Source organism: Schistocerca serialis, chromosome 2 (assembly GCF_023864345.2).
Source record: "Schistocerca serialis cubense isolate TAMUIC-IGC-003099 chromosome 2, iqSchSeri2.2, whole genome shotgun sequence".
Taxonomy (NCBI): Eukaryota; Metazoa; Arthropoda; class Insecta; order Orthoptera; family Acrididae; genus Schistocerca; species Schistocerca serialis.
The window spans coordinates 283860614-283932702 of NC_064639.1; positions in this window are offsets into that span (position 1 = coordinate 283860614).

The window sequence follows — 72089 nt, forward strand, 5'->3', positions numbered from 1 at the left end:
TAAGGACATCACACACATCCATGCCCGAGGCAGGATTCGAACCTGCCACCGCAGCGGTCGCGCGGTTCTAGACTGTAGCGCCCAGAACCGCTCGGCCACTCCGGCCGGCCCCAGCATTTCCTCGAAGAAAAAGGATGCTCTTCACAATTGACGTGGTAAATGCACACCAGACCGTGACTTCCTCATCATACAATGAGGTTTTTACGACAACCCAAATTCTGCAGTTGTGGATGTGGACAGACTCTCGGAATGTGAAATGTATTTCGTCGGTCCACAACACGTTAGACAACCAATCATCATATTCCCCATTTTTTGGAGAGCCCACACCGCAAACGCTCTACGCATCAAAAAATCGGTGGCTAGCAGTTCATAATGACACTGGATTCTGTACGAATAGCACTGGAGGGTACTCCTCAGTGCTCACCGAACGGTAGTGCCGGTGCGACCTACGACTTCACGAGTGCTGACTTCACTGTGCAAAGATGAGCCCACTAAAGTCTCCGTTTCGTCCTTAACTGTCCGAGCAGCAGTAGCACTTGTGTCCGGTCTCCCATAACAGGACCGATCGTCTAAACAACCAGTGGCTACGAACTTCGTGGTCATTTTCTTCACAACGAATGTTGTCACACGAAATTCCCCCGTTCGAATATCCTTCTTATGGCAATAGTATCTTAAAGCAGTAGTAGCAAGTTCTCCATTCTAATAGTAAATTATCACTTTCAGTAACAGCGTCTTTTCTGGTAAAGTCAACATGCCGCGATTGACGGCGAAACTGCCTCTCTCACTACAGCTCATTTTACACAAGAATCTCATGCGGCGTCGCTGACGTGTTGCCGCCCAGTACAATCTGTTGGGCGACTTTTGCACCCGTTTTTCGTTTCAATAAAACCCCATGTCATTTAGGGCATTTATGTCAAGTCTTACTTCTCTACCTACATTATCCAGTGAATTAGTGAATTTTCAAATATTAATGGACTTAAGTGTGGCCTAGTATTTTGCTTAAAGTAAGAATGTTCGAATGTGTGTGAAATCTTATGGGACTTAACTGCTAAGGTCATCAGTCCCTAAGCTTACACACTACTTAACCTAAATTATCCTAAGGACAAACACACACACCCATGCCCGAGGGAGGACTCGAACCTCCGCCGGGACAGCTGCACAGTCCACGACTGCAGCGCCTTTGACCGCTCGGCTAATCCCGCGCGGCTTAAAGTAAGATACATATGCATGATTTTGAGAGGAATATTATGGCATCTTTATGTGTCCAATAACGTATGCTGTAGTGAGGGTTAATTATGTATTTTTGCAGACTTTCTCTTTTTTTAAAAAAAATATTAGTTAATTTTTATGTAGTTTATACGTCGATGTCCTTATTCACATGCTGTCTCATACTCTTTGTTCCGATACTTCTGGTACACAGGTATTCATTTTCATTTCTCAGCGACATCTTTCCTCAGTATTTTGCATTTGTACTGTACTGACGTCTAAGGATTTTAGTTTATTTTATATCTCATAACTTATTTTATGTCAAGAATTACATAGTGTACTCCGTATTGAGTCCTACATTTCTTATTGCAGGTGCCGTTTGTTTGCTAATAACCCTCGCATTTTACATCGGTTGAAATATGTTAAAAAGATTTTTATCTTTTGGTACGTTCTACGCATTTTTTAAAATATTATTGAATGCTACTTTAACTGACGCCTTGTTTCTTTTAAAAGTAGTCAGTATTAGTCCATATTTTTACCCGGTGTATCTCATGAAGTAGTTTTACCTGTGGTTTGCTAACTTCGCTAATTGGTTACCACTCGTTTTCTTCAAGCAATGTGATGTGTTATCATGTACATGATTTTGAGAAAATGTTTGGCACCTTTATGCATGCAGTAATGTATTCTGCAATGAATGTTCATTATATTCTCAGTCTTTCTCTTTTTGGTATCCGCTATCACTACTTACCCATTTTGGCGAAAGACAAGGCAGAAATACTGACACACGTTTGTGTTGTTATAAATTGTTCTCTGCAAGAAGATTCTGCTGATTCGATGAAATTGGTATTTTCATGGCTGTCTGTGTGTCTATGTAGACTTCAGTCATTGATGACTCACTATATAATACTTTCGTCAAGTCTGGTACGCCAGCAATTAATAGATTGTTCCTTCTTTAAATGTTTTATGAAATTTTGTACCCATTTCATACATTACGTTTAATGTACTCCACAAAACTAATTTATTACATTTGTTTGTATGCCCTTAAATGGTCTTCGGTCGCTGTTTACCTGACGTACAGTACATCAACTAAATCTCGCCCGACAGTAACATATGTAATGTACGTTTTACACTGCTATCGATAAGCCTGCAATGTTTAGATGTAAGTGTATCTTTCACAACATCATAACACCTGTTTTTAATTGCCAAGTTGTAATACTTAAGAGTATAGTCACCAATATGTGACATGCGGCGGTGTAACGTTTTTTGTGGATTCAGTCGCCGGCCGGAGTGGCCGTGCGGTTCTAGGTGCTACAGTCTGGAACCGAGAGACCGCTACGGTCGCAGGTTCGAATCCTGCCTCGGGCATGGATGTGTTTGATGTCCTTAGGTTAGTTAGGTTTAATTAGTTCTAAGTTCTAGGCGACTGATGACCTCAGAAGTTAAGTCACATAGTGCTCAGGGCCATTTGAACCATTTTTTGTGGATTCAGTCCTAATGTAATTATGAAATTCGACGTCTGGTTTTGTATGTATAAAAAAAATAAACTGGTAATTACACTATTTAATCGCGACACCGTGCATAAAAGTAGAATTGCTACACTGTAATGTGGTTGGGATTTATACCTAGCGATATATGCGAACAACACGATGCTCTTCAACGATGGTTTACTTCGGATGTTTCAAAATAACTGATGGTAGCTGATCGCACGATTTACATAAAGAACGTTTACATTACAGCCAACAATGGACCAAGTTTTCTTTAATAAAGTACACTCTTATTCAGAAAAAAGAACACCTTGAACGATTAGAGATAGGACGTTCATATTCAAACAACATGTACAAGCACATTAGTATGTTCTGCAGGAATGATTAGCATTTGAACATGTCGGCCGCGGGTTCAAGGTCAACATCGATATCGCGGCGCAACGCCACCTACTGGTAAAATGTGCCTAAGGCTCTCGTTGTCGCTACAAACCGAAGGTAATGGATCAGTGTCACTTGAGCAGACGTGTAGGACGCCTCGCAGCCGTATGCGCGAACCGTACCGACAAACCAGTGATTATGAAAGAGGACGCATTAATGATATGAGAGAATGTGATGCATCCATCTGGCAAATTGCTGCTTGTATGGAACGAAGTTTTTTTCGCCAGTGGAAAGGTTGTGTGCAAATCGTTCAGGGAAGGTCGCAGAACACGCTGAGATGGGTCAGGTCGCACCAACCAGATCTGCGTCCTTCTTGGCTCTGGTGCAACAGTCGGACAGTGTAACACATCGTGCACTGTCAGGGGTGACAGTCCGTAGCCGTTTATTATGGCATGGGTTTCGTGCGCATCGTCCAATTCTCCACCTACCTTTGACGACTGTGCAGAAACATGTTAGGCGGCAATGGTCCGTGGAATGACGTCACTGTGGACAGGAAAGGCATCAATAGTGTTTCCGGACGAATCCAGGCACTGTTTGTTTGAAAATCATGGGCGCATTTTGGTTCGCCGCGGACAGGGGGAGCACCATCACAGTGACTGCATTTGCACAAGACACACAGCGCTAGGCGCTACAGTCTGGAACCGCGCGACCGCTACGGTCGCAGGTTCGAATCATGCCTCGGGCATGGATGTGTGTGATGTCCTTAGGTTAGTTAGATTTAAGTAGTTCTAAGTTCTAGGCGACTGATGACCTCAGAAGTTAAGTCCCATAGTGCTCAGAGCCATTTGAACCATTTGAACACAGCGCTAACTGAAGGGCTTATAGTGTGGGGTGGTATTGGGTACAACCATAAACCACAGATGGTGCGTTTCCACAGAACTGTGACCAGTGCGACCTATGTGAATGGCATCCTGTGACCCGTAGCCATACTCTTTCTGCACAACACCCCAGACGCCATTTTTCAGCAAGACAATGCACGACCACACGTTGCTGCTCGAACACTTGCCTTCATGATGTCACAGGATGTCAGCGTTTTGCCCTTGCCCGCCAGATAAGCACATTTGTCGCCATTTAAAAATGTGTGGGATATGGTGACATGACGGGTGTGCCGCTGTGACCCACTGCCAACCACCACAGATAAACTTTGGAACCAGAAGAATGCAGCAGGGATGGCTATACCACAGGACGCCATTCGCGTCTTCCACGCGTCGATACCATCACGCATGGAAGAAGTTATCAGGGCCCATGCCTACTAGGCAACAGCACACACGCTGAACCAAGGTGCCTGAAATACACTATTGGTCATTAAAATTGCTACACCACGAAGATGACTTGCTACAGACGCGAAACTTAACCGACAGGAAGAAGATGCTGTGATATGCAAATGATTAGCTTTTCAGAGCATTCACACAAGGCTGGCGGCGGTAGCGACACCTACAACGTGCAGACATGAGGAAAGTTTCCAACCGATTTCTCATACACAAACAGCAGTTGACCGGCGTTGCCTGGTGAAACGTTGTTGTGATGCCTTGTGTAAGGAGGGGAATTTGTACCATCACGTTTCCGACTTTGATAAAGGTCGGATTGTAGCCTATCGCGATAGCGATTTATCGTATCGCGACATTGCTGCTAGCGTTGGTATATGGAATCGGTAGGTTCAGGAGGATAATAAGGAACGCCGCGCTGGATCCCAACGGCCTCGTATCACTAGCAGTCGACATGACAGGCGTCTTTCTGCATGGCTGTAACGGCTCTGCAGCCACGTCTCGATCCCTGAGTCAACAGATGGGGACGTTTGCAAGACAACAACCATCTACACGAACAGTTCGACGGCGTTTGCAGCAGCATGGACTATCGGCTCGGCGACCATGGCTGCGGTCACCCTTGACGCTGCATCATAGACAGGAGCGCCTGTGGTAGTGTACTCAACGACGAACTTGGGTGCACGAATGGCAAAAAGTCATATTTTCGGATGAATACAGGTTCTGTTTACAGCATCACGATGGTCGCATCCGTGTTTGGCGACATCGCGGTGAACGCACATTGGAAGAGTGTATTAGTCATCGCCGTACTAGCGGATCACCCGTCGTGATGGTATGGGGTGCCATTGGTTACACGTCTCGGCCACCTCTCGTTCGCATTGACGGCACTTTGAACAGTGGACGTTACATTTCAGATGTGTTACAACCCTTCATTCGATCCCTGCGAAACCCTACATTTCAGCAGGATAATGCACCACCGCATGTTGCAGGTCCTGTACGGTACTTTCTGGATACAGAAAATTTTCGACTGCTACCCTGGGCAGCACATTCTCCAGATTTTTCACCAATTGAAAACATCTGGTCAATGGTGGCCGAGCAACTGGCTCGTCACAATACGCCAGTCACTGCTCTTGATGAACTGTGGTATCGTGTTGCAGCTGCATGGGCAGCTGTACCTGTAACGCCATCCAAGCTCTGTTTGACTCAATGCGCAGGCGTGTCAAGGCTGTTATTAGGGCCAGAGGTGGTTGTTCTGGGTACTGATTTCACAGGATGTATGCACTTACATTGCGTGTAAATGTCATCACATGTCAGTTCAAGTATAATATATTTGTCCAATAAATACCCGTTTATCATCTGCATTTCTTCTTGGTGTAGCATTTTTAATGGCCAGTAGTGAACTAATCATTTTTGCAGAACACACTAATGTAAATGTCCCGTTAATATGAACGTCCTATCTCTAGTCGTTGAAAGTGCCCTGTTTTTTCTGAACATGAGTTTTTTTAGAGGCTGTGGATCTTCACTGAAAAAAATTTTAAGGAGCATAATTTCTTACATTAGACCACGCTAACACCGCCTCGTTCGATAAACACCACCTCCAGCCAGGTAAGGTCTCAAGCACTACTGTGCGACAATTGAGATTTCCGACCGTGGTTTCTCCAATCCTTTTATAGGTGCCGCAGCAGCCACGGGAGCAAGGAGATTTGCACCGTGGGTTTTCCGAGCAGAGCCTTCCCCCCGCTGGTGATTCACGCAAGCCGTTCACCAGCAGCGGATGTTTGTCACCGCCAGTCAGACAGTGCTCCCACTGACAGCCTTCGTTTCCGTATGTTTCGTAATCCTAAGCTGCTTGAGTTCTATTCAGTGTGAGTAATCGCAATAATTATAACAACGCAAGGGAAGCCGTATCTTCTCAAGGATGAGTACACTACCGGGTGCACACAAAAAGGCAATGACCATGGGCCTATACGAAGTGGCTGTGTGAGAATTCCGAACCGAGTGAGTGCCGAGGAAATAGCAGAATAATGATTGAGCACCAATATTCTTGTCCACCTAACGAAGCAGATGTGCAGATTAAGAAACGAATTTGTAACTGCAGGAAAAGAGTCCACGAAGAAAAGACAGTGTCTGTTTTTGAAATTTTTGAAAAGGAATTTCAAGATACGAAAGATAAATGTTTAGATTTTGTAGCAAATACTCCAAACTGTACTGTGTAAAGTAATAAAGGAAGCTATTGGGACGACCCAATGGCATTATTTCTGGGCACTAGATCGCGGTTTCTTATGAGCAAAGACATTTTGAAACTGACTGAAGGTAACGGTTTTTTTTTTTTATATTGACGATGGCTCTGTTCCTGATACAAGAATTCTGACGTTCGGCTGTGAAGAAGTGGAGGGAATCCATTGTAAAAATGAGACTTTTCTTATGGCGGTGACATTTGATAGTTATTCGAAACAGTTCAAACAATCATACACCATACACCTTGACTTAGGTAGCACAGAAGAACGGACGAAGGTATTTCCCTTTTCATTTGCCAGACAGGAGTCAAAGTACATGCGAAACACTTTTTCTTTCTTTTTTTATTGAAAAATAAGATGCCTGGGTGATCACCGAAAACTGGAATGCCAGAATTTACAATAGCTAAACTAAAACTATGGGAACAGCATTCCGCGAAACGTCCCTTTTCGGTTGCAGTTTTTACTTCAACCAACGACTGTGCAAGAGAACACAAGAACTGGGGTTAAGGGAGGGACAGGGAAGTAGTCCTATTGCCTTGTCGCATGTGTTGCGCAGTGGCAGTTCTCCCACCGAACAATGGCAGTAATGGAGGAAATGCCCAATTGAGAAAAGGTTGTGAATTTCGCAGACGATATGGTCAGTCAATGGATGGAAAATCATAGTACTCCGATTGAAAGTGAAATATTTTTAACCAACGGCAAAGAACCACCAGTACTGTGAACCATGGCGTGGGAAACTAAGCCCCTCAATAAATCAAAAACATCTCAAGGTAGAGTTTATGATAAATAAGCTGAAAGAGGAAGCAGTAAATGCTATATTTGAAATTAAAAATGATGCCATTGGCCTACCTATTCAAAAAAGAACAAAAAGGTACACAGATATTGACAAAAGGTTAAAAGACATTATAAGAACATATAACGACTCAGATGATTTAAGAAGATGTTTAAAAACTCTCTCGCTTTCTTACAAAAACTGAGTGACAGATTAAAATTCATAAAATAAGGTGACAAATTTAATCATTTGCTGAAGCAAAATTGTTAAAAGAAAAAATGTAAAATTAAAAAGTTAAAAATAAAAAAATTAAAAACATTTTAAGCACGCACGTTTTCTAAGCCTGGGTAAAATGAGAAGGGATGTTCTTATTACAAAACGTCGGAAGAGCTTCGCTCACTGATGCGGCTTCCTTTGACGGTCGGAAACAACGTTGGCATCACGGACTGCAAAACCGGAGGTCTGAAAGCCCACGACACCTGCTATGATGGCTCTTCGTTCCAAGTACGTGTCTGTCCACTAATTCGCAACACTCTCCTAGAAAACCGGCAAATGGCTAAACCAGTTCCCACACCTGCGAATGGGAACGGAGTTGCGAATCCCTCCCGCAGCTCCGCACAAGGAGAGCAACTGTATTGACTACCAACGTCCGAAATACAATTGGCAACACGATTTCTATCCCAGAGCAGAGGGCTGCATGCTACGACGGCTCCGACAGACTTCTCGATTTCGCGAGATCCAAACCAGTCCACGAAATTGCTGTAACTTTTAGCCCTTTTAGACTGTTGGTTTCCAGAGCAGAATATACGAATTTCAAGTGGCCATTTCCTGCTAACGCTAACAGCACTTGCTGTACAATGATGCGCCGGCTGGTGTGGCCGAGCGGTTCTAGGCGCTTCAGTCTGGAACCGCGAGACCCCTACGGTCGCAGGTTCGAATCCTGCCTCGGGCATGGACGTGTGTGATGTCCTTAGGTTAGTTAGGTTTAAGTAGTTCTAAGTTTTAGGGGACTGATGACCTCAGATTTTAAGTCCCATTGTGCTCAGAGCCATTTGAACCATTTTATTTTGTACAATGATGCTTCTTGGCAGGACTTTCAGTAGTTCCTTTCCAGTGGTTGTTGGTGAACGTTGGCCATCGTGAAACAACCACTCTGCCGTGGAACAACGTGGTCAGCACAAACAACCACTCACTTATAACAATTAAGGAAAGACCAGCCCATTTTCTCGAGGTATCGCATTCATTACTCCACATTAAGGCTGTCTTTAGCACAAGAATGCATCTACAATGCTGCTCCCCAATTTTTGTCATTTCCACTGTCTATTTTAACTAACTGACAATTTTTTCTTTCTTTCTTTCTTTCTTTGGACTATTGTCCCACTCACAGCGTGGGGTCGGCCGTGTTAGTACGGATTTGGCAGGGTTAATTGAAGAGGGTGGCCAGATGCCCTTCTTGCCCCCCCCCCCCCCCTCTAGGACGTAAGTAGTGTACCCCAGCTGTCGGCGCCTAGTGTAAATCATGAAATAGTGCAAACGTTTTAAAATATCTGTGAGTCGTGTTCTGAGGTGGAACTTGGGGGCCAGCTCAGTATTCACCTAGTGGGATGTGGAAAACCGCCTAAAAACCACATCCAGGCTGGCTGGCATACCGGCCATCGTTGGTAATCCGCCAGGCGGATTCGACCTGGGGCCAGCGCTCCTACCCGAGTCCAGAAAGTAGCACATTAGCGCTCTCGGCTTGGCTACTCTGGCTGGTGTTAACTACCTGACAAATACTAAAGCTAAATTTGAAAACAAACTGAAAAATTTTCTCCTTGACCAGTTCATGTATTCTGCAGAAAATTTTTTATTTATGTAATATGTAAAAGACTGCAGGCATGAATTACATATTCACATCTGTAATAAAAAATAAAATAAAAAATAGCTTGCAAATGGATAAATGTGACCACGTACGCAAAGTGACATATTGAAGTACACTACTTGCTCAAAAGTATGAGGACACCATTGTGTAACACGTAGTTGGCCAGTAGGTGTCACGAGAGGCGGATCTGTTAGTATAAAAGGAGGCGGGAAGTATTGTGCTGAAAGTAAAGAAACTGTAACAGCAGAAGAGGTACGTCAGGACAGCACACTGACTTCGAACGTGGGCTGGTCATTGGTTGTCAGCTGCGAAACAAACCTGCCACTGACAAAAAAATGGCTCTGAGCACTATGGGACTCAACATCTGAGGTCATCAGTCCCCTAGAACTTAGACCTACTTAAACCTAACTAACCTAAGGACATCACACACATCCATGCCCGAGGCAGGATTCGAACCTGCGACCGTAGCGGTCACGCGGTTCCAGACTGAAGCGCCTAGAACCGCACGGCCACACCGGCTAGCTGCCACCGACATTTCAACTCTTCTAAAGCCGCCCAAGGCGACAGTAGGTGATGTGTTTCTGAGGCGGAAACGCCAAGGAATAACCACAAATAAATGAAGACCAGGCATACATCATGTACTGACGGATAGCGATCATCGAGTATGCGAAGAATGGTTGTAAAAAATCGCTTGACATCAGCAGAAAGAATCACTGTTGAGTTTGAAACTGCTATCAGCACTCCAGATAGCACAATGACTGTACGTAGGGAGTTAAAAAACAATAGGTTACAAAGGTCGAGCAGGTCCTTGGAAACTACACATTTCTATAGGCACTGCTAAGCAATGCTTGAGACATCTGATCGAAGAGTTTGGGTTTTGCGAATGCCTGGAGAACGCTAACTGCCATCATATGTGGTGTCAACAGTGAAATAAGAAGGAAGTGATGGGGTTATTTTTTCATGGCCAGGATGTGATTCCCTCATTGTGCTTAAGAAAATGCTAAATGCTGAAGGATATGAATATCTTTCACAGCACTGTGTACTGCTTACAGTAGAGGAACAGTTCGAAGACCATGATTATTAGTGTCAGCACGACAATGCACCTTGTCATGCAGTAACATCCGAGAGGCAACGATTTGTGGACAAGAACATTCCTGAGATGGACTAGGCTGTCCAGAGTCCCTTCGGGAATGAACCCAATGGAACACCTTTGGTATGAGTTAGAACGTCGGGAACACTCCACACCCCAGCACCCAACATCACTACTTTCTCTGCTCTCGAATCTTGAAGAAGCATGGGCAGCCATTCCTATCTACAGACATTCAGGCATCTTACTGAAAGTGCTCTCAGCGAACTGAAGTCGCCATAAAGGCGAAGAGTGGACACACTGTACATTAACGTACACCGATAGGTGTCCGGATACTTCTGATTAGAAAGTGTGTAATATTAATGCAAAATAACTCGTTCCACATCATTACGAATAAGCGCACAAATGGTCCATGAAACATAAAACTACCTAATATTAAACTTCCTGACAGATTAAAACTGTGTGCCAGACCGAGACACGAACTCGGGTCCCTTGCCTTTCGCGGGAAAGTGCTCTGGCTGTGGCTAAGCCATGTCTCCGCAGTATCCTTTCTTCCAGGAGTGCTAGTACTGCAAGGTTCTCAGAAGAGCTTCTGTGAAGTTTGGAAGGTAGGAGACGAGGTACTGGCAGAATTGAAGCTGTGAGGACGGGTCGTGAGTCGTGCTTGGGTAGCTCAGTGGTAGAGCACTTGCCCGCGAAAGGCAAAGGATCCGAGTTTGAGTCTCGGTCTGGCACGCAGTTTTAAACTGCCAGGAAGTTTCATATCAGCGCACACTCCGCTGCAGAGTGGAAATCTCATTCTGGATTCCTAATATTAAATTACAACTAACAAAATGTAAAAGCAAAAAATCGACTGCCATACAACGATTGAGAACGGGTGAACTTGCGATGTCAGCAGACCGTCTTCCCAACGCCTGCGTCAAAACAGACGAGCGTCTTCCAGATGAACGTTGGTATTGACTCCCGTTTCGTTCCGTTAACGTCCTATACGTCGGGCGCCATTAGAAATGTATTGTGGAATGTTTTGATGTTCCGCGTCACTCTGTTCTGTCAGTTGTGAATCAAACTTAACTGTGAAGCGTTGCTAGGCCGAGCAGAAAGGTCATGACGAAATGCAGGCTGATTTCGGAGGAAACAGTAAATGTTTTAGGAGGTGGCAGTACAGACTAATTCGAATAAAACATTCCACATAACATGTGCCCAATTTGCATTGGTTAGTGGCATACAGCTGCAGTAATATAATACAAATAAATATTCACAGTCGGTGTTACCTAAGGAAAATGATTAAGCTCAAATTTGATTTCCAGGAAATCCACCTTCAACTTCAATTTACTTTCGAATTCTCTTGACAACACCGCGTGTAAATCTTCTGGCGTCTTCTTGAGGTTCTTTTGTGAGAGCAACTACTCACAATCCAAATGATCAGTTCATCTCCTTTGTTTACTTTTCCTTCCTATATTTCGCCTTTCAGCCATTCCGACAGGTAAAACCGTAAAGGGGTAAGAACCGGGACCCTGGTCGCCAAGAAACGTAACCATTTTTACCGATCCATCTTCCAGATAATGTTAGATTTACATGATGTGTCACCTGACGATTAGCGTATTTTCAACCATAAGACAAGCCCCCGCTAAATGCCGAAAACAGTAAATAATTCCCAAATAAGGAAACTGATTCATTAACAAAAATATGGCTCAAACGGTTCTGAGCACTATGGGACTTAAATTCTGAGGTCATCAGTCCCCTTGAACTTAGATACTTAAACCTAACTAACCTAAGGATGTCACCCACATCCATGCCCGAGACAGGATTCGAACCTGCGACCATAGAGGTCGGGCGGCTCCAGACTGTAGCGCCTAGAACCGCTCGGCCACTTCGGCCGGCATTCTTTAACAGATAAACATGCAGATATATCTATGTTTATAAATTTTATAATAATATTATACACCGTCCAGTCACATTAATATGACTACCACCTATGTTCGACGTCAACATGCAATAACCACTCACAGACGGCGGGTGGCAACACTAGCACTGGAGGGTGTATAAAGTGTGTTCGGGGGACGCGCAGAACAGTGCAGTCCATGTCGTAATGCGGAAACAGAGCGATTCATCTGACGTCCAAACGGGATTTATCGTTGGCTTCGGGGCCAAGGATAGAATCATTTCCCAAACGGCTAAGTTAACTTGTTCGCATGCCCCCGTGGTTAGGGGCTTACCGTGCATATCAAAACGACGCTATCTAAAATTGGCGGTGAAGTAACAGCAGTGCACCACGAGACATAGATGACGGACGTGAACAACGGCGCTGGAGAAGTGTACGAGTGAATAGACGTGTAACTGCAGTGTAACTGTAACGAAAGGGATACTAACAGTGTCTCCTCTACGACCGTTCAGAGAGCATTGCTGCGTATGGGCATTCGCAGCAAGCGCCTGGTTCTTACATCGGCGACAAGGACTGGAATTTGCACACCAGTATCACAACTGAACGTCCGCTGAGTGGCGATAGATGGGCTTTTCAGATGAATCACGTTTTCTGCTCCACCGGTCAGATGGTCATTGGTGTGTACGGCATGAAACGTCTGGAATCAAACACCCTGCAACAATCGTCACAAGTATCCAGACCGCAGAAGGGAGCGTCGTGGCGTGGGGGATGTTTTGGCGGTATTCCCTGGGTGATCTCGTCATTCTGGAAGAACTGTGGATCAATACAAGTATGCATCTCTAGATGCAATTTGTTTTTCTTCGGTACGATAGCATCTACCAGCAGTACAATGCAAAGTATCACACAGCTCGCAGCGTACGTACTTGGTTCGAAGAGCATAAGGATGAGTTTACCATACGCCCCTCGCCACCAAAGTTCTCGGATTGAAACCAGCTGGAGGATCTATAGGACCACCTCTGTTAGGCTATTCGCTCCATGGATACTGAAACGAGAAACCTAGCGGATCTGGCCACGGCGCTGAAGTTCGCATGGCTCTACATCCGTGTCAATTCCTTCCAGAACCTCATTGACTCTCTTCCTCCACGTCTCGCAGTGGTCCGCGCCACAAAAGTTGATTATTCAGACTTTTGGCAGATGGGCACATTAATGTAAGTGGACAATGTATTTAAAAGGAAAGTTCGAAACTCTTCAATACATAATCGTTTTGAAATGTACGCTGTAACTTGAAGGGCATTATATTTCTCCATATGGATAATCTCTAGCCTGCCGTTGTGGCCGAGCGGTTCTAGGCGCTTCAGTCTGGCACCGCGCGACCGCTAGGGTAGCAGGTTCGAATCCTGCCTCGGGCATGGATGTATGTGATGTCCTTAGGTTAGGTAGGTTTAAGTATTTCTACGTTCTAGGGGTCTGATGACCTCAGATATTAAGTCCCATAGTGCTCAGAGCCATTTGAACCATTTGAACTACCGCAGTCCACTTCACCCCTCCGCCGCCCAAACCACTCTTTCAGGGCTATTGTGCGGTTCGGCGCCCGGTGCCCCCACCCCCACCCTCCCAGGGAACGTCTCATTCCAGACGAGTGTAACCCCTATGTTTGCGTGGTAGAGTAATGGTGGTGTACGCGTACATGGAGAACTTGTCTGCTCAGCAATTGCCGACATAGTGTAGCTGAGGCGGAATAAGGGGAACCAGCCAACATTCGCCGAGGCAGATGGAAAACCGCCTAAAAACCATCCACAGACTGGGCGGCTCACCGGACCTCGACACAACTCCGCAGGGCGGATTCGTGCCGGAGACCAGGCGCTCCTTCCCTATCCGGAAAGCCGTGCGTTAGATCGCACGGCTAACCGGGCGGGCTCTAGAATCTTAGTGGTGTTATTTTGTAACTGGGTGCCTTTTAACGATGAAAATGGATATTTACAATCAACCTCAAGGTTCTTTTTGCTGGAATATCTTGTAAGTAACCTCATTATTGTTTAAAATTTATAACGTCATCGCCATATTAGGATGACGATTGACAAATTACACTTTATTTGTAGCGAAATTTAGATCATAAAAAGCAGCAGGGTACATTAAGCAAATGAAATTGTGATGCAATACACTGATCCACCTGACAATGAAGGTGTAAGCTCTCCAGACGCGTCATGGTAAAACATAGAAGTGATGACGCAGATAACTGTTCTAATTTATCTCTTGTGTAATAAACAGTCGCAGTTTCTAAATCACAGTCCAACATGGACGACATGAACTCAGGCACGACCTCACAACTTGAACTTCAAAACAAAAATGAAAATCCATGCATCAACCCGTAGCAACTGAAGTACCAACAAGCTAAAATAAAACTTCTGTCGGTAACCAGCTGCATCTCTGTTACAATAAAAACGCGAAACACGTTACACGGAATGTGTTATTGTAATTAGTCTATACTACTATCTCATAAAGTATTTATTATTCCTCCTGAAATTCCTTGTATATGTAAATAGGGGCAGAACATCGGACCCTCCATTGGTAGACTCAGATGCAATGTTAGCGTATCCGAAATGCCAATTTTATTCGTCCAGTGACAGTTATTTTCCAACGTGAATTAGCACTCCATCTAAAAGACTTTAATGTTTATGACATTTGGTTTGGGTCTATCTGTTTTGAAAGTTAAAGTTGTCCACTCTTTTGATAAAGGCACCAGTAACAGAACAAACTTGTCTTGTCAAATCCACTGTTTTTTCGTCCAACTTATTTGCACATACGTACAAACGAAGTGTGTCAAACAATCCCTCACCAAAGAGGAAATAACATGCTGACGCAGGGAAGATTGGAATTCATAGGTATCTTTTTCATACCCATAAAAATCTGCTAAAGGAGATACTACCTACGGAACCTGAAGACCACACCAGTTTCTCCGGACTGACAGTTGAACTTCCAACAACATATAAAAATTACTTCTCCCTCATATTGAAACGGAAGACAAATTTACGTGAAAACCTGCTCAACGGTTGTCTATATGTTCGACGTATCTGGCAACTTAATTTTCGATAGTACTTTCTCTTCTAACTGATCATCTAAAAATGTAAGTTTCTTATAGTAAGACAACGTGAGCACATACAGTTCGTCTGTGGAAGAACCGGAAAGTCTTGATTTCCTTATTTTGTGCCAAGAATTTTAATTTTTTCTTTGCTCCTTCCTCTGTTGTATTACGATGAAAAAGTCGTAAAACATCTACCATTTTCGCATTGCTCTATGATATTTTATTCTTGATTTTAGTTTCCGCGATTGTGGCAACTTGCGATACAGTGAGATGAAACGGAACACCATTTTTTTTTTTCGCCCAATATACGCGTCGAAACATAAAAAAAAAAAATGGTTCAAATGGCTCTGAGCACTATGGGACTTAACATCTATGGTCATCAGTCCCCTAGAACTTAGAACTACCTAAACCTAACTAACCTAAGGACATCACACAACACCCAGTCATCACGAGGCAGAGAAAATCCCTGACCCCGGCGGGAATCGAACCCGGGAACCCGGGCGTGGGAAGCGAGAACGCTACCGCACGACCACGAGCTGCGGACGAAACATCAAAATGTGTAGGGTCCGCCCCCTCTGAAGTCTGGCAAGAAACTGGCTTTCGTTGCCAAACGCCAGCTAAATTTGTTAGTCACATCAGCAATCCATCTCAATTTCTCTAAAACATGTCAAAACAGTTTTTGACAAACACATCAAGCAAATCACCAAGCATTAGGTTAGTGCATAGGTTTGTAGCGTTTTTCCATAAGTTTACCAGACACGACAGATACCGTAACAGTCTTTCGTCCTCAGTAATATATTCTCTTTCACTATTTATAAGAGTCTGCCAACGCTGGGGTAACTTTTCGACTCCACGACTGTAGAAATCACGTGCTTTTGAGACGAAGAACTCGTCAAGAAACGTTCGGGGGGCATTTTCACCCGCAAAGGAAGTTCCTTGAAGGTTGTTCGACAGAGGGCGGAAAAGTTGGATATCTGAGGGCGCGAAATCAAATGAATGACCTGTGTGCGGATTGACTTTCGCCCAACTCCTGTATAGTGTTTTTTGTCAGTCTAGCAGAACACGGGCGGGCGCTATCTTGGAGTAGCATCACCTCGCGCAGACTTCTTAGTCGTTGTTCTTGGATTACATCTGCAAGACGACTCAGTTGTCGACAATAAATGTCAGCAGCGATGATTACACCTCTGGGAAGCAATTCGTAGCACACCACACCATCTCTGTGCCACCAGATGCATAACATTTAGTTTGGGCTCAACCATACCTTTCTTTTCCTTGTACTAGCATAAAGACACCATTTCTCGTCACTAGTAATGATACAGGGTAGGAATGGTCGGTGTTGTTCACGAGCTAATTGATGATGAACAAGATGCGCAGTGACCAACCGCTGTTTTTTGTGGTTTTGGCTTAGAACATGTGCTACCCCTACATCCAATTTTTGAACCTTCCCCATTGCATGCAAATGTCGCACGATGGTGGAGTGATCGAAGTTCACCACCTTAGCCAGTTATCGATTACACTGACGTAAATCATTGTGGACTAATGCGTTTAAACGATCTTCAACAAACACCTAAGGTCTTCCTGAACGTAGAGAGTCACTTATGTCAAAACGATCCATCTCAAAACGAGAACCGTGTCGGTTCAGTGGCAATATTCTCATCCACAGCGCGAATGTTTCTGGTTGCCTCTGCTGCTGTCACCTTTCTACTGAACTCAAACAGAAGACTATTTCGAAAAAATTTCTCCACTTTGCACTCCATTTTCTAGCGTCCACAGATCCACTGACTAAGTCCCAATGATAAAACGACAATATGTTAACTCAAATAGCAACAGTGAACTGCAGACTAAAAATGACAATCGTTAAATGAACCCATAACAGCGGGAACACCAACATGCAAAACAGAAACGCTACAAACTTACGCACCAACTAAATAATTTGACTAACATCTTAAATTAGTCAAACTATTTGATCGTATGCTGCAGCTTTAAAACAATAGTGCCGAGAGGAAACGCAGAAGCATTTGCCGTTGCCAGGCGTGGACGGTGAACTTACCTCGGGCGGACTCTTCAACGACGTTCCGCGACCGACCTTGGATTCTTGGTAACGCCGCGCGGGAGCCTCTTCGGCAGTTGCCTCGTGCCTTCTGTCAGCCGACGTTAGCGACAGCCTGATGGTAGCGGGCAGACACGAACTGTTACGATTTACGAACCGACGCGGCGTACTGTGGGAGGGAAGAAGGGAGTGCAACTGCGCATGCGTGCTGCAACGTCACGCGTTAGCTGAAGCTATCAGACGTCCGCGCGTGTTTCAGCAAATCGTGGGAACAGGTGCGGATACGAAGGCGAAAGTGTGATCGTGGGGCACATGATCCCTCCCCCCCCCCCCTTCCCAACAAAAACATACATTTCAATAGAAGCGTTTATATTTCTACATTTATAAAAAATTGTACAGTTAATTTTCGGAGAATGAAGAAGTGGGAAAATTAAGACTGTCGAAAATGCCAAGAAGGACTTACAAACTATTGGGGGAAGGACTTCAAAAGTTACACATTATTACGGCAGGATGTGTAACTTTTATTTAATGCTGCATTTTCGTTCAAACTGACACAGATACATAACACTATTTTTCAGTTCCTGTAGACGACGGCCGGAACGTTCTACCACTCATTCAATCCGTTGCTTCGTCACAGAGCCATTCGAGAACTTCTGTGTGAACGTTCTCATCGTTGGAAAATGTCTTTCCACCAGATGTTATTTCACCTTGGTGAGAAAATGGAAATCGCATGATGCAAGATGTTGCCGCCCTCCGTCGATCTGCTGTAGTCGACTTCTCTGACGTAAGCTATTGATGTGGTTATTTACTGTATACGCCCGACTGTTAGTTATATCTGTACCTCATATGGAGCAGCCACAAACATTTTCACTGTAACGGCTACTAAATTTCTGGTTCTAATACTAATAATTAGCATTAACTTTTTGCTCAGTCAATCACCCTTCATTTGTTGTTGCGTTACTGAAGACACGATAGTTAATAACATCTTTGGATGTTAGTTATTATTTACTAATAAACATGTAATTACGGACATCACTTTAGCTTCTTATTATCAACATTCAACAATAATTAAATGATCATGAATGACTGCATTTTGCATAGAGGTAAAAGGAGGGTTGATCCTACAATTACTCTCAGCAATTAGGCATCTAAAATATCTGTGATTTTTATAGAGCGTCACTCAAAGATATTATAGCAAGGAATATGGTCCATTACTATACTTCGAAACAGTCATTCAAACTTGGTACGCTTTTATTTTCACAAGGCTATGCGTCCAATTCCGTTCTTATATTCAATTTAACGTCCCTTCGTATCGTCCATAGATCCTATTATCAGTTATTCGACGAGTAATGGAATTTAATACTGAGCGCTACTCTTTCTCGCGCATACAATTCCTCAGATATTCTTAGTCCGTGACGTAACGGCAGAAGTCTATAGTCAATTTTCTTGCAGTTTAACGAAAGTGCTCTGAACCCTTCCGTAGCATATCACACGGAAATGCCCGCTATACCGCACGCCGCAGCTACGTAGACTTATTCAGGACGTAGAAAACAAGAGAACTAACAATACCCGCGCATTGTTTATATAGCAGGATTTAGAAAAAGTAGTCGCGTTAAGCCCTCTTTGATTTCCCTGAAACACTACTTTGCTGCGGGCGTTATTCTGATGAGAGATTATATATCGATAATTGTAATTAAAACTGTTTCAGTGCTATTAATTATTACCGATATTATCGATCGCCTCTCCCCTGTATGAGAACCAGCCTGATAATATAGTTTTTAGTTAAAAGAGCGGTTATAAAGACTTGGACTTCTTATTGGTACCATACCTCTACGGCCGTACGCGACGTTGCATTTGGTCCATATATCGACAGAATTTCGCGGTGAATCTGTGCGCAACTTACCAGGTGTACCGGTATGAAATGAGTGTTTTTTTTGTGAAAATGAAACACTAATTTTGAATTGAAAAGTAAAAACATTTCATTCAAAGTACTGACCATTGCTTTCTATACATTTTGACCACCTTTCTGGCAATTTGCGGATATCACTCCAATAGAAAAGTTCGTCTTTTGAAGCAAACCAATCAGACACCCAATTTTCGACTTCTTCGTAGGAATCGAAGTGTTCCTCAGCGAATGCGTGTCCCATTGATGAAAACAAATGGTAGTCGGAAGGGGCCAAGTCTGGCAAATACGGCGGGTGGTGTAGCAGCTCCCATCCAAGTGTTTTGATTGTATCCTGAACCAGTTTTGCTTTGTGTGCAGGTGCATTGTCGTGTAAATAAATTACTTTGCCATGTCTTCTGGCTCATTCTGGTCTTTTTTTGATCAATGCATATTTCAAATTGATCATTTTTTGTCTGTAGCGATTAGTATTCACAGTTTCACCAGGTTTTAGAAGCTCATGATACACCACACTTTTCTGATCCCACCAAACACAGAGCATTGTCTTCTTGCCGAATCGATCTGGTTTTGCAGTCGATGTTGATGGTTGTCCCGGATTAACCCATGATTTTTCCCGTTTAGGACTGGGTTCAAATGGCTCTGAGCACTATGGGACTCAACTGCTGTGGTCATAAGTCCCCTAGATCTTAGAACTACTTAAACCTAACTAACCTAAGGACATCACACACATCCATGCCCGAGGCAGGATTCGAACCTGCGACCGCAGCGGTCGTGCGGTTCCAGACTGTAGCGCCTTTAACCGCTCGGCCACTACGGCCGGCCCGTTTAGGATTCTTAAAATAAATCCATTTTTCATCGCCGGCCGGAGTGGCCGAGCGGTTAAAGGCGCTACAGTCTGGAACCGCACGACCGCTACGGTCGCAGGTTCGAATGCTGCCTCGGGCATGGATGTGTGTGATGTCCTTAGGTTAGTTACGTTTAAGTAGTTCTAAGTTCTAGGGGACTTATGACCACTGCAGTTGAGTCCCATAGTGCTCAGAGCCATTTGAACCATTTTTGAACCATTTTTCATCGCCAGAAACAATTCGATGCAAAATTGATTTTCCTTCACGTCTTTGAAGCAAAATTTGACAAATGGTTTCTCGATTTTCCATCTGACTTTCATTCAATTCATGTGGCTCTCATTTTCCACACTTTTGGATCTTTCCCATAGCTTTCAAACGGTCAGAAATTGTTTGTTGTGCAACATTTAACATTGCTGCCATTTGCTTCTGACTCAAAGTATCATCTTCATCCAATATTGCTTGCAATTCGGCGTCTTCGAACTTTTTTGGTGGTCTTCCACGTTCTTCATTTCTTACATCAAAATCATTATTTCTGAACCGTTGAAACCATCTTTTGCATGTTGCTTCTGATAGAGCATGATCACCATATGCCTCGACAAGCATTCGATGCGACTCTGCAGCACTTTTTTTTTTTTTCAAATGAAAACAAAAAATTAATGCTTTCCGCAAATCATCACTTTCTGGTACAAAATTCGACATTGTTCACACGATGAAAACATATGATGTTGCTTGTTCCATGACTTGATGTGTACTAAATATCTTTGACAGATGTCACACCAACCAAACAAAAAAAATTAAGGCTTGTTGACAGCAAATGTTCCCTATCGACACATTTGTATCTTAACGCTCATTTCATACCGGTACACCTGGTAGACGTTTTGCAAACGAGAATGGTACCGTCCCGCGTACTTCAACTTCAGAGTACGATTCCAGTTGCTGCGCCATTTCAGTCGCATATTGTGATACAGTTGTTACCCGAATCGCTGTAGAACTGTCTCTGCAGGAAACCGGGAACATATACTCTCTTCCGACAACGTGCCTCTTTTGTTGTGTAATGTCCTTGCAAGGATGCCACCCAGCAATTGGATTTTTGTAATTTTTCATGTTTATGGTACGTGAAATACAAAACTATGATATCCATTATCCAAAGCCGTTCGATACAACTCTCGAAAATTCTCTTTAAATCGAGTTCGAAATTCTCCGAGGAACCTCAGAAACTTTAACGCACTAAAATGAAAGTAACTCTTACGACAAGCAGTGTGGCTCACTCGGTAGCGTTGGAGAACGATAATCCGGTAATCAAAGCATCGTTGTTTCCAATCTTGCTACAGTCTTTTTCTCTTCTTTCATTTTTTGTTTATACCTGATACCTAAATCATTTTACACAGAATCCATCAAATATATTCCACTTACATTTCTAATCACTAGCTTAGCGTCTGCTTTTTCGCTCGAGTAGACTGTATGGCCTGAAGAGATTTTTTTTTCTTTCATTAAATTTTTATATTGTTCACAAATTGCAACACTTTCTAAACTTCTCACGCTAATTAATGTTATAGAAACATGGTCTTTCCCGAATGTACTTCTGATCAAAAAGCGATTCTGGTAGCTGCAGTCGAAGGTTTCTGTAAATCGCTTTTTGCATTTTATGGATATATTTTCGTTGAAACTTTCATACCTCAACGCATATTTCATTACAGCTAACCGAGAACTGAAATTCCAGCTTTCATAGATGCAACTTTAAATTTTTTTTATATAACGGAATATTTTCTTAAAAATTTTCAACCCCTATTTTACCCTCTTAGGGGCTGACTTTCCAAAAACACTGAAGCACGTATTTTTTTTTAATTTCTAACCGAGAAGTCAAATACCAATTTTCATAGATGTAACTTTAGAAAATGCTTTATTAGTTCTTCAATAACGATTTATTTTCCAAAAAACGTCCACCTACTATTTTACACCATTAATGGTTGAATCTCCGAAAATATTGAACAGGTATTTTTTTTTTACTTCTTACCGAGAAACCAAATATCAGATTTCGTGGTTCTACCTTCAAAGTTGCCTTAATAGTGTCATACTTTTTCACCCCGTTAGGAGTGAAAACCCTACATAAACGATGCCTTCAGTATAAGATCCACACCATCCCCAACTTTCAAGTTTCTATCCTTAGGGGTTCGGGCTGGGCGGTGATGAGTCAGTGAATCAGTCTGGCTCTGTTTCATCTCATTACGGATTGAATTTGCAAAAACCACAACACGTATTATTTTCATTTACAAACGAGAAGACAAACACTAATTTCCAAAGATTTAGCTTTGAAAATGCTTTCGCAGTGAAATATTTTCGTGAAATGTTCCACGCCCTTTTTCATCTCTTTACAGTTTGAATTTCCAAGAACAGTGACATGTATTTTCTATTTCTAACAGGGAAGCCAAACACAAATTTTTACAGCTTTAGCTTCAAAAACGCATGCATAATGAAATATTTCCATAAAAATTTCCATACCCTATTTCACCTCCTTAGGCGGTAAATTTCCAAAAATTGTGAAACATGGATTTTTTTATTTATAAGTGAGACGCCAAACTTAAATTTTCGTAGATTTAGCTTTAAAAATGCTTTCACAATGAAATATTTTCGTAAAACATCTCATCGCTAATTTCACCCCTGAGAGGCGAATTTCCCAAAACACTGAAACATGTATTTATTTATTTTTAATTTGTAACCGATACCTCCAATCCAATGTGCGTAGATGTAGCTTTAAAAGTACTTCAGTACTTTTTTAATAATGATATATTTTCAAATTTTTTTTTACTTACTATTTCACCACCACTGGGTTAAATTTCCAAAAATACCGAAGCACGTATTTCTTTATCTGTGACCGAGAAACCAAATACCAGTTCGTGTGTCTGGCTTTAAAACTCCCTTGATAGCGAAATATTTTCAAAAAACATTTCACTCCCGTTTTTACCCGTTTAGGGGCGGAATTTCGAAAAATCCTTTGTTAAACGACGCCTACAGTATAAGATCAACACGCTCTCCAAATTTCAAGTTTCTATCCTTAGCGCTTTGCGCTGAACGATGATGAGTCAGTGAGTGAGTGAGTGAGTCAGTCGGGACGTTGCCTTTTATGTACATGGACTATTTTTATGAAATATTAATGTCTTCCTGTTTCTAATTACATATCACACGCCAAATTACAGCTTCGATTGCAAATATAAGTTCTTAATTATCAATGTTATATAAAAGATGCGAATAATGATTGTGAAGCTTAAAAAAATAATTATAAATTTCTATGTTTTATAAATATAGGTTTATTAAGTAGTTATGTTTGTAATAAAAATTGGAATTAGAAACACGAAGACGTGCTTTTTTAATAAAAATAGTGATTGGACGTATTAATTAGTATAGATGTGATGAATTTTATATTCAAATGTGTAGGTATTCGAACTGAGCGAAAAAAAATCATAGTGAAATTCGAACCGCAGACCCAGTCATTACCTGATTACCATTCTCCAACATTACCGTATGTATAAGACAATTTTTATATATATATATATATATATATATATATATATATATATATATATATATAATTGTCTTCGTTTAAGAAAATGAGGAAATCTGCGAAGTTATTTTTTCTCGCCAATTTTTGAGGGCTGCAACGAACTGCTTTGGTTTAGTTATATTTGAGTTCTGAACTTCACGTACAATAAACATAAAAAATTCTGAAATTCGATTTGTGGTTGGTTTCGTTGTTAGTGTGAGACGACATGTGTAGCTTACTTTCTTAAGACCCTACATGTATTTCACACAGGATGGTTTTCATCTGCTTCTGTGAGGGTCTGCCTACTTGGATAGGCTTACGACCTCATCGGTAACATTCCAGCCTGGTAAGGGGGGCACATTCTCAGCCTGACCATACCTGCAGTCAGAAACAAATCCTACACGCTTCGTAAGTCCACGGGTAAGAAACTGCAAACCACAAAACGAAAAGTATGGGAAGACAGAAAGATGAAGACCCACAACCGGGAAAGAAATATCAGGAAAACTGTCCTCCCGGACGTAGGTGGAAATAAAAAAAAAAAGGTATTCCCCACATTTACCACCTTTCACAGACGTAGTCTTCAGACATGTATTCATTGTCGCAACGCTAAGCGAAATAGATTACTGATAATAGTGAGTACGTTCTTCGATTATTTATTATGAAGGTATAACTTCGTCAAAGCATTAAGAGTACACTGAAAGTCATGGGATACCTACTCATATCGTGTCGGACGTCCTTTAGCCCAACGCAGTGCAGCAGTACGACGTGCCATATACTCAACAAGTCGTTGGAAGTCCCCTGCAGAAACACTGAGCCATGCTGCCCCTATAATCGTCCATAATTACGAAAGTGTAATTGGTGCACTAACCGACCGGTCGATTATGTCGCATAAATGTTTAATGAGATTTATCTCGGGCGATCTAAGTGGCCAAATCATTCGCTCTAACTGTCCAGAATGTACTTTAAACCAATCGTGAACAACTGTTGCTGGGTGACATGGCACACTGTCAGCCATAAAAATTCTATCGCGTTTTGGAAACTTGAGGTCCATGAATGGTTGCAAATTGTCTCGGAGTAGCCGAAGTTAGCCATTTCCAGTCAATTATCGGTTCAGTTTGACCAGAGGACCCAGTCGGTTCCATGTAAACAAAGCCCACTCCATTTTGGAGCCGCCAACAGCTTGCACAGTACCTTGCTGACAATTTGGGTCCATGGCTTCGTTGGGTGTGCACCACGCTCTAACCCTACCATCAGTTCTTACCAACAGAAATCGGTAATCATCTGAGCATTCCACGGTTTTCCAGTTTTCTAAGGTCCGACCGACTTGGTCACGAGCCCCGAAGAGGCACTGCAGGCGATGTGGTGCTGTTAGCAAACGCAATTGCGTCACTCATCGGCTTCCATAGCCCATTAACCGCAAATTTCACCGCACTGTCTTAACGGATACGTTCATCGTACGTCCCACATTGATTTCTCCAAGCACTTCAAGTAGTGTTGCTTGTCTGCGAGCACTGACAACTCTGACCAATAGTCGCAGCTTTTGGTCGTTAAGTGCGGCGGCCACTGCGTTGTGCATGGCGAGAGATAATGCCTGGAATTTGGTATTCTCGGCACGCTCTTCACACTGTGATCTTGGGATACTGAATTTCCTAATGATTTCTGAAATGAAACATCCCATTCGTCTAGCTCCGACTACCATTCTGGGTTCAAAGTTTGTCAGTCCCCGTATTGACGAACCAAGTGCATCACGCATTTAACTCCATCCCACAAACTGAAAACCGAGCGAGGTGGCGCAGTGGTTAGCACACTGGACTCGCATTCGGGAGGACGATGGTTCAATCCCGCGTCCGGCCATCCTGATTTAGGTTTTCCGTGATTTCCCTAAATCTCCTCAGGCAAATGCCGGGATGGTTCCTTTGAAAGGGGACGGCCGACTTCCTTCCGCGTCCTTCCCTAATCCGATGAGACCGATGACCTCGCAGTTTGGTCTCTTCCCCCACACAACCCAACCCAACTCACAAATTGACATCCGGTATCTCTACAGCACAATTCAGGGACGTTTGCATGCTTGCATTCAACATTCTAGCGGTAACACCGTTTAGTAATGTACCAGTATTTCACAATTGCAATGGCTTTTCTCGCGCTCACATTAACCTGTGACCTTGCAACGTTAATCGCTTAAATATGTTACCCTGACAAATGCATTCCCGAAATTTCGTTACTGTGTATTAATTATTTCTTGATGTTGGGATTTTTTTCCCATCGTTTTAGGTGCCAGCTTGCCTCAATGGAAGATACAACTGCTTTATGACACTTTTCCCAACCGACTCAGTTCACGCATCCAAGCCAGAAGGAGTGTTGCGTCATACTGAGAAGTGAGTTCATCCTGCCAAGTTCTTTGTAAATTTCAGACTACACTGTAATCACTGAAATAATATACCCTATCAACGCGCTATGTCTGATTTCGTTTCCTCCACCTCCTTCCTCCCCCCCCCCCCCCCTAACCACGCGTCCATCTGAGTACTTCACTTCTTCTCAGGCAATGTAATTTGTTTGTATCACTACTTCCTATATCGTTTCAGGATATGTTCTAAGAAATAACAGTTCAAATAAATGTAACATTCTTAAAATATTCATGCGGAAATTTTGAGGAAAAAATGTGCCATTCCCTTAAGGGGCTCCGGAACGCCCTATACTTGCAATATTAAAATAACGTTTATAAATTACATCTTTCCTCACAAAGTATTTGAGGTAGGAAGTTGAACTTTTTACAGATTATTTATTGGAATATGGGCTACAACTTAACACACGGATTTTACAAAATTTTAGTTCAGTTATTAAAGATGATTTTTTTTCAATTGTAATGAAAATTCACAACATTTTTTTGCAATTTTTTATTTATATATTCAAAAATATACAGTTTCTTTGGAAAAAGGCTGTGTTAAATTATGCAGAAGGTACTGTGTAACATTTAGTGAAAGTTTGAAACAGATATGTTTGGAAGATCCTTAGAAAACATGTAATTAGTATGAGAAAATAAAAGTTTTGGGAATCGAGCGACAAAGATTGGATTAACTTTTTAGTGCATTCCAGGTCCATAGGATGGATTATCTTCATCATCTGCAAACTCCTCCTCCAGCTTCCTCTTGTTCCTCCTCCTGTTTACTCTTGCTTGTATTTCTAGACTCTTTACAGCCCTGTCTGCAGCCCGAAGGCGTTCCTTGTCTAAAGCAAGCATCGCTCGTACCATGTTAGAACCTATCTTCATTCCCATATTTCTAAATACCTTGCACCTTACAATGTTGCCATCATTGAAAGTCGCAACAGCATCATACATACCAAAGTGAAGTGTTTCTATTCCAACAAATACAGTCTTGGGGATTCGCGACCATATAACACTATTTACACTTTCATTGGGGTTTTGAGTTTTTCCGTGAATACACTTTTTCAACAGTTCAGGTGCTGCTAAGTCTCTGAAAATAGGTTTTATCACCTCCATTATTGCTTGAGGCAGACTATGCTTATGAGTGTACACTTCATCAGTTAGCAATCCTTTGTTGTATTTACACCAACTCTCTTCTTCTTTGGGATTTTCATCGGTTGAAGAAGTATGAAAAAAAAGAGCCCAAACAGACTTCTTCATTTCGTCGACACTTTGTGTATTTTGCCTAATAGCCATTCCATAATAGTTCTGTATTTTGTCAATTACACTGTCAGTAAACCTTCCCTTCCAATCCAACCCTTTACCATCAATGAGTTTTTGTTTTTTGTACGAAGCTCTCAGTCGCCGAAGTCTTGTTCCCATTCGCTTCTGTACGTGTCCAATACACTCAAATTTCTGCACTACAACATCATCACCATAGGGCTTCAGTCCTTGAACATGTTTGAAACTTTTAGAATCACCGTCACCAAGGTAATTAACATATCGCACTTTATCACACGCCTCAGAACGCTGGAATATACTGGCAACACCAGCAACTTCCATTCCTCCACTCCTGCCACTATAGTTAGCTTTGCAATTATTTTCATGTGTACCTTTATATTTTTGTGGACATCTACAATACTTTGATATTACTGCTACATCTAAAACTTTCCCTGTATACATACTGGCGGCAGATACTATACCATGAGGAGATGTGTGTCCCCGTTTATGCCAGGTACCATCGAATGCTGCAGTCAAATCTCTGTTACCATTATTTTCCATTACTGCCTCTTCCACAACGTTCTTCATAGATTCTATACAGACATCTTCTACTTTAGACCCTATTAATTTATTATAGGTCGTAAACTTGGTTGGGGGATTTGGAAGATTCATGATGCCACAGAAAATTGCACCTGCAGTAGCACCCTTACCAACTGAACGCATGGAATAAACAAATCTAATGTTGTGTTCGTAGATTTTGCTACCGTTTTCTTCAGTTGCAGTTACTGCAACACTGTTCCAAAAGGTGGTCATGTATGAACACTTATCACATTTCAGTTGTATTTCACTAGCAAGTCCTACGTGCTTTATTATGGAGAGATCCAGACCAACTTCGCTACAATGAATACATCTTACACAGTTTGAAAAAATTCCTTTGAGATCCGACATATCAAATATTTCATTCACATCCGATTCGCCCATAAAACATTCATAGTTTTCACTCATTGAACCAAGCTTCTTCTGTGAAGTATTTTCTTTCCCACTTTGACTGCTATGGGCAGGTGTACTTGAGAGGTTAGGTTCACTCACTTGGTTATCGTCTTTATTGTTTACAGTAATAACACATACCTTTGGCTTTACAACATTTCTCCTTTTCTTAAAAGCCTTCAGAGGATTTCTAATAACTTTACTTTTACTCATTATTATACTTCAACAAAACAGAGACTCAAGAAACAGAATTAATTACGAATATTTTTGAGATAACGACAGAGTAAATAAACATGAAACAACCGACAATCACACCAGCGATATATATTGAACCATCACAGTTTAGCCACAACGCATACTTTATCTCACATCACTAAAATGTACCTGATGAACACGGACGTTAATAATAACACCATTTGACAGCAGTTTAACAGCGCCACAGTGGGTCACGCCCATGTAGAACACATTTCAAAAAAAAATTTAAAAATAGTTGTAGTCTTCGGAATTGAATAAATTATATATCTATTAAAAGGTAATAGTCTGCAGATTCAGAAAACGCAAAAAAGTAAAAATTGAACTTTTCATGATTTTGAGCCTTTCCGGAGCCCCTTAATAGGAGAACCATAAGAATAACATACAATGAGGTGGCAAAATTTATGGGGTAGAGATATGTGCATATACAGGTGCCGGTAGTATCGCATACACTAGGTATAAAAGGGCTATCGTTTGTACTCAGGTGATTCACTTGAAAAGGTTTCCTACGAGATTATGACCCCACGGAGGGAATTAACAAACTCTGAATGCGGATTGGTAGTTGGTGCTAGACGAATGGGACATTTCATTTCGGGAATCGTTAGAGAATTCAATATTCCGAGATCCGCATTGTGAAGAGCATGCTGAGAATATCAAATTTCAGGCATTACCTCTCATCACGAACAACACAGTGGCCGACAGCCTTCATTTAACGACCGAGAACAGCGACGTTTGTGCAGAGCTGACAAGCAACACTGCGTGAAATAACTGCAATCTGAGGTCATAAGTCGCCTAGAACTTAGAACTACTTAAACCTAACTAACCTAAGGACATCACACACATCCATGCCCGAGGCAGGATTCGAACCTGTCGCGCGGTTCCAGACTGAAGCGCCTAGAACCGCTCGGCCACACAGGCCGGCTGTAATACCAGTCCTGGGCTCGGGACCATGTCGGTTGGACCCTAGTCAACTGGAAAACCGTGGCCTGGTCAGATGAGTCGATTTCAGTTGCTAAGAGGTGTTAACAGGGTTCGACTGCAGCGCAGACCCCACGATGCCATGGACCAAGTTGTCAACATGGCACCATGCAAGCTGGTGAGTGCTCCATAATGATGAGTGGTATGTTTATTAAGAATGGACTGGGTCCTCTGGTCCAACTGAAGCGATCATTGACTGGAAATGGCTATGTTCGGCTACTTGGAAACCATTTGCAGGCATTCATGGACCTCGAGTTTCCAAACAACGATGGAGTTTTTATTGATGACAATGCGCATGTCACCCAGCCACAGTTGTTCGCTAGTGGTTTGCATCTACATCTATATCTACAGGGATACTCTGCAAATCACATTTAAGTGCCTGGCAGAGGGTTCATCGAACCACCTTCACAATTCTCTATTATTCCAGTCTCGTATAGCGCGTGGAAAGAATGAACACCTATATCTTTCCGTGAGAGCTCTGATTACCCATATTTTATCTTTGTGATCGTTCCTCCCTATGTAAGTCGGTGTCAACAAAATATTTTCGCATTCGGAGGAGAAGGTTGGTGATTGGAATTTCGTGAGAAGATTCCGTCGCAACGAAAAACGTCTTTCTTTTAATGATGTCCATCCCAAATCCTGTATCATTTCTGTGACACTCTCTCCCATATTTGGCGATAATACAAAATGTGCTGCCTTTCTTTGAACTTTTTGATGTACTCAGTCAGTCATATCTGGTAATGATCCCACACCGCGCAACAGTATTCTAAAAGAGGACGGACAAGCGTAGTGCAGGCAGTCTCCTTAGTAGGTCTGTTACATTTTCTAAGTGTCCTGCCAATGAAATGCAGTCTTTGGTTAGCCTTCCCCACAACATTTTCTATGTGTTCCATCCAATTTAAATTTTTCGTAATTGTAATACCTAGGTGTTTAGTTGAATTTACGGCTTTTAGATTAGACTGATTTATCGTGTAACCGAAGTTTAACGAGTTCCTTTTAGCACTCATGTGGATGACCTCACACTTTTCGTTAATTAACGTCAAATGCCACTTTACGCACCATTCCGATATTTCTTCTAAATCGTTTTGCAGTTTGTTTTGATCTTCTGGTGACTTTATTAGCCGATAAACGACAACGTCATCTGTAAACAACCGAAACCGGCTGCTCAAATTCTCTCCCAAATCGTTTATATAGATAAGGAACAGCAAAGGGCCTATAACACTACCTTTGAAGAACATTATGGACAGTTGGAGCAAATGATTTGGCCACCGAGATCGCCCGACACAAATCTCATCAAACATTTGTGTGACATAGTCGTACACAAAATCTTGCACAGGCAATGCGTTCGTCAAATATCGACGCCTATAGAGGTAGCATGGCTCGACATTTCTGCAGAGCACTTCCAACGACGTGTTGAGTCCACGCCACGTAGAGTTGCTGCACTACAACGAACAAAAGGAGGTCCGACACCAAGTATTCCATGACTTCTGTTAGGGTAAGTGTAAGTAATATTTGTGGGAGGGGGAGGGAGAGAGAATTAAACTATGATCTCCCCCAGAACTGATCCCTGGATCCACGTCAGTGTGTGAAGCTGTTTAACTTTTCTTACCATTCCAAATTCTGCTTTATACTGGTACACAAATACGAACAAGAGGACAGAAGGCAAACCAACAAAGAATATAACTTCAGCGATCCCGCCAACCATAACAGCCAAGTTTTGGTTTTTGTTTAATCACCTACTTACTTTTCAGCCACCATTTCGTGATTAAATATTCATATTTGAAAAGGGAGAAGGCACAAATAAACACGGCATGTTTGAAATGTTGCAATAGGCACGAAGATGTGATTTGAAAGCCGTGTTCAAATTGCAGGACAGTCATTCGTGAAAGACGAACAAAAGGTCAAAGTTGACGGACAACTGCGAAAGCTGCAGCATCACGGTGAACATTTGTTCTTAACTAACAGCAGTAAATGTACAGCGAAGCTTTTGACATGTTCACTTCGAGCAAACCATGCACGTTAAGCATAGAGAAGAATAGTTTCAGACTGACCTTAGATGAGCAGGTAAAGGTATTAAATGAAGTGGCAGAATTTATAGAGTAAAAGCATGTATGCATTTCCAGACGTAAACTTCCCTGATGGGGCAAAATAGCCCTTGACAAAAAAGTACCCAAAATCTGAATACGGAAGGGTACGGAGGGTGGGTGGGGTGGAAGGGGGAAGACTAAATTAGTTTCGTGGTGAATGATGCAAATTAAAATCATGACGCACGATTCTGGGCACAATTGCCACCTCGCAGTATCTGTTACATGTTGTTCCACTTTTGAATGTGATGCTGTTTGTCAGGGCAGAGTGCGAATTCGCTTCGCGAAAATGTTTTCTTTTTTTCCATAGGACTCGTTGGACACACCTTTGTCTGCTTGAAATGTTCCATGCCCTCTTTTACAAGTCTCCTCTCATTTTCATTAGTTTTATTAATGTTCTATGTCATTGCACGGTAGTAACAGACCGAATAAGGTTATTGTAATGAGAGTATTTGTACTGAGAGCTCAAAAAATACTTTTCACTTGATTCCTAAACATGTTGTTTTACTCGTGTGGGTGGCCTGGGCGAGGCGAGCATCGTAGGACGCGGCACACTGCGTTTCCGGTTGGGAGCTGCACTTCCATGAATTCTGAGAGGTTTGTAAAATAGGCTTAAGCGCCTGGCGGAACGACTGACGTCGGTCGAGTTTCGCCTATTGTATGCACGGCGAAACGACCTGCGAGACGTCTGAGTGTCGCCGCAGTTTATGTGTTTACCGCTCCGGCGCGTCCAGAACGAAGATTCCTGGCACCGACTGACTGCATTGTCCTCATGATTCTGAGAATACTTGTGGACTGTGCCGTGCTGGGTGCGACTGTCTGGCACCGGATGGCCGTTGGTCTAGGCAGGTTGTTTTCGTAGCCAGTCAAACGGCAAGTTCAGTGCCCTCAGCTGAATAGCAGAGGCATGATTGGTCAACTTAAAATGAGGCTAGTTGACATCATAAAGCCCTCCTCGAAATTGGAGGGAACGGTCGCTATTGGTGCGAATGATGTTCTGAGACAGTGTGGGGGAATTTTGGAATCAGAACTGAATACTGATTCGCGGTTTTCGAGGAGAGTAGGGAGTTTTGCAATGCTGGCTTCGTTCTTGCATCGCATCACAGAGTAGATTCGGGGTCTGATCTTCCTCGGAGTGGACGGTCTTGCAACTTGGTCGCTCGTTTTAGGAAGAACTTAGAATTCTCAGACAGCCTTCGCAGCCAGGAGTTGCACAGAGTTGCTGCACGGCAGAAGTCGGCGCCTACATCATCAGGATGCTGTCTATCGACCACATGCTGCAGATTTCAGTACTGGTACAGTATTTTGCGGCTCTGCCGTTGTAGAGCCTTATCAATTTTATACTGAATCCTTCAGCAGCACGCGCGCTTGCTTTGCTACAAGTCCACCTTCTTCATGTGATCCCATTTGAGCTCTCACTACTAATTGCGATACTGCTAAATAGTTGGGAGATTAATATTTGATTCATTAGGACCTCCAATCATTATCGTCAATCTATTGCATCACAGAGAGTAGGAGCCCCTTGTTCTCGAGCCAACTCCTATTCTCATAATATTTCAGTATACCCTATCCTTTAATGTACTGTGTGTGTCGACAATCATGTGCATTTATGTTCTGATATATAATAAATCTCATTGTAATATTTAATCCGCATATCATTTCGTAGATGTTGGCAGAATCCAATTTCCTGTTGTTTATTATGATGAAGTTCTCTTTTTTTGAGTAGATTACGATTTTTATTAAAGTATTGTGAGTGTGCACCCCTTATTTTACCAACTAGCAGGATCCACCATCATTTCCTTCCGTTACTGTTGCGCGCATAATTAATTAGCTGGTGGATAAGGAGGGGGTCGAGTGCATGTCTCGTTCTCATGCAAAATTCGTCTGATTTCAAGAGGTACAAACTCATCTCCAAACCGGCACCTCGCATGCTGACTGCAAAACTTAACTGGGATATCCTTGAGAATTCATTGCAGTTAATGTACATACTGCATTGCTACATTATGGGCAAACATTCGTTGACCACAATCAGTATGACAAGAAACGTTGAGGATGATACTGAAGAGCTCAAATGCTCAAATGGCTCTGAGCATTATGGGACTTAACATCTGTGGTCATCAGTCCCCTAGAACTTAGAACTACTTAAACCTAACTAACCTAAGGACATCACACACATCCATGCCCGAGGCAGGATTCGAACCTGCGACCGTAGTAGTCGCGCGGTTCCGAACTGAGCGCCTGAACCGCTAGACCACCGCAGCCGGCATACTGAAGAGTATCTGAGTCGTAATGACGATGTTTTAGAACTAGAAATTGCGGAGGTTTGTTCCGCTGCAGAAATCTTCAGGAAGCTGTTAAGGGCTGCGTAACTGAGAATAATTGTTCTGAAGAAGCACCTGACTTTGATGTATAAGCCGTTAAAAGCTGTAAGATAAAGTGATGAGTGAACGACGTACTTACTAAAAGGGTATGTAGGTGTCAAACTCAGTACATACAATAGCACAGGGATCACTGGCGAAAGCAAGTTAACCACCTTTGAACGCAACACAACGACGATTCTGCGCGGCATGGATTCGACAACTCATTGGTTGGTTTCCCGAGGTGTATGACACCAGATGTCTAAGCACAGGTCACGCAAACCCAATAAATTACAGGTCGGTGGCCTCTGATGCGAAACTGCCGAAACTGGCGCCAAACAGTGTCCCACATGTGTTTCATCTGGTTCATATTAGGCGAATTTGGTGCCAAAGACATCGACGTTAGTTCACTGTAATTCTCGGCGTCAAACAACTGTAGTACGAAATCCAAGTGAATGGCTCTCCCTCCAGCGTGCGCCGTGCCGCAGTGCATATTTCGACCAGCCGTTCACCTCGATGACGGGGCCCAACATGACAATCGATACGATGTAACGAGAAATGCTCCAGGTGACAGGTTTCCGGTGATCCACGGTCCAGTCTCGATGATCCCCTGTCCACCCACATCATAATAGACGATGTCGTTGGGTCAACATGTGAACACACGCAGGTTGTCTGCTTCTGAGGCCCATGTTCGACAATGTGCGCTGAATGGCGTGCTCCGAAACACTTGGGCCTGCACCAGCATCTCACTCTATCGTCAGGTCTGCCTGTCCCACTTTACAGAGCAGACAAGCCCCCGACCTCCACGGTTTGTGATGTGGCGTGGACTTGCAACATCTTGTCCCCTGCTTGTGGTTACATCGTTCTTCAAGCACTTTCCAGATACGCTCGTGACAACCAGCACGCGAACAGCCCAGCAGTTCAGCCGTTTCCGAAATGCCAGTTCCCTGGAATTGGGCCATACTAATCTGAAATTTGTCAAATTCGCTAATGTTAGTTGATTACCCCATTTGCGGTCCGCGATGTTGCCAGAATGATTTCCCATTCGTCTCTGATCCGCTTATACAGGGTGTTACAAAAAGGTGCGGCCAAACTTTCAGGAAACATTCCTCACACACAAATAAAGAAAAGATGTTATGTGGACATGTGTCCGGAAACGCTTAATTTCCATGTTAGAGCTCATTTTAGTTTCGTCAGTATGTACTGTACTTCCTCGATTCACCGCCAGTTGGCCCAACTGAAGGAAGGTTTCTGGATGAGGTATCGAATATATTGCTTCCCCCTACTTATACTTCCCGAGGAGATCACGAATGTAAAATTAGAGAGATTAGAGCGCGCACGGAGGCTTTCAGACAGTCGTTCTTCCCGCGAACCATACGCGACTGGAACAGGAAAGGGAGGTAATGACAGTGGCACGTAAGGTGCCCTCCGCCACACACCGTTGGGTGGCTTGCGGAGTATCAATGTAGATGTAGATGTAGAAGGTAATGTTGACTTCGGTGCTTGTGTTGACATGCGACTCATTCCTCTACAGTACTAGCATCAAGCACATCAGTACGAAGCATCAACAGGTTAGTGTTCATCACGAACGTGATTTTGCAGTCAGTGCAATGTTTACAAATGCGGAGTTGGCAGATGCCCATTTGATGTATGGATTAGCACGGGGCAATAGCCGTGGCGCGGTACGTTTGTATCGAGACAGATTTCCAGAACGAGGGTGTCCCGACAGGAAGACATTCGAAGCAATTGATCGGCGTCTTAGGGAGCACGGAACATTCCAGCCTATGACTCGCGACTGGGGAAGACCGAGAACGACGAGGACACCTGCAATGGACGAGGCAATTCTTCGTGCAGTTGACGATAACCCTAATGTCAGCGTCAGAGAAGTTGCTGCTGTACAAGGTAACGTTGACCACGTCACTGTATGGAGAGTGCTACGGGAGAACCAGTTGTTTCCGTACCATGTACAGCGTGTGCAGGCACTATCAGCAGCTGATTGGCCTCCACGGGTACACTTCTGCGAATGGCTCATCCAACAATGTGTCAATCCTCATTTCAGTGCAAATGTTCTCTTTACGGATGAGGCTTCATTCCAACGTGATCAAATTGTAAATTTTCACAATCAACATGTGTGGGCTGACGAGAATCCGCACGCAATTGTGCAATCACGTCACCAACACAGATTTTCTGTGAACGTTTGGGCAGGCATTGTTGGTGATGTCTTGATTGTCCCCCATGTTCTTCCACCTACGCTCAATGGAGCATGTTATCATGATTTCATACGGGATACTCTACCTGTGCTGCTAGAACATGTGCCTTTACAAGTACGACACAACATGTGGTTCATGCACGATGGAACTCCTGCACGTTTCAGTCGAAGTGTTCGTACGTTTCTCAACAACAGATTCAGTGACCGATGGATTGGTAGAGGCGGACCAATTCCATGGCCTCCACGCTCTCCTGACCTCAACCCTCTTGACTTACATTTATGGGGCATTTGAAAGCTCTTGTCTACGCAACCCCGGTATCAAATGTAGAGACTCTTCGTGCTCGTATTGTGGACGGCTGTGATACAATACGCCATTCTCCAGGGCTGCATCAGCGCATCAGGGATTCCATGCGACGGAGGGTGGATGCATGTATCCTCGCTAACGGAGGACATTTTGAACATTTCCTGTAACAAAGTGTTTGAAGTCACGCTGGTACTTTCTGTTGCTGTGTGTTTCCATTCCATGATTAATGTGATTTGAAGAGAGGTAATAAAATGAGCTCTAACATGGAAAGTAAGGGTTTCCGGACACATGTCCATATAACATATTTTCTTTCTTTGTGTGTGAGGAATGTTTCCTGAAAGTTTGGCCGTACCATTTTGTAACACCCTGTGTACTTTCCTTTCCGGTCACATGTAACGCCACCAGGCGGTATTCAGCCTCACAGAGGATAGCAGTCGTAATGTTTTTGGTCACCAGTTTATAACGATCAATAAGCTCCTCTAGAATTAACCTTTATTTTGAAACCTACATTTTTCTTATTTTTTTCATTATTTGGCCTTTACTTCGTAACTAGCAGAGCAGCTGACACTGCCTGTGCATGTATTATTTCAGTTCTCTTAATCCATCTCCTCCTTCAGACTCTCTCTGTCAATCTCCTCCGCTCTCTCCTCCATCCATTCCTCCACCATCCTCTCTGCCCATCTTCTTCTCCACACACTCTCTGTCCGCCTCCATCAACCACCACACTCTGCCTATCCCTTCTTGCCCCTCTCTCTCCCACCTGCTACTCCCACCTCTCTCTGTCCATCTCCTCCCCTCACTTCTCTCTGTCCATCTACTCCTCATTCCTTCATCTCCTGCTCCCTCTCTCTCTACCCATGTCCTCCTCGTCCCTTTCTCTGTCAATTTCCCTCCCCCCCTCTATCTGTCCATCTCCCCCTCCCTCATGTCTATGTCCATGTCCTTCTCCTCCCTCTCTGTCTGTCCATCTCTTCTTCCCCATTCTTTCTCCCTATCATCCCCACCCCAACAGGAAGTTGCTGGTTCTTACCCCCACAATGTTTCTTTCCTGATGGTAAGTAATACGTGCACCAAGTTTGATTAAAATCGATCCAGGGGTTTAGGAGAAGCTTCTTGCCACGTCTTTGCCTGCATACGCACATGTCACATATATTTCACATATATTTAATATATACCACTGATATTTGTACAAATATTTCACCTGTATCTCTAGCGAACTAAGCCCTGCAATTTCGTTTTCGCGCAGCTCAATGTTCATGACGTCATATCTGCTGTACTATTTGTCGTACAATGATATAATATTGTAGGTACATTCAGCGGCGTATGTAAATACTCTAATATGAAATGTGTTGCGAATAGAGTTAGTAGCGAAGAAGTAATAGATTTAAACGTCATGCAGAAGTTTTCCAAGCATCTTATTACTTATGACCTCTTATCTCCTGAACTCTGTGTTGGAGAGTAGTATAATTTTGCAGGTGCATTCCGTGCTGTATGTGAATACTGTTTGCAAAATGTGACACTAATACAGTCAGTAGTAAAGAAGTAATAAATTAAAACGTCATGCCTGATGTGGCAGTTTTGCTGCATGAACAGCGAAAATGTAGTAAGTGATAAACTTCTTCTCTTTCATCATTCTGTAGGAGTTGTCAGCGAGAAAAAGTTCCATAAGGGTTTGAAATTATGCGTAAAGTTTTTTTGCAAATCACTAAGTGCTCTCATTCTCAAATATTGGACGAATAAAGTCTGGCTATTCACGCGTCGTAGGCTACAGTTCCTTTTCACCCCTACCCCCAACCTTTTTAAACGTGGGTGGTTCCTACCCCCACAGTGATTCTTTTCAGAACTCTTTGATCTAGTATGGCTGCCCAAGATCAAAGATCTACCTCTGCTATCAAATGGCTTCATTCAACATATGTTGAACTCTGACCAAATATATATGTTTTAATGAACGGTTCTAATTTTATAGTTTAGTCCTCTTTTTAGTATTATTCAGTTATTGCCTGTATTGTAATTATTTATAATAATTTGAACATATTAGCTTTGTGCCTAAATCCTTCAATGTAAAACTGTAAACTGTATGTATTTCTCATTATTTGCTGTTGTCGCCATACGATAAATAAAAATAAATAAATTCTTTCCAGACAGTGAGTGATATGTGCACCAAGTTCCGTTGCATCGGTCCGGTGGTTTAGGAAATGTAGACCATACTTACTTACATACAAACGTACATCCATTTTTATAATCTCTGTGGATTTGTATGAACCATGGGAATTTACAAGAAATTCGCCCAACACGAAAACACACAACAGAAACTAGTCACTTGGTGTTTTCAATGATTCTTCGAACACGCTTTTAAAAGTAACCCCTTGTGAGAACTTCGCCCGTGCTTCGCGCGTAGATACACCAGAAAGAGACGTCAGTGTCTGACATACTAAAGTGTCAGTGTAGCCTTCCAAACGCTTTGAATACGAACTCAGTTATTTTGGCTTTAAAAAGAAGGTCCTCTGGCGACAGTCAAATGTACCTGGTACGTAAGTAGCAGCCAGTGCTAGATGAGGCTCTAAATTTTCTGGTTGATCTAGATGCAACGAATATCTTCTGCGGTTTGTTGAGGCAGCCTCAAATCTACAGGGACTTAGAGTTTATACGCCATGTTGCAGTAGTTTACCTGAGTGCCCAGCGCCTCCGAAGCTCTGTCAAGATGGCGGTTCTGTTGAGCAAATAAGACAATTGGCTACGTAGGAATTATGACAGCCCCGTCGAGCAGATGCGCAAAACTATAGACCTATATCTCTGACGTCGATCTGTTGTAGAATTTTAGAACATGTTTTTTGCTCGAGTATCATGTCGTTTTTGGAAACCCAGAATCTACTATGTAGGAATCAACATGGATTCCGGAAACAGCGATCGTGTGAGACCCAACTCGCTTTATTTGTTCATGAGACCCAGAAAATATTAGATACAGGCTCCCAGGTAGATGCTATTTTTCTTGACTTCCGGAAGGCGTTCGATACAGTTCCGCACTGTCGCCTGATAAACAAAGTAAGAGCCTACGGAATATCAGACCAGCTGTGTGGCTGGATTGAAGAGTCTTTAGCAAACAGAACACAGCATGTTGTTATCAATGGAGAGACGTCTACAGACGTTAAAGTAACCTCTGGCGTGCCACAGGGGAGTGTTATGGGACCATTGCTTTTCACAATATATATAAATGACCTAGTAGATAGTGTCGGAAGTTCCATGTGGCTTTTCGCGGATGATGCTGTAGTATACAGAGAAGTTGCAGCATTAAAAAATTGTAGCGAAATGCAGGAAGATCTGCAGCGGATAGGCACTTGGTGCAGGGAGTGGCAACTGTCCCTTAACATAGACAAATGTAATGTATTGTGAATACATAGAAAGAAGGATCCTTTATTGTATGATTATATGATAGCGGAACAAACACTGGTAGCAGTTACTTCTGTAAAATATCTGGGAGTATGCGTGCGGAACGATTTGAAGTGGAACGATCATATAAAATTAATTGTTGGTAATGCGGGTACCAGGTTGAGATTCATTGGGAGAGTGCTTAGAAAATGTAGTCCATCAACAAAGGAGGTGGCTTACAAAACACTCGTTCGACCTATACTTGAGTATTGCTCATCAGTGTGGGATCCGTACCAGATCGGTTTGACGGAGGAGATAGAGAAGATCCAAAGAAGAGCGGCGCGTTTCGTCACAGGGTTATTTGGTAACCGTGATAGCGTTACGGAGATGTTTAATAAACTCAAGTGGCAGACTCTGCAAGAGAGGCGCTCTGCATCGCGGTGTAGCTTGCTCGCCAGGTTTCGAGAGGGTGCATTTCTGGATGAGGTATCGAATATATTGCTTCCCCCTACTTATACCTCCCGAGGAGATCACGAATGTAAAATTAGAGAGATTAGAGCGCGCACGGAGGCTTTCAGACAGTCGTTCTTCCCGCGAACCATACGTGACTGGAACAGGAAAGGGAGGTAATGACAGTGGCACGTAAAGTGCCCTCCGCCACAGACCGTTGGGTGGTTTGCGGAGTATAAATGTAGATGTAGATGTAGAACCACAGATCCCTCTTTACGGGCACTAAAGTACTGCGAGGAGCGTTCAATGAGTAATGTAAAACTTTTTTTTCTGAAAGCAGGATAGTTTTAATCAGGATTCCAGTACACCATCAATACACCATATCATTTCCCACATTTTTGGCTACAAAAACTTGTTTTTCAACATAAACTCCCTTCAGTGCGACGGCCTTACACCAACCTACTGTAAAGACCTGTGTTTCCTGCATGATGCCACTCTACTGGTCTACGTCGAAGCCAACGCCTTGCTGCATCAATAAGCTCCACATCATCCACATACCGCTTCCCATGGAAGGCATCCCTCATTAGGCCAGACAGACGGAAGTCGGAAGCTGCTGGATCCACGCTGTAGGATGGTTGAAGAAGAACAGTCCAGTGAAGTTTTGGCAGCTCCTCTCGGGTGCGCAGACATGTGTGAGGCCTTGCGATAATACGAAGGAGGAGAAGCGCGTTTTAATTTTTGTGGCGAGGAACACGCCGAAGTCGCTTCTTCATTTCTCTGAGGGTAGCACAATATACTCCACAGTTGACCGTTGCACGATCAGCAAGAACATCAAACAGAATAATCCCTTCAGAGTCCCAGGACATCGTCGCCATGACTTCATCGGTTGAGGGTACGGCTTTGAACTTTTTCTTCGGACGAGAGTGGTGTGGCGTCACTCAATGGATTGCCGTTTTGTCCCCGATTCGAAGTGTGAACCCACGTTTCATCGCAGCTCGGGGTAGCCGCTCGGTCTAGGAGGTCTTATCATGGTCCGCGCGGCTGCCCCCATCGGAGGTTCGAGTCCGCCCTTGGGCATGGGTGTGTGTGTCGTCTTTAGCGTAAGTTAGTTTAAGTTAGATTAAATAGTGTGTAAGCTTAGAGACCGATGACCTCAGCGGTTTAGTCCCATAAGACCTTACCACAATTTTCCAAAAATTTCCATGTTTCATCGCCTGTGATGATGTTCAAAAAAAAATTGTTTCGATCAGCCTCGTAGCAAACAAGCAATTCCACACAGATGGTCCTCCGCTGCTCCTTACCGTCTTTTGTTAGGCGACATGGAACCCAGCTAGCACACGCCTTTGAGTACCCCAACAGATGGGCGAGTGTGTCTGCACCACCAACAGGGACGTCCATTTGGCCAGCGAGATGTTTGTTTGTTATCCGTCGATCACCTCGAATGAGTGTGTCTGCACGTTCCAACATTTCTGGAGTCATAACTGTGGGCGGCCAGCCAGCAAGCGGGAGATCGGACAGGTTTGCACGACCTTGTTGCGATGATTACAGACGCTTCGTCCAACGAATCACAGTGCTTCTGTTCACTACCAGGTCCCTGTAGACATTCTGCTTCCGGGATGCTCTGGTTTTCCGCACAAAAAGAAAATGAAAAAGCTCGATGACAGCTCTCTGCTTGGAAGGCACCTCCGTTGCAGACGCCATTTTGAAGATTATGTATAGCACCGCCAACTGTCGGAACTTCATGAAACTACAGCGGCTAAAGCGGGAATACTCCACGATGTTTCACCACAAAGTCCGCGTTTTTTCAATCGAAACTGGACGAGAAAAAAATATGTTGCATTGCTTATTCAACATCACTCGTAACTTAACAAAACCTCTCTCGCTCGCTCTCAGATTTTGGTAGTTAATTTCTATTTTCGTGTATGATCCATGATACCTTGTGTATGATTTTCGTTATTGATCGAGCGCTGTCTGCCGGTCCTTTAACCATTAATACTCTATAGTGACAGCAGTTTTGCCACTCATTTCAGTGCTGTATAATTTACTAAACGTGCAAGCCTTCTTGGAAATATATTCGTGCATCTCTATGAAACACTGTATCTGACTCTGTACTCGACTCTTATTTTTAAGTATAGCAGCTCTGTCTCCTATTGCCCTTTCTTTTAATCATGCTCTACCAGCACCACCGTGATCAAGCGTGATGCCAAAGCAAATGTAGCCTGCAGTAGGCGAATATTTTGATACTTTAGGCATCGGTCAGGTCAGCGAGGTGGAACAGTACTGTGCATATTTTTAAGCTAAGGAGGTAAGATGCAGGACCCGTTGCCACAAGTACCCTTCTGTTTGAGCCCGAATTTCTCCAGTTTTAGCGACGTTGTCATTACGTAAGATGCCATGTAGGAGCAAACTTCTTAATTCATTTTGGAAAGTAGGCAGTTGGAATTTTTTGACTAAGGCTGTCTGCGATGCTAAATTCTGTGTGACTTATAGCATGTAGCTTTGATACTTCGATCCGATTGAAAACCCTCTTTAAATTTCTTCGTCGACCGTGTATAGATACATGCTCACACTACTTCTTGTAATTTTTAGTGGTTTGTTATTTTGCAGTGTCTTGTTTTACCGGCGAGGTGCTAACACATGAAGACTTCTTGATATAAATCTGAATGTAGTTACTCATAAGGCAATTACCGATTTCTGCTTTGCTTAAGAGAACCAACGATGACATATTACAGCCGCGCAGCAGCTATTATTACTCTCTGGATAGAGTTAAATACTTTAAAACAATTTGAAATTGTTTTTTAAGAATTGTTCTTACTGTGATTAATTTCCACATAACTATCACACTTTTCACTGATAAAAAATTTGTAGCTGCTAGTAAACCTTTCGGGATGTAAGCTCGCCGGCCGGGGTGGCCGAGCGGTTCTAGGCGCTACAGTCCTTAGGTTAGTTACAGGGTGTTTCAAAAATGACCGGTATATTTGAAACGGCAATAAAAACTAAACGAGCAGCGATAGAAATACACCGTTTGTTGCAATATGCTTGGGACAACAGTACATTTTCAGGCAGACAAACTTCCGAAATTACAGTAGTTACAATTTTCAACAACAGATGGCGCTGCAAGTGATGTGAAAGATATAGAAGACAACGCAGTCTGTGGGTGCGCCATTCTGTACGTCGTCTTTCTGCTGTAAGCGTGTGCTGTTCACAACGTGCAAGTGTGCTGTGGACAACATGGTTTATTCCTTAGAACAGAGGATTTTTCTGGTGTTGGAATTCCACCGCCTAGAACACAGTGTTGTTGCAACAAGACGAAGTTATCAACGGAAGTTTAATGTAACCAAAGGACCGAAAAGCGATACAATAAAGGATCTGTTTGAAAAATTTCAACGGACTGGGAACGTGACGGATGAATGTGCTTGAAAGGTAGGGCAACCGCGTACGGCAACCACAGAGGGCAACGCGCAGCTAGTGCAGCAGGTGATCCAACAGCGGCCTCGGGTTTCCGTTCGCCGTGTTGCAGCTGCGGTCCAAATGACGCCAACGTCCACGTATCGTCTCATGCGCCAGAGTTTACACCTCTATCCATACAAAATTCAAACGCGGCAACCCCTCAGCGCCGCTACCATTGCTGCACGACAGACATTCGCTAACGATATAGTGCACAGGATTGATGACGGCGATATGCATGTGGGCAGCATTTGGTTTACTGACGAAGCTTATTTTTACCTGGACGGCTTCATCAATAAACAGAACTGGCGCATATGGGGAACCAAAAAGCCCCATGTTGCAGTCCCATCGTCCCTGCATCCTCAAAAAGTACTGGTCTGGGCCGCCATTTCTTCCAAAGGAATCATTGGCCCATTTTTCAGATCCGAAACGATTACTGCATCACGCTATCTGGACATTCTTCGTGAATTTGTGGCGGTACAAACTGCCTTAGACAACACTGCGAACACCTCGTGGTTTATGCAAGATAGTGCCCGGCCACATCGCACGGCCGACGTCTTTAATTTCCTGAATGAATATTTCGATGATCGTGTGATTGCTTTGGGCTATCCGAAACATACAGGAGGCGGCGTGGATTGGCCTCCCTATTTGCCAGACATGAACCCCTGTGACTTCTTTCTGTGGGGACACTTGAAAGACCAGGTGTACCGCCAGAATCCAGAAACAATTGAATAGCTGAAGCAGTACATCTCATCTGCATGTGAAGCCATTCCGCCAGACACGTTGTCAAAGGTTTCGGGTAATTTCATTCAGAGACTACGCCATATTATTGCTACGCATGGTGGATATGTGGAAAATATCGTACTATAGAGTTTCCCAGACCGCAGCGCCATCTGTTGTTGAAAATTGTAACTACTGTAATTTCGAAAGTTTGTCTGCCTGAAAATGTACACAAACGGTGTATTTCTATCGCTGCTCGTTTAGTTTTTATTGCCGTTTCAAATATACCGGTCATTTTTGAAACACCCTGTATGTTTAAGTAGTTCTAAGTTAAGTCCCATAGTGCTCAGAGCCATTTGAACCATTTGACGTAAGGTCGTGGTCGAAGAAACTCTTCTGTTCCTGACGTTTCCTTCAGGACTGCGCTGGACATACTTAGAGGCGCTCCTCCGCTGGGTCTTGCTCCTCAGCGGAGGAGAACTTCTGAGACGTCCAGCGCAGCCCTGGAGGAAACGCCAGGAACAGAGGAGTTTTTTCGACCGCGACCTTACATCCCGAAAGGTTTACCAGCAGCTATGTCACCCGGTCGTGAAAGCCTTCATTCCATGACCAAAAATTTATAGCTCCTTTTCTTTCCAATGAACCAGTATGATATGTCAAAAATTCATTCAGTCGTAATACTACAAGGCCAGAGATCAATGTACTGTGGTAGCTGTACATCGTATTTGCATTCAGTTTCAGTTTTGGATGATCAATACTTTCAGAAGTAATTTTTCTTTAGCCACAGAGCAAAATGATTTCAAGGAAAAATCTTCAATATATTGCACTACTCGAACACATTTCAATCTTCGATTTGTCAAATAAATTTATTGAACATCGCAATATGCAAATAACTGCCACGTTATAGAATTTTGAGTTACTCAGCATGTATGTGAAAGCGATCGTGGCTAAAGAGGAACTGAATATAGCATGAACATTAGCATTGAAATTTTACAATTTTTTTTTTTATTTTTCATTGCTATAAATAGTCGCGATAGATAATGTTGCGTAGCCTCGGGCTTCTTCTAGTGGCTGATGGCCGTCAAAATTTTATCTGCTAACGTGAAATTCCCCTGCCGCCCGGAGAACAGCCGTAGGTTTCGCCCAATCTCTATGTGGCTCATACAACAGAGAAAACACAGAATAAAAACTTCGTAATGTTATACATTAAATTTTTACTACCGTAAAAACCACTGAAATATACAGTATACAGGATGTAAATGGGGTAAGAGCAAATATTTTTATATGTAGTACTTTAATATGCACACACATAAGGTTGTTTTGTTGTGGATTGGCAAGACAACCAACCCACTATGAGAGGAAGCCGAAAGGCACGCGCTTTAGCTCACGCAGGCTGGCGTGAGGTCTGGAACAGGTCAAGGAAATGAGACTAACAAAAAACGTACGTAGCTGCGGAATACTTAACTTTAATCCATAAATGGTGAACGTCGCTCTTGACGGTACATGTTTTACAGCATCAATAGTAACTGGTAATGGCGCCTTCCTAGATCGTAGCAAATGACGTAGCTGAAGACTATCGTCTCGGCAAATGAGAGCGTATTTTGTCAGTGAACCATCGCTAGCAAAGTCGTCTGTACAACTGGGGCGAGTGCTAGGAAGTCTCTCTAGACCTGCCGTGTGGCGGCGCTCGGTCTGAAATCACTGATAGTGGCGACACGCGGGTCCGACGTATACTAACGGACCGCGGCCGATTTAAAGGCTACCACCTAGCAAGTGTGGTGTCTGGCGGTGACACCACAGTTTTTTTCCTGCATCGAACAGTCTTCCCACAAACATTACGGTGTGATGTTTCTGCACCGCGAACCAGACTACGCCTGTCAGTATAGACTAACCGCTTTGCTTCCACATGTCAACACTTCAACATCTGACGTGCTGCCAGGCGAAAATATGCATTAATGGCATGCTCCTGCCACATATACCAGGTGGTTATAATTAAACTTTCCCTATTTAACACGTTATAACACGGAAACTAATTGCCGTACGAGGACCAAACTTCGTAACATTAATGTCAAGGACATAGGGAAGAGAAATAATGCAGAATCAATTGAATTCTTGTCGGGTTTCCAGCCGGATCAAACTGTCATCTGAGCACAATATTTCAGCGGTCCAACTGGGCACCATCATCAGCTGAGAAAAGCTACGCTGCTCTCGCCACTATGTAACCAGATGAGCAGCTGACTGCCTGTGCATGTATTTATTTCAGTTCTCTTAACCCATCTCCTCCTTCCAGGTGGACCGCTGAAATATTGCGCTCGGATGACAGTTTGATCCGCTTGGAAGCCCGACGAGAATTTGATATACTAATACGCTGGGAAAGTCTACACAGTCACAGAATCAGTTGAACTGAAACACTTTTAATGTGCTGCTGCGGTACATCATACCTGTTCCGGCGTGAATGTCAACCGCGGCACGACGGCCAGGAACGGTAGAGCAGAGAGGGCTCTGGAAAAGATGTCACCCAAAAGGGCGCTGACCGACCCCTCTCTAGGACGACGCCGAGACAGCAGGGGCCTCTAGGCGAAGAGAACATCAGCGCCGCGCAGCCTGGCCGCGGCCCAGTTGAAGACCAGCCGTTCTAAGAGCTCTACAGCAGCGACTAAGGAACCGCACTGTTTCACCTGTATTAGGAGTTGTGTAAACTGATGAGATATTTTTCTTTTTTTTCCTGTCGCCCAAAGTTAAGTACTGCAATTTATCTTACTGTAATAAAAATTCGTTAATACGATTCGCCTGAATTGTTGTCTAGCGATCCGAGAAAGGTTCCCTAGGCGCCCCATATTCGTCGAGGAGGCAGGACACAAAAATACCTTTACCTACCGGTACCATTACTGTTACAAAATGAGCTGAATATGGTGCACATCAGCAGAACGCAGCATTGCATTCTGCACAGCAGAACGAATCATGCCCCTGAATAAGGAAAAGTGCGAAGTTATTCACATTAGTACTAAAAGAAATCAGCTAAATTTCGATTACTCGATAAGTCACACAAATCTGAGGGCTGTAAATTCAACTAATTACTTAGGGATTACAATTACAAATAACCTAAATTGGAACGATCACATAGATAATATTGTGGGTAGAGCAAACCAAAGACTGCGATTCATTGGCAGAACACTTAGAAGGTGCAACAGGTCTACCAAAGAGACTGCTTGCACTACGCTTGTTCGCCCTATTCTGGAGTACTGATGTGCGGTGTGGGATCCGCATCAGGTGGAACTGACGGATGACATCGAAAAAGTACAAAGAAGGGCAGCTCGTTTTGTATTATCGCGAAATAGGGGAGATAGTGTCACAGACATGATACGTGAATTGGAGTTGCAATCATTAAAACAAAGGCGTTTTTCGTTGCGCCGAAATCCTCTCATGAAATTTCAATCACCAGTTTTCTCCTCCGATTGCGAAAACATTCTGTTGGCACCCTCCTACATAGGGAGAAATGATCATAACAATAAAATAAGAGAAATCAGGGCTCGCACAGAAAAATTTAAGTGCTCGTTTTTCCCTCGCGCGGTTCGAGAGTGCAACGGTAGAGAGACATCATGAAGATGGTTCATTGAACCCTCTGCCAGGCACTTTATTGTGAATAGCAGAGTAATCACGAAGATGTAGATGTAGATATATGCTGGCTACCTCTCTTGATATGCTGCGCTTCAGATCAGCACATGTGTGAATGTTCCTCTGGCAAACCATGTCCTTCAGGTAGCCCCACAACCAGAAATCGCACGGAGTGAGATCAGGTGATCGTGCCGGCTGAGCATTTGGAAATGATCGGCTGATAATTAGATTGTTTCCAAATGTGTTTCGGAGAAGTAGGTGAACTTCACGAGCAATGTGCAGTGGGGCACCATATTGCATGAAAACTGTTAAGTTCAATGCATCTCTCTCCTGTAGAGCTTGTATGACATGCTGGCGAAGCCTAGCGCAGTAACGTTTGGCAGTCACACTGCACGTCTTTGGTCCTTGAGCGCCAACCTGCTCAAAAAAGAATGGACCAATGATGAACGTAGCCACGAAGCCACACCATATGGTGACACGTTGACCGTACTGAGGAACTGCATGCACAGTGACTGGATGCGAAGATGCCCACACCCAGCAATTCTGTGTGTTCACCTCACCCATCAGAGAAAAATGAGCTTCGTCCGTCCATAGGATGGTTCAGGGCCAGCCCTCGTCAACTTCAATCCTTGCAAGAAAGTGAAGATCGAAGTCAACACGTCGCTGTGCGTAGTGTGGTACAAAATGCTGTTCGAAAAATGGATTTTGTACGTATACCATTTGAGTATGGTTCAAAGCACCTTCCGTACAGTGAACCATGGAATGTTCAACAGTCGTGACACAGTGCGTGCACTGCCAGACGATCGGGAATTGCGCGCAGCGCCATAGTAACAGAGATTTCATCAACCACCTGTTGTTCAATCGGTCGTTGACCTCATGCCGGAGTGACACCCAGTTCTCCAGTTGGTACGGAGCTCGAGACTTCTCCGATACTTTTGAAAAATTGATAAAGAAAATCTCAAAGGAGGCTGAGAGAGCCTCCCTTGTGAGAGGTTATCAGAGTCTGCACTGTTATCAATGGTGGCAAAACTTGGATAGGACAGAGCGAATCTGCCCTGCGCTGAGGCGACCATTGGTCGGACCGCGTGAGGATAGGTCGCTATACTTCTGCTGACGTAGATTAGAAGAGAGGCTTGAATGTCACGCTTGTTGACCTCCCTTTGCTGGGGACAGTAATCGGGAGGTCAGGAGTTGTATTGGTGGAGGTTGCCTCTCGATAATCCGTTAGCGTGTGCGCACTCAACATCTACTGCGCAAAGATGTAAATATGTAAATATATTGTTTGTGCAAGTCTTTGACTTGTAGTAGATTGTAGTTGTAGTTAATTCAGTACGGTGGTGGAGGGATCACAAGTATGTTATAAATGTAGTGGTTTCCTGGTAGTAGCGGCCCGCCTCCCCGTGGTTATCTACTGCTAAAAGATGTAAATATGTAAATATATTGTTTGTGTAAGCCTTTGACTTGTAGTAGATTGTAGTTGTAGTTAGTTAAGACGGTGGTGGAGGGATCACAAGTATGTTATAAATGTAGTGGTTTCCTGGTAGTAGCGGCCCGCCTCCTCGTGGTTATCTATTGCTAAAAGATGTAAATATGTAAATATATTGTTTGTGTAAGTCCTTGACTTGTAGTAGATTGTAGTTGTAGTTAGTTCAGTACGGTGGTGGAGGGATCACAAGTATGTTATAAATGTAGTGGTTTCCTGGTAGTAGCGGCCCGCCTCCCCGTGGTTATCTACTGCTAAAAGATGTAAATATGTAAATATATTGTTTGTGTAAGTCTTTGACTTGCAGTAGATCGTAGTTGTAGTTAGTTCAGTACGGTGGTGGAGGGATCACAAGTATGTTATAAATGTAGTGGTTTCCTGGTAGGAGCGGCCCGCCTCCCCGTGGTTAGGAACAGGCAGCTCTCTGGGAAGATTCCAAGGAGGCTAAGAGGTTGATAATTTGTTTCTTATTATTATTTAGTTTATTTGTATTGCAATATGTTCAAAAATTAATAAACAACTTTGTAAAAGAGTAACATTGTTTAGTGTTAATACACCCACTCAAAAGTGTTAGAAAGTGGGTTTTTGTATGTATCAATAAAATTGGAAAAGAAAAAAAAAGAAAAAGTTGGTTTGAACTTCATCGCCATGGTCCGCACAGCAGGTGGAGAAAGAGGACCCTCTCGTAATCCATATAGCAGGCGATATTCCCGAAGTGCAGCTGCAGTATCACTGTTGTTTTGATAACAGAGCTTCACCAATAATGCCCTGCTCCTTTCGTCCAAGCTCATGTTGACACGTCAACAAGAGCACTGCGATTGGTCAGGTATGTGAGACTATGAATCACGATGACTGATTACGGCACCTGGTGGCCATATGGAAATCATGCACCCCATACTCTGGACATTAATGCTACCAAGTTCGGTACTCGTACGGTTAATAGTTTCCGTGTTGTAAGGTGTTAAACAGGAAAAGTTTAATTAATAATCACCCGGTACTTCGAGGTACTATCCAAACTAAAAACGTACGACTTGTAATAGCTGTAATTACTAGGGTGCAAATGATGTAAATACTGATGTAATGTTGTTCAGTACATCGCCCTGAGTCACCAATGAAAAAATATGCTCTTATACCCGTTGCATCCTCTATAAAATATTTCGTAACATACGTTTTGTAACACTACAGTGCAAAAGTCTTTCTTACCTCCCATTCGAGTCTCTTGATCATTTCTCTGACATCCCTACTCCGAGTAAACAAACCTCCTAACGAATCATAGAGTTCTTTTTTGAATCTTTACTATCACTTTGCCCAATCCAGATTGGTAAAGGTCTCATACAATGATTATTTCTCAAGAAGTGTTGCTTCGAGCTTTCCCGTCGGACTAGTTGCAGAAGTGTTTCTCGGGCGAAACGTCGATGGCGCAGTAAAATCCCTACAATATGTTATTGGCGTAACTGAACGACATTTTCAGGGGCGATGAACACATTGCTGAGCTGTTTTTGTTCCTCTCTTTGTCCCCATGTTTGCATCCAGTACCTCCAGCGTGGCTGGTTTGACTCGATTTGTGCTTGGTCGTTGCTATAATTTATTCACTCTGCTGCATTTTGAAGTTATGGCTTGTCGAACTTTTAGTCCACTGGCGCCCTTCGAAGGCGACCTGCAGTGGAGGGGGGCTGGTGGGATGCATTGTGTTAGTTTTACCTTTTGTGAAAAGTGCTAAAAGTCCAACACTGTTTTTTTTAATTGTGGTAGTCGTCAGAGTCCTCCAGTACGGTTAGTGCTACTGGGACTCTGTGCCAATCTCTAGGAATCGTTATCCCAATTGTTCGTGAGCTGTTTACGGCGTCTCGTAGTGTATAGACGTTCTGATACGGACCTCGAGCCATTCCCTTGATTATGGTTTTCAGCAGCGGTAAGTTCATTTCTCCCTGTAATGTCATAATCCTGGTTAGTGGAACTGCTTGTAAGCTCCAGCGTAGAAGTGTATTTTGAATTAATTGTAAAGCTTTCACGGTCGTTTTGCCGACAATCGTCGCTCATGTGGTACACCCACACAGTGGTAGTAGTATGGCTGTCTTGTCGAGACACAACTTTTGCCAGTGACCAAAGGGTATAACGCTGTTTCCAACTGTTACCCTGTTCGTGTGGTGTACTCGTCATGTTTATAGGAAAAGAGTTGGTAGTCCATTGTTATTCCTAGGTATTTTACGTGTGTTTTCCATGGAATTATGACACTGTTAACAGTGATAGTATCCTGCAACATAGATCTCTTCTTCGTGAAGCATATTGCACTTGATTTTTGCACATTCAACGCAGTTTTGTTCTCCCTACGCCACTTGACATTTTTGTTATTTTGTTGTTGGAGACGGTTGACATTATAAGGCCCTATCTTATCGGCTAATTGTGCAAGATGGCAGTCGGACTTACTGGCATGTCACTGAAGTAAACATTGAATAAAATGAGACACCGCACGAAGCCTTTCTGTGGACACGATTCTTTCCATTGGTTGGCCACTGTGTAGAAAAAAATCCATCTATTATTCCAGTACGGATACCGGTATTGACTCTATACTGAGTTATGACTGCAGTCTCCTATGTATGCTGGTCTAAAAAGGGGAACACACTCAGTCGAAATTTCACATGGTGAAAATATACACCAATTTCGGTCAAAGTACCAACAAGCAATATTTCCTGAGAAAATGACAATTAATTGAGGGAATTCGTTAGGCCCCATATTCAACTCCAGTCTTGTATTTCCTTCTTTTTCTCTTTTCTGTCTCCCCCCCATGAACCATGGACCTCGCCGTTGGCAGGGAGGCTTGCGTGCCTCAACGATACAGATAGCCGTGCAGTAGGGGCAACAACAACGGAGGGGTATCTATTGATAGGCCGGACAAACGTGTGGTTCCTGAAGATGGGCAGCAGCCTTTTCAGCAGTTGCAGGGGCAGCAGTCTGGATGATTGACTGATCTGGCCTTGTAACACTAACCAAAACGGCCTTGCTGTGCTGGTACTGCGAACGGCTGAAAGCAAGGGGGAACTACAGTCGTAATTTTTCCCGAGGGAATGCAGCTTTACTGCATGATTAAACGCTGATGGCGTCCTCTTGGGTAAAATATTCCGGAGATAAAGTATTCCCTCATTCGGATCTACGGGCGGGGACTACTCAAGAGGACGTCGTTATCAGGAGAAAGAAAACTGGCGTTCTACGGATCGGAACGTGGAATGTCGGGTCCCTGAATCAGGCAGGTAGGTTAGAAAATTTAAAAAGGGAAATGGATAGGTTAAAGTTAGATATAGTGGGAATTAGTGAAGTTCGGTGGCAGGAGGAACAAGACTTTTGGTCGGGTGAATATACGGTGCCGGCCGTGGTGGCAAAGCGGTTAAAGGCGCTACAGTCTGGAACCGCGCAGCCGCTACGGTCGCAGGTTCGAATCCTGCCTCGGGCATTGATGTGTGTGATGTCCTTAGGTTAGTTAGGTTTAAGTAGTTCTAAGTTCTAGGGGACTGATGACCTTAGAAGTTAAGTCCCATACTGCTCAGAGCCATTTGAACCATTTTTTGAATATACGGTTATAAATACAAAATCAAATAGGGGTAATGCAGGAGCAGGTTTAATGTTGTTGTTGTTGTGGTCTTCAGTCCTGCGACAGGTTTGATGCAGCTCTCCATGCTAATCTATCCTGTACAAGCTCCTTCATCTCCCAGTACCTACTGCAACCTACATCTTTCTGAATCTGTTTAGTGTATTCATCTCTTGGTCTCCCTCTACGATTTTTACCTTCCACGCTGCCCTCCAATGCTAAATTTGTGATCCCTTGATGCCTCAGGACATGTCCTACCAACCGATCCCTTCTTCTAGTCAAGTTGTGCCACAAACTTCTCTTCTCCCCAATCCTATTCAACACCTCCTCATTAGTTACGTGATTTACCCACCTAATCTTCAACATTCTTCTGTAGTACCACATTTCGAAAGCTTCTATTCTCTTCTTGTCCAAACTATTTATTGTCCATGTTTCACTTTCATACATGGCTACACTCCATACAAATACTTTCAGAAACGACTTCCTGACACTTAAATCTATACTCGATGTTAACAAATTTTTCTTCTTCAGAAACGCTTTCCTTGCCATTGCCAGTCTACATTTTATATCCTCTCTACTTCGATCATCATCAGTTATTTTGCTCCTCAAATAGCAAAACTCCTTTACTAATTTAAGTGTCATTTCCTAACCTAATTCCCGCAGCATCACCCGACTTAATTCGACTACATTCCATTATCCTCGATTTACTTTTGTTGACGTTCATCTTATATCCTCCTTTCAAGACACTGTCCATTCCGTTCAACTGCTCTTCCAAGTCCTTTGCTGTCTCTGACAGAATTACAATGTCATCGGCGAACCTCAAAGTTTTTATTTCTTCTCCCTGGATTTTAATACCTGCTCCGAATTTTTCTTTTGTTTCCTTTACTGCTTCCTCAATATACAGATTGAATAACATCGGAGAGAGGCTACAACCCTGTCTCGCTCCCTTCCCAACCACTGCTTCCCTTTCATGCCCCTCGACTCTTATAACTGCCATCTGCTTTCTGTACAAATTGTAAATAGCCTTTCGCTCCCTGTATTTTACCCCTGCCACCTTTAGAATTTGAAAGAGAGTATTCCAGTCAACATTGTCAAAAGCTTTCTCTAAGACTACAAATGCTAGAAACGTAGGTTTGCCTTTCCTTAATCTTTCTTCTAAGATAAGTCGTAAGGTCAGTATTGCCTCACGTGTTCCTACATTTCTACGGAATCCAAACTGACCTTCCCCGAGGTCGGCTTCTATCTGTTTTTCCATTCGTCTGTAAATAATTCGCGTTAGTATTTTGCAGCTGTGGCTTATTAAACTGATAGTTCGGTAATTTTCACATCTGTCAACACCTGTTTTCTTTGGGATTGGAATTATTATATTCTTCTTGAAGTCTGAGGGTCTTTCGCCTGTCTCATACATCTTGCTCACCAGATGGTAGAGTTTTGTCAGGACTGGCTCTCCCAAGGCCGTCAGTAGTTCCAATGGAATGTTGTCTACTCCCGGGGCCTTGTTTCGACTCAAGTCTTTCAGTGCTGTGCCAAACTCTTCACGCAGTATCGTATCTCCCAATTCATCTTCATCTACATCCTCTTCCATTTCCATAATATTGTCCTCAAGTACATCGCCCTTGTATAGACCCTCTATATACTCCTTCCACCTTTCCGCTTTCCCCTCTTTGCTTAGAACTGGGTTTCCATCTGAGCTCTTGATATTCACACAAGTGGCTCTCTTTTCTCCAAAGGTCTCTATAATTTTCCTGTAGGCTGTATCTATCTTACCCCTAGTGAGATAAGCCTCTACATCCTTACATTTGCCCTCTAGCCATGCCTGCTTAGCCATTCTGCACTTCCTGTCGATTTCATTTTTGAGACGTTTGTATTCCTTTTTGCCAGCTTCATTTACTGCGTTTTTATATTTTCTCCTTTCATCAATTAAATTCAATATTTCTTCTGTGACCCAAGGATTTCTACTAGACCTCGTCTTTTTACCTACTTGATCCTCTGCTGCCTTCACTACTTCATCCCTCAGAGCTACCCATTCTTCTTCCACTGTATTTCTTTCCCCATTCCTGTCAATTGTTCCATTATGCTGTCCCTGAAAATCTGTACAACCTCTGGTTTAGTCAGTTTATCCAGGTCCCATCTCCTTAAATTCCCACCTTTCCCAGGTTTAATAATGAATAAAAAAAATAGGAGTGCGGGTAAGCTACTACAAACAGCATAGTGAACGCATTATTGTGGCGAAGATAGATATGAAGCCCACGCCTACCACAGTAGTACAAGATTATATGCCAACTAGCTCCGCAAATGAAGAAGATATTGAAGAAATGTATGATGAAATAAAAGAAATTATTCAGATACTGAAGGGAGACGAAAATGTAATAGTCATGGGTGACTGCAATTCGATAGTAGGAAAAGGGATAGAAGGAAACGTGGTAGGTGAATATGGATTGGGGCTAAGAAATGAAAGAGGAAGCTGCCTGGTAGAATTTTGCACAGAGCATAACTTAATCATAGCTAACACTTGGTGCAAGAATCATGAACGAAGGTTATATACATAGAAAAGCCTGGAGATACTAAAAGGTATCAGATAGATTAGGTAATGGTAAGACAGAGATTTAGGAACAAGGTTTTAAATTGTAAGACATTTCCAGGGGCAGATGTGGACTCTGACCTCAATCTATTGGTTATGAACAGTAGAGTAAAACTGAAGAAACTGCAAAAAAGGTGGGAATTTAAGGAGATGGGACCTGGATAAACTGACTAAGCCAGAGGTTGTACAGAATTTCAGAGCATAAGCGAACAACTGACAGGAACGTGAGAAAGAAATACAGTAGAAGAAGAATGGGTAGCTTTGAGGGATGAAATAGTGAAGGCAGCAGAGGATCAAGTAGGTAAAAAGACGAGGGCTAGTAGAGATCTTTGGGTAACAAGAGAAATATTGAATTTAATTGATGAAAGAAGAAAATATAAAAATGCAGTAAATGAAGCAAGCAGAAAGGAATACAAACATATCAAAAATGAAATCGACAGGAAGTGCAAAATTGCTAAGCAGGGATGGCTAGAGGACAAATGTAAGGATGTAGAGGCATATATCACTAGGGGCAAGATAGATACTGCCTACAGGAAAATTAAAGAGAATTCAGATGGAAAACCAGTTTTAAGCAAAGAAGGGAAAGCAGAAATGTAGAAGGAGTATATAAAGGGTCTATACAAGGGCGATGTAATTAAGGACAATATTATCGAAATGGAAAAGGATGTAGATGAAGATGAAATGGGAGATATGATACTGCGTGAAGAGTTTGGCACAGCACTGAAATACCTGAATCGAAACAAGGCCCCGGGAGTAGACAACATTCCATTAGAACTACTGACAGCCTTTGGAGAGCCAGTCCTCACAAAACTCTACCATCTGGTGAGCAAGACGTGTGAGACAGGTGAAGTACCCTCAGCCTTCAAGAAGAATATAATAATTCCAATCCCAAAGAAAGCAGGGGTTGACAGGTGTGAAAATTACCGAACTATCAGTTTCATAAGTCACAGCTGCAAAATACTAACGCGAATTCTTTACAGATGAATGGAAAAACTGATAGAATCCGACCTCGGGGAAGATGTTTGGATTCCGTAGAAATGTTGGAACACGTGAGGCAATACTGACCCTACGACGTATCGTAGAAGAAAGGTTAAGGAAAGGCAAATCTACATTTCTAGCATTTGTAGACTTAGAGAAAGCTTTTGACAATTTTGAGTGGAGTGCTCTCTTTCAAATTCTGAAGGTGGCAGGGGTAAAATACAGGGAGCGAAACACTATTTACAATTTGTACAGAAAGCAGATGGCAGTTATAAGAGTTGATGGGTATGAAAGGGAAGCAGTGGTTGGGAATGGAGTGAGACAGGTTTGTAGCCTATCCCCGATGTTATTCAATCTGTATATTGAGCAAGCAGTAAAGGAAACAAAAGAAAAGTTCGGAGTAGGTATTAAAATCCATGGAGAAGAAATAAAAACTTTGAGGTTCGCCGATGACATTGTAATTCTGTCAGAGACAGCAAAGGACTTGGAAGAGCAGTTGAACGGAATGGACAGTGTCCTGAAAGGAGGGTATAAGATGAACATCAACAAATGCAAACGAGGATAATGGAATGTAGTCTAATTAAGTCGGGTGATGCTGAAGGAATTAGATTAGGAAATGAGACACTTAAAGTAGTAAAGGAGTTTTGCTATTTGGGGAGCAAAATAACTGATGATGGTCGAAGTAGAGAGGATATAAAATGTAGACTGGCAATGGCTAGGAAAGCGTTTCTGAAGAAGAAAAATTTGTTAACGTCGAGTATAGATTTAAATGTCAGGAAGTCGTTTCTGAAAGTATTTGTATGGAGTGTAGCCATGTAAGGAAGTGAAACATGGAGGATAAATAGCTTAGACTAGAAGAGAATAGAAGCTTTCGAAATGTGGTGCTACAGAAGAATGTTGAAGATTAGATGGGTAGATCACATAACTAACGAGGAGATATTGAACAGAATCGGAGAGAATAGGAGTTTGTGGCACAACTTGACTAGAAGACGGACTCGGTTGGTAGGACATGTTCTGAGGCATCAAGGGATCACAAATTTGGTATTGGAGGGCAGCGTGGAAGGTAAAAATCGTAGAGGGAGACCAAGAGATGAATACACTAAGCAGATTCAGAAGGATGTAGGTTGCAGTAGGTACTGGGAGATGAAGTAGCTTGCACAGGATAGAGTAGCTTGGAGAGCTGCATCAAACCAGTCTCAGGACTGAAGACCACTATAACAACAACTCTATTGTTGTCGTTGAAGTATGTGAAATCTGCACTGACAAAAGAAAAAAGCATTTTAAATATTACTCAAATAGATTTTAGCATTACAAATCTCATATAATCGTATACAGGGTGATTCAAATGTAACTCTACATGCTTCGTGTGTGTAATTAATGTATCAAAATAAGAGTAAAATGATATATAAAGTCTTAAGAATTCCAGAAATTACAATTGAGTGTTTCATATCTTCAGAGTTTTAAATAAAGTTTTGTCTGAAATTGCTTTATTTCCAAAATATGCAGTAGTGTAGGGATGACAAGTGGACCGCACACAGCACAAAATTAATTCTCGGTGATTCAGAAGCAACTGTACACACTTCATGGGTGTAATGTACACATCAAAATTAGCGTAAAAGTTATACGAAGGATTTGTCTTGAATTGATTTATTTCAATACAGTAGAGTAGGGATCAAATGGGCAACACAAACAACACAAAATCATTTCTTCTCAGAAAGCAACGACACGAATGAACCCGAAATTCAACACAACTACGCACTGTACGTTTACCCAAAAACATGTTCAAAAACGTGCTCGACGTCTTCCCACTCTCGGAACGTTGTAGGCTCCGTTCGTCTCACTCTGCACAGCTGCACAACCATTTTCAGTTCGGCTGCTGTAGTTGTGCTACATTCTCAATTGCAACACCGTACAAAAATGGTTCAAATGGCTCTGAGCACTATGGGACTCAACTGCTGTGGTCATAATTCCCCTAGAACTTAGAACTACTTGAACCTAACTAACCTAAGGACAACACACACATCCATGCCCAAGGCAGGATTCGAACCTGCGACTGTAGCGCCTTTAACCGCTCGGCCACTTCGGCCGGCAACACCATACACGAGCGGGGGTTAAGATCCGGAGATCTGGCGGTGCAAGCAACTGGTGCTGCACAATCTACTCATTAACCAGGATAACTAACATTGAGATACTCTCTTGTCTCCCGACTGAAATGTGCGGGGCCACCGTCGTGCATAAACCATAAGTCGACTCGCGTAGTGAGTGGGACGCCATGAAGCAGACCACCCAATTCATGTTCCAAAAACTGTCGATTCACTCCACCAGTAAGGCGCTATGGATAACATGCGGTTCAAGTAACTGATCGTCCATTATATCACACCAAATGTTCACTGCAAAATGATGTTGATATCATCATACTACACTTACACGAGGAGTTTCATACGTTCACGCGTGCATGTTATGAGTGTTCACGATATCCGCACGGCTAAAGAGGATTTCATCCGTAAGCAGTACCCGACGACCGAACAATAGATTAATTAGTAGTATGGTGCTCGAGTAACCAATGATGCCTGGGGTGATCTACAGGCGTCAGCTCCTCTATTTTCTGCAGGTGAAATGGGTCTTATGTCAAAGCGGTAGTTGGATCAAAAACAAAATGTCCAGACACTCTGTGACCAAAATCGTACTGAAACAGAGGATGACAGACTAAAGGCCGAAATATTAAATGTCTTTTTCCAAAGCTGTTTCACAGCACTGTAATTCCTTCTCTAGATTGTCGCACAGATGACAAAATGGTAGATATCGAAATTAATGACGGAGGGATAGAAAAACAATTAAAATCGCTCATAAGAGGAAAGGCCGCTGAACCTGATGAGATACCGGTTCGATTTTACACAGAGTATGCGAAGGAACTTCCCCCCTTCTTGCAGCGATGTACCGTAGGTCTCTAGAAGAGCGTAGCGTTCCAAAGGATTGAAAAAGGGCACAGGTCATCCTCGTTTTCAAGAAGGGACGTCGAACAGATGTGCAGAACTATAGATCTATGTCTCTAACGTTGATCAGTTGTAGAATTTTGGAACACGTATTATGTTCGAGTATAATGACTTTTCTGGAGATTACTCTGTAGGAATCAGCGTGGGTTTCGAAAAAGACGATCGTGTGAAACCCAGATCGCGCTATTCGTCCACGAGACTCAGAGGGCCATAGACACGGGTTCCCAGGTAGATGCCGTTTTGCTTGACTTCCGCAAGGCGTTCGATACAGTTCCCCACAGTCGTTTAATGAACAAAGTAAGAGCATATGGACTATCAGACCAATTGTGTGATTGGATTAAAGAGTTCCTAGATAACAGAACGCAGCATGTCATTCTCAACGGAGAGAAGTCTTCTGAAGTAAGAGTGATTTCAGGCGTGCCGCATGGGACTGTCGTAAGACCGTTGCTATTCACAGATACATAAATGACCTTGTGGATAACATCGGAAGTTCACTGAGGCTTTTTGCGGATGATGCTGTAGTATATCGAGAGTTTGTAGCAATGTACTGAAATGCAGGAGGATCTGCAACGAATTGGCGCATGGTGCAGGGAATAGCAATTGAATCTCAACCTAGACAAGTGTAATGTGCTGCAAATACATAGAAAGAAAGATCCTTTACCATTTAGCTACAATATAGCAGGTCAGCAACTGAATGCAGTTAATCCCATAAATTACCTGGGAGTAGGCATCAGGAGTGATTTAAAATGGAATGATCATATGAAGTTGATCGTCGGTAAAGCAGATGCCAGACTGAGATTCATTGAAATAATCCTAAGGAAATGCAATGCGAAAACAAAGGAAGTAGGTTACAGTACACTTGTTCGCCCCACTGCTTGAATATTGCTCACCAGTGTGGGATCCGTACCAGATAGGGTTGATAGAACAGATAGAGAAGATCCAACGGAGAGCAGCGCGCTTCGTTACAGGATCATTTAGTAATCGCGAAAGAGTTACGGAGATGATAGATAAACTCCAGTGGAAGACTCTGCAACAGAGACGCTCAGTAGCTCGGTACGGGTATTCGTTGAAGTTTCGAGAACATACCTTCACCGAGGAGTCAAGCAGTATATTGCTCCCTCCTACGTATATCCCGCGAAGAGACCATGAGGATAAAATCAGAGAGATTAGAGCCCACACAGAGGCATACCGACAATCTTTCTTTCCACGAACAATACGAGACTGGAATAGAAGGGATAACCGATAGAGGTACTCAAAGTACCCTCAGCCACACAGCGTCAGGTGGCTTGCGGAGTATGGATGTAGATGTAGATTTAGTACTTCTGTCTTCGAAGCAACCGCCACGCAGCTGATAGAGCAAACCCTAAAGTGGCAACTATGGTCAGATCTTCATCTACCCACTCCATCCATTTGAGGCCGACATAATAGCCGCACACCACGAATGCCATATTCCCTTAAACGCCTGTCCACAGCTGTGAAAGTCTGATGGTTTTGGTACTCTTCCGTTTGGAAACATTACCATTTACCATCGTCTTACTGCTCGTGCATTGCCTTCTACTGCTCCGTAAAGGGTGTACATATCTGCGAATCCACCGTTTGAGTACGCCATCGTACCGTACACGACGAATGCAGTCAATGAACTATCGACACAATAAACATATATTTGTACGTCTGGTGCTGTAACATTACAACAGAATCCTAGAGTACAACGTACCACATCAGAGTCAAGTAAACAAAAGCGTTCCGTGCCAGAATCAACCGAGAAGTGTAGGGGAGTGCACAAAGCAACATCAGTCCGATATGCAGGCGAACACGACATGACAAAACCCTCTACTGGCCCATGCACAATGTAATGCCTACCACAAATGACGTACCACGGAAATAAAGCAATTTCTGTCAAAACTTTATTTAACATCTTGGTCTTATTTTGATATATACATTACACCCATGAATTGTGTACAGTTACTTTTGGAACACCCTGTATAACTAACATTAATTGAAAATAAAAACATATAAATTTTACTATTCCTGTTTTCGCTTTGATTTTAACTTTTATGTTTCAGGTTAAACAATGCATTCCCCAAGGTGACATCTATCACGAAAGCATTCGAAGCATAAAAACTCGGAATACCACGAGTAACGCGCGAAGGAACATTTGTTACTTTCACTATTTTAGTTTGACTACCATTAGAAAAAGCAATGTCTTTAACACTGCTAAACAGCTCGCGATCTGGCAATAATCCAGGCATTTTCTCGAAGGCTCGAACGTGTAGTTGATTATGGCTCAAGGTATGTATTTTATCTAATTCTTTTCAACTTGTGATTTCCGTTTCCTTTGAAACGAGAACAGCGCACTTCTGTAACCTGCGAATGTAAATCTTCACCTATCAGTAAAAGTACGAGGACATTCTGAGAAATAATAACCCGAAGCTCTTAAATGAAAACTCTTAAAGCTTTTTAAATAAAATAAACCTTATTAATATTCTACATCACCATTCTTCATGTCTACATATTTCAGCTCTCTGACGCTGAGATCTCCGTCGAGTGGTGTAGTCGAGTTTCGAATTCGAAGAGTTCGTCTGCACAAGACGCTCCCTCTCGTTCAGCACGACAATGCCAGACCACACACGAACGCCGCGACATCTGCAACAATCCAACTCCTTGGATTCACTGCCATCCATCATCCTCCATACAGCCCAGACTTTGCCCCATCCGATTTTCACCTGTTTCCGAGACTTAATGAACACATTCGAGGACTTCACTTTGATAGAGATGAAGTTGTGCGAGGAGAGGTAAGGTTGTGGCTCCGTCAACAAAGTCAAACATTCTGTAGGGTGACGGTATCAACAAACCGATCTCTTGTTGGGAGAAATATGTTCGTCCCCAGGGTGACTATGTTGAGAAATAAATACGTAGACATGAAGAACAAATATGTAGAATGTTAATGATGTTTTATTTAAAACGCTTTGTGAGTTTGCTTGTCGGTTTGCATGTCCTCGTATATGTCGCAGAATTGACAGAATGGCATACACTTTGACAGAATTAGTTTTAATGAACACGTCGGTATTCCGATTGCATCGATAAACAACCAATCGTATCAGAAGGAATGTACTGAAACGGCTCCATTTTTACTTAAGGTCACAAAACTTTGTCCAAAGACTGAACGTAGATATCTGTTGATATCCTGCAGACTTCGTGGCTGTTGCTTACACATTTTGATACCATTTAATTAATTGGTTTACACTGACTTCTTGGAGAAAAACAAATAAATTGGCTACAGTTTTCCGGAAAGTAAAAATGAAAGTAAAAATTAAAGTATTAGATTTGATATGTACTTCATTTTTAATTACTTTTAATCATACAAAATTTGTAATGGCTTGCATGAGGGTTTTTGCAAGAAGGCAGGAATTGAGACTGTTGTGGGTTTCCGGGTGGTCGAAATAAATACAGGTGTTCAAGCCCAGATATATCCCTTAGGGTTTATTCAACCATGATTATGACTACGGGTACATGTGGCACTGGGGCTCAATCCCCTGCCCGAAAGAGTACTCATTCTAACGGATAATCCAGAACAGTGGACAAGCAGAGTGGACACGGTACGTGCTAGTTAGTCGAGGACCGCCACGAAAGAGAGCGGAGCCTACAGTGGGAGCAATGATATCTCAGCAACATGCGCTGAATTCGTGGGCCAGCTGTAACTGGTCTCGTGGAGCGTCTTAGCTCTCAACAAGAATTGCAAAACTTTCAAAGGAATAGAAGGGTCTGAATGAGAATCTGTACAAAAGTTACGCCTTCTACCCCTTCCGAGGCTCCTCCCGTCGGAGGTTCGAGTCCTCCCTCGGGCATGGGTGTGTGTGTTGTCCTTAGCGTAAGTTAGTTTAAGTTAGATTAAGTAGTGCGTAAGCTTAGGGACCGATGACCTCAGTAGTTTGGTCCCATAAGACCTTAGCACAAATTTCCAACTTTCCACTTCCTCCCCTTTCCACAGGAATCGCTTTACGACGATAGACCTGTTTACTATGAGCGATGGAACGTTGGGCGTCCCTTGGAAAGGCGTACTGAGGAGCCTTACGAACTAATCTAGGGAATTACTTATTTTGTGAATTTTTCAGTAACTGGGACAGTTTACAACTGATTAATTCTGATAACAAGTATCATTATAAAAATAAATGAACAACTGATAAAGTTTTGTAAGTTTCCTAAGTTCCCCACTATGTGTTTCTGTATGAAATTTAGCCCAAATTTACCTCCCACTCTATAAAAGGTCTACGTCTTACCAAAACTATAGCCACAAACTATTATCCAACTTCAACTCGTATACTAACCTTTGCTTAACTAAATAGAACCTAACTTGAATTGAACTGTAACTGGTCTGAATGCAACTTGTATTTGTATTAAATGCGCAACTGAGGCAAAATAATTATGTGGCCCTAATCAAAATTTCCACTTACCTCGCATCTTGACAACATTGTTGCAGATTTGTCGAAAGCACGACAACAAACAACAAGTAGGCAGCGGCTAAGCTAGGTTTCAATTTTTTAAGTAAAATTTCTAAACAGTATTCAAACTGTTGCATACCATGTAGTGCATTGTGGTAATGCATAATGTTTAACCTTCTTGAAACAGTGGAATAGTGGCAGTAACTGTTCCTATTAAATAATATTCCAAGTCATCGATTTTAGAATAAAGTATGTCTTCAAAAAGACAGGGCAAAACACATAACATTGATCTGAACAATACTACACTTAACAAAGAGAACAATTTTTTTAAAAAATGGTTCAAATGTCTCTATGGCTCTGAGCACTATGGGACTCAACATCTGAGGTCATCAGTCCCCTAGAACTTAGAACTACTTAAACCTAACTAACCTAAGGACATCACACACATCCATGCCCGAGGCAGGATTCGAACCTGCGACCGTAGCAGTCGCGCGGTTCCAGACTGAAGCGCCTAGAACCGCTCGTCCACACTGGCCGGCGATTTAAAAAGGGCGCAGTGTTAAGAGAGAATTTCTATAAAAACCGAACAGTTTAATCAGTTGATATGTTACTGCATGACTCAGGGAAGGGCATTGTCTTCCTCTCAGCTCTGAGCCGACAATAATAACTTTCCCTTCAGCAAAAAAATTATTTAAAATTTATATTATTTTCGTCTTTCAATATATACATCATACTCGTCCTTGCTGTCCTTTACAGTAATTTTTTCTTCGTCTGACATATACATTACAAGTCAACACAGTGCTACTGAATACGTCCGTCACCTACCGCACTTCAACCAAAAATATATCAGACTGCAGAGACAAAGACCGTGCCACAACAAGACCGAAGACTATTTAAAAGTAACATAAGTTGCTCTCTCTCTCTGACGTACACGTCGATAGCTTACAAAAATCAAAATGGCATGCTCACATTACAAAAAAAATGGTTCAAATGGCTCTGAGCACTATGGGACTTAACATCTTAGGTCATCAGTCCCCTAAAACTTAGAACTACTTAAACCTAACTAACCTAAAGACATCACACACATCCATGCCCGAGGCAGGATTCGAACCTGCGACCGTAGCAGTCCCGCCGTTCCGGACTGCAGCGCCTAGAACCGCAAGACCACCGCGGCCGGCGCTCACATTACAGCTTTAAAACATGTCAGCGAACAAAACTGTTGCAATGAGTTAAAATGTTTTGTTCTCTGATCTCAGTTTCAGTCCCTCGAGTCGTGGCACAGAAGTTATTAATCACAACACCGTGGCGTCACTACATCTTGCCTTGCTCAGAGAGGAGTAACCTGGTCGGTGCGAACAGATGGACCGTGCAATGGTGGCGGCAGAGCATTGGGGACAGGCTAGGGCTGCACTGCTGTGGCGGCCCAAAGGGAGAAGCAGGCATCGACGGGTAGCTGTAGGGCTTAGAAGAGTCACACCGTGAAAGGTCCTCCGAACTGTAGCACTCCGTCCAGTGTGTCTTAGAGGAGAGCTCAGTGGAACAAAATTGTGTACATAACAATAATCAATATAGGGCAATATTTGTTTGTATTTGTGTCCATCCTGTTGTCTTTGAAGAGATGCTTGCATTTCATAACGCTAACAGCTGAGGATGAAGTCCTTCTCTTCTAAAATCCTAATGAGTAACTACAAATATCTGCTACTTACTTTTCTCAACCCATTTTCTAGTAACATTCGAGTCTACAGCACTATTAAAGCTCTTTCTCAAAACTAGCTAGAAATATAAACGAATTACGCAAATTACAAGTATTTCTGTCATATGATACAATTAAACTTTAAAATTAAATTCATCCTTCCTCCCGTTAGGTTCTATTTGAGTATTTAATAACGCTGTTTCCTTCTGTAGCATTAAATAGTTAGTGAAATGTTGTGCAAAAGTGAACACTCTATCCAGGCTTTAATCAATTATCATATAAAGTGTCCATTGCAGACCATCGAACAATCAGTTAGGTATTAAATTATACTCACGTTCTCTTATTACTGATAAAATTCACAAGGCGACTTGGTCTTAATATATGAATAAAGTTACTGTCATACGTAACTGACAGGTTCAGTGGTTTTTCCTTACAGCTACGTACTAATCTAAGAGAGCACCTATGCCTCAGTTATATGTACAATCTAGACGTTGAAACGGAGTAATGGCTGAGGTCCTTACAGTCACATCTTACAATGGTTCGCAGAACTGCTTACCAGTCTCTCTTGGAGATAAAGCCACTCGAACAATAAGAGGTAGGATGAAGGCGTGAAGCGTGCACTTGGCGACACTAACGAGGAGTAAATTCGTCAAACTCTAGTCAAAGCAACACAAACAGTGGTACACAGATATGGGTAGGTTAAGGCTATTTGGCGGTATGGTTCACATAGTTTTTCAAATGACTTTTTGAATTAGTTGGAAACGTGTAACTTCAGTTCTAATCCATAGTGTCTCAAGACAATCCACGTATGGCACCTGACGTAGGCTGTCTGCTCGGTACAGGATCGGATTCCAAAAGTTACTTAAGTTAGGTCAATAGGTGTTAGGCGTTCTTCTGGCATCGGGGAATACATTAATAGGGAGGGACACAGATTAGCGGCTAAATTACTTGCTGAAGCGGAATGCAGGTGATATGAAGGTATTGTGCCATTGGTTGTAATTGGTTGTACTATTGCACCGCACTCTTGCTAATAGCATGTTGCTGTTGTTGTGGTCTTCAGTCCTGAGACTGATTTGATGCAGCTCTCCATGCTACTCTATCCTAAGCAAGCTTCTTGATCTCCCAGTACCTACTGCAACCTACATCCTTCTGAATCGGCTTAGTGTATTCATCTCTTGGTCTCCCTCTAAGATTTTTACCCTCCAACGCTAAATTTGTGATCCCTTGATGCCTCAGAACATATCCTACCAACCGGTCCCTTCTTCTTGTCAAGTTGTGCCACAATCTCCCCTGCTCCCCAATTCTATTCAATATCTCCTCATTAGTTATGTGATCTACCCATCGAATCTTCAGCATTCTTCTGTAACACCACATTTCTAAAGCTTCTATTCTCTTCTTGTCCAAACTATTTATCGTCCATGTTTCACTTTCGTACATGGCTACACTCCACACAAATACTTTCAGAAACGACTACCTGACACTTAAATCTATACTCGATGTTAACAAATTTTTCTTCTTCAGAAACGCTTCCCTTGCCACTGCCAGTCTACGTTTTATATCCTCTCTACTTCGACCATCATCAGTTAATCTGCTCCCCAAATAGTAAAACTCCTTTACTACTTTAAGTGTCTCATTTCCTAATCTAATTCCCTCAGCATCACCCGACTTCATTCGACTACATTCCATTATCCTCGTTTTGCTTTTGTTGATGTTCATCTTATATCCTCCTTTCAAGACACTGTCCATTCCGTTCAACTGCTCTTCCAAGTCCTTTGCTGTCTCTGACAGAATTACAATGTCATCGGCGAACCTCAAAGTTTTTATTTGTTCTCCATGGATTTTAATACCTACTCCGAATTTTTCTTTTGTTTCCTTTACTGCTTGCCCAATATACAGATTGAATAGCATCGGGGAGAAGCTGCAACCCTGTCTCACTCCTTTGCCAACCACTGCTTCCCTTTCATGCCCCTCGACTCTTATAACTGCCATCTGGATTCTGTACAAATTGTAGATAGCCTTTCGCTCCCTGTATTTTACCCCTGGCTAATAGCATAGACAGAAGTATTTGGCAATGGGGAAAGAAGAGACACACGCCTGACAGATATGTAATACCGCAAAGTACAGTTCCGGTACTCAACGCGCACGGTTCTCGATCACAAAACAAACAATCCAGTGGTTTTAATAACGGCGCGATAATCATGCGTAGGATGCACCTTATTGGCTTTTATGTCTGACAAAAGGCCGTTGTACAGACGAGAACGCCTTTTCTGGGTATCATCTTCGGAAATGATCTTCAGTAGTGCGCCACTGCGGGTACAAACAGTAGAGCACAGTGCCTCCTCGGAGCGACAAGAGGTTGGCTCTCACTGCGTAACACTGAATCGGCAGCGCGGAATATCTACATGGAGAAATTCACGGGAATGAGGGACACACTCTTTGACAAGCTTCAGGAGACAAATGTTAGTCAGACAGTAGGGCAGGGGAGCAGCAATACCTGTCTGATGGTCGTCTGCATTCGACGCAGCTTGTCGGGGGTGGGAGTCAACCTTCTGGTAAATGGAAATGAGCGTTTGGCGTCATTGGCCGGGAGGCCCCTTGCGAGGCTGAACCTTCTGGTAATACTTAACCACTAAAGGTCTTACTGGGGATAGTGAATCCCACAATGATGAGCTGTAAGTAACCACGGATCTTTTATCATCACTAACATAATCCTTACAGAGTCAAGGAGTGAGGTGGCATCAATACCTTTGCCTAACCTGGATTGATGGAAACAATTAGTTAAGGTAACGTTTTCAGGCAAGTCAAATAGGCATCGAGGAACAACGGACAGTATCAAATCAGGAACAAAGTATGGACACTTCAAACTGCAACGTGTCTCTGAATAATAAAAAAGCTGTTGTAACATACGTTCAAAAGATTGGCAATAAGACTACTGCCATATCAACAAAGTACAGGTTGTTTATTTTTACATAAATCTGCAGAAAATGTGACTCACTCGGTCTTGGTTTAGATGGGTTGAGGATAACTGAACTTCCACAGTTTACAGCAAGCTAGGCTCTTCTTCGGGTCAAACTATACTGTTCACGGTAATTGCGGAAAAACTTCACATTTGTCCCTGGCGAAGAATTTACGTGGTAAAAGGTATAAAATAAGGCTCAAAATGCAAAGTCAGATTATTAGTTGCGAACGCTGATCACTACATTGCAGATGGGTACGAAGGGTTAATAACATTTAAGAACAGACACAAAATCAGAACTGATAACAAGCTTTTAAGCGGAACGTCTGCAAATGTAGGGCCACGCGGAATTAGCCGAGCAGTCTGGCACTGCAGTCATGGACTGTGCGGCTGGTCTCGGCGGAGGTTCGAGCCCTCCCTCGCGCATGGGAGTGTGTGTTTGTCCTTAGGATAATTTAAGTTAAGTAGTGTATAAGCTTAGGGACTGATGACCTTAGCAGTTAAGTCCCATAAGATTTCACACACATTTGAACATTTTTTTACAACAACACCGGAATCAGAACGACGCAAATGATGTCTTCCTACAAGCAAGTAGACCAGCGCTCAAATGACGCTTGTAGGACTCTCTTCAACGGAGGACAGGGAACAGTCATATGTTTCCAAGTGACGGAAGGAATGAGCGAGCGCAAACTGCGTTGTAAGGGAACAGCCTATATATTACATCCATAAACGAGGGCAAATCTTTAGCAGCAGAAACTGAGTACGCATCAGGAGCACGATACGCAGGAAGAACATTCCGTAAATATCGTAACGGAAACCAGCTCAGTAGCTACAGGAACATTGTGAAGGTGATGGTTCAGTATAAATTCATGCAGTGGCAAGTAATATCTTAGCGATGTAACATTTAAGGCTCAATTGTAGCCAGTTCAAATAATTTAATTCAACTAGTTCAAACAGCACACATGTAATAATTCGTCAAACTATTTGTTGAACCATAGGTTAGCGTCAAAATACATACGATGGTAAAATAATATAAGTATTCTACAGTCATACATGGCAAAATAATACAAGTATTCTGCAGTCATACATAATAAAAAAGTCGAAAAATAATGAAGGCGAGTTGATTCAGAAGTGGTGGAAGCAGATGTCTTGATTTAGGATATATAGGAGTGACTTCCTGTTTACAGTAGCAAAAGTTGAAGGTATCGTCTGATATGCTTGTGGGACATGACCTACGGTTTAATAATTAACAACGTCCATACAGGCTGCACTAAGGTTCATTGCGAAATCTGAACTTTCTGTGCTCATACGGGTTTTAGGAACAGAGATTTATCCCAGACAAATAATTTCAGCGTTTGAATGTAAAAGCCTCGGCGGTGCTACAGCTAGTGGTGTGTGGCTCACTTACTGATAAAAGTACGCGATGTTCTAACTCGCGCGAGGAACAAGGTACAGTCATGTCCGGGAATGCAGGTTCCAATCGCCTCTTGAAGTAGTAGTTTAAGAAAAATAGCGAATTTTTCATTACTATACATGAGGATTCAGAAGGTAAACTAGTGCATTAAAGGCACATAATATGTGGCCTGTAATATAAAAAGTGTCGGGTTGATCTTTCCACTGGCTAAAGATTCCGAAATATTCCTCCATTCGGATCTCCGGAAGGGGACTGCCAATGGGATGGTGACCACGAGGAAAACATTGAATAACCAACGAAAGCATAATGTTCTACGAGTCGGAGAGTGAAATGTTGGAAATTTGAAAGTGGTAGGGAAGGTAGAAAATCTGGAAAGGGAAACCCTAAGACTCAGTTTAGATACTGTAGGGGTCAGTGAAGTGAAATGGAAGGAACAGAAGGATTTCTGGGCAGATGAGTATAGGGTAATATCAACAGCACAAATAATGGTTATGAAAAGGAAGGCAGGACAGAGAGTGAGTTAATGTGAACATTTCAGTGATATGGTTCTTCTCATCAGAGTCGACAGCAAACCAACACCGACAGCGATATTTCAGATATACGTGTCGACGGCGCAAGCAGAAGATGAAGAGAGGAGGAAGTATATGAGGATACTGAACGGGTAATTCAGTACGTAAAGGGAGATGAAAAGCTGATAGTCGTGAGGGACAGGAATAGGGTTGTAGGGGAAAGAGTAGAAGAAATGGTACGGTCAACAGAGTCTTGTTACTAAGAATGAGAGAAGAGAAAGATTAATTGAGTTCTGCAATAAATTCCAGTTAATAATAGCGAACTCTCTGTTGAATAATCACAAGAGGAGGAGGTATGCTTGGGAAAAGTCATAAGATACGAGAAGATTTCAGTTAGATAACATCATCAGATATTGGATTGTAAGGCGTACCCAAGTGCACATATAGATCCAGATGACAGTTCAGTACTGATGAAGAGAAGGCTGAAGTTTAAGAGACTAGTCAGGAAAAATCAACGCGCAAAGAAGGTGGAACTACTAAGGAATGAAGAGATACGCTTCAATTTTTCTGAGGCTATAGATACTGCGATAAAGAATAGCTCAGGAGGAAGTTCAGTTGAGGAGGAATGAACATATCTAAACCGTTCAGTCACAGAAGTTGGAAAGAAAAACGTAAGTACAAACAATGTAACTGCGAAGAAATCCTGGCTAGCAAATGGAATACTTCAGTTGATCAATGAAAGAAGAAAGTACCAAATGTTCAAGGAAATTCAGAAAAACAGAAATACAAATCACTTAGGAAGGAAATAAATAGGAAATGCAGGGAAACTAAGGCGAAATCGCTGCACGAAAAATATGAAGAAATCGAAAAAGAAATGATTGTCGAAAGGTCTGACTCAGCATATAGAAAAGTCAAAACAACCTTCGGTCAAATTAAAAGCAAGGGTGGTAACATTAAGAGTGCAATGCGAATTCCACTGCTAAGTGCAGAGGTGAGAGCGAATAGGTGGAAAGAGTACGTTGAATGCCTCTATGAGGGGAATACTTGTCTGAGGACTTGACAGAAAAAGTAGCAGTGGTCGACAGGGAGGAGATAGGCGATCCAGTATTAGAATCAGAATTTATGAGAATTTTGGAAGACTTAAGATCAAATACGGCAGAAGGGATAGATAACATTCTATCAGAATTTCTAAACTCATTGGGGGGGGGGGGGGGGAAGGGGGGGGGGGAGTGGCAACAAAACTACTATTCATGTTGGTTTGTAGAATGTATGCAACTGGTGATAAACGATCTAACTTCCGGATAAACATCATCCACATAATTACGAAGATAGTAAGAGCCTAGAAGTCCGAGAATTCAACTTATCACCCTGCTTACAAGAATAATATACCGAATAATGGAA